This window comes from Lycium barbarum, chromosome 10, assembly GCF_019175385.1.
Source record: "Lycium barbarum isolate Lr01 chromosome 10, ASM1917538v2, whole genome shotgun sequence".
NCBI classification, from domain to species: Eukaryota; Viridiplantae; Streptophyta; class Magnoliopsida; order Solanales; family Solanaceae; genus Lycium; species Lycium barbarum.
In genome coordinates, this window is record NC_083346.1 from 2,225,934 (window position 1) to 2,298,022 (window position 72,089).

At 34.9% G+C, this 72,089-nt stretch overlaps 4 protein-coding genes across 4 annotated transcripts; 1 reads left to right on the top strand and 3 right to left on the bottom strand.

Annotated features, from left to right (window-relative positions):
* Positions 1-13,597: 13,597 nt before the first annotated feature.
* LOC132615030 (transcription repressor KAN1-like) lies at positions 13,598-21,520 on the top strand. Its single transcript, XM_060329582.1, has 6 exons — positions 13,598-14,900; positions 15,352-15,428; positions 16,006-16,051; positions 16,552-16,726; positions 20,254-20,350; positions 20,908-21,520. The coding sequence occupies exons 1-6, from the start codon at positions 14,093-14,095 to the stop codon at positions 21,025-21,027; spliced, it is 1,323 nt and encodes a 440-aa protein (XP_060185565.1). The 5' UTR covers positions 13,598-14,092; the 3' UTR covers positions 21,028-21,520.
* A 2,059-nt stretch (positions 21,521-23,579) lies between these two features.
* LOC132613891 (uncharacterized) lies at positions 23,580-31,097 on the bottom strand. Its single transcript, XM_060328180.1, has 3 exons — positions 30,709-31,097; positions 24,671-24,908; positions 23,580-24,056 (listed from the first exon to the last, which is right to left on the bottom strand). The coding sequence occupies exons 1-3, from the start codon at positions 31,057-31,059 to the stop codon at positions 23,917-23,919; spliced, it is 729 nt and encodes a 242-aa protein (XP_060184163.1). The 5' UTR covers positions 31,060-31,097; the 3' UTR covers positions 23,580-23,916.
* A 19,505-nt stretch (positions 31,098-50,602) lies between these two features.
* LOC132616053 (uncharacterized) lies at positions 50,603-57,615 on the bottom strand. The gene is made up of 19 exons (XM_060330661.1): positions 55,919-57,615; positions 55,439-55,543; positions 55,201-55,266; positions 54,952-55,116; positions 54,532-54,606; positions 54,286-54,431; positions 53,565-53,700; positions 53,400-53,469; positions 53,181-53,311; positions 53,043-53,099; positions 52,543-52,725; positions 52,358-52,450; positions 52,061-52,146; positions 51,905-51,971; positions 51,755-51,821; positions 51,535-51,671; positions 51,248-51,339; positions 51,084-51,150; positions 50,603-50,987 (listed from the first exon to the last, which is right to left on the bottom strand). The coding sequence occupies exons 1-19, from the start codon at positions 57,335-57,337 to the stop codon at positions 50,820-50,822; spliced, it is 3,330 nt and encodes a 1,109-aa protein (XP_060186644.1). The 5' UTR covers positions 57,338-57,615; the 3' UTR covers positions 50,603-50,819.
* A 2,148-nt stretch (positions 57,616-59,763) lies between these two features.
* On the bottom strand, positions 59,764-60,931 carry LOC132614690 (ethylene-response factor C3-like). Its single transcript, XM_060329210.1, has one exon. The coding sequence runs from the start codon at positions 60,837-60,839 to the stop codon at positions 60,345-60,347; it is 495 nt and encodes a 164-aa protein (XP_060185193.1). The 5' UTR covers positions 60,840-60,931; the 3' UTR covers positions 59,764-60,344.
* Positions 60,932-72,089: the final 11,158 nt, after the last annotated feature.

Genomic DNA, 72,089 nt, shown 5'->3' on the forward strand with positions numbered 1-72,089 from the left:
TCAATGGAGATTTAAATTTGTTTATAACCGTGCTCCCATTTAATAATTGACCATTATTTCAAAAGTTACCAATATTCATCTTATTTAAGGTTGTGAATTCCTGTTATATTTTTCAATCAATTAGGATCGGAGTAGGAAAGTTAAAATACGAACAAAAAAAAAAAAAAACATAATGAAAAACGTCCGTTGCATATATTGTTTATGTTGATAATTTGTATTGCAAATAATACGTTGAAACAGTAACTTTGGAAAAATTTCCTGAAACGGAAAACAGGAAAAATAGAAAACAGAAAGTAAATTGGAAACTGGAAAAATCAGAAAACAATATAAGAATGAAATCGAGCTCACTGAATGCACACAGTGTCCTTATGGAAATTATTCCCCTCAAGTACCCGAGGTTGTGGAATATATCCCTCCAGGATAGAACGATTTTACTCACCGGAGTATCAGTACCTAAAACGCCGGTGAACAGCGAACCACTCGAAGGCAGTAAATCACACTGGAATTTGATTGTGCAGAAGAAGAAGAATTTTAGAAGTTCAGAAAATTTTCGTAAGGAAAATCTGAAGGGATGAACATATTTATATAGCCATTGGTCTAGTTTAGTTAAAAGGTGCAACTCAAAAGTTGCAACTTTTCAGTTTAGTTGCATCTTTTCAGAAATATTTCTCATTCAACTTAACTAAAACCCAACAGTTTAATGTATATGGCAGAGGTCTTCTAAGTTTTGGTATAGCCGTATCGGTTCAAGCCTTCTAAAATTCTATAGCAAGAAAGGTTCTTTTTCCCTTCTAATTAAGATACGAGATCAATATTTCTTTATGCTTTTTCCTGAAGTATGAAACCATGAACCATCCATTTTATTCCTGGATAGCTTTTTTCATAAGGGCTTCAACTTTCTCGATAAATGTCCCAACAGATGATATGATTTCGTGGAATCAAGGTTTTATTAATTTTTAAGTAAATACGTTGCTCAACAAGAAATTTCTTTACATGTCCAATTTTTTTTTTTTTTTTTGACAAAATACATAATGAAACAAAAGAAAGGCTTAGAATAATTAGTCAGTTCTAATTTTCAGATGTGACATAATGGAATGACACAAAAATGCAAGTAACCATTTCTTAATTCTCCCAAAATCAAGAAGAATTCCACACAACATTATTTGATGTAATGTAATTGACTTTAAGGAAAAGCAAAAAGTGGCTTGCAAGTCCCTTTCACAATTATTATCTATTGATGATCACAAGTTTTAGTTTTCACATTTTCGATCAATGTATGCTTCATATAATTCAGAATTGTCCTTTTTGAGGCATTTTGACATTTTTCAATCTTGAGATTTCACCATCATTTCACAGGAATATCCTTGGCGTACCCTTGTGGAAATGGTACAATCTCCATTAATGGGGCCTAAGAAGGTGGATTAGTACCCTTCTCAGACCAATTTTTTTTTTTTTTTTGGAGGGGTAGGGGGTGATTTTGGGTGGGTGATAAGATGATGAGACCTTAACATGTTTAGTCGGTCGGCCAAAAATAATTACATTCGCCTAGCCATAATATCAGTTTAAGCCGTTGCCGGTGTATAACAAGTTTATAATAAATGGATAATCATTATACACACTAATTCTACGTTGATTATATATTTGCAGATATTAATTTAAAATGAAGATTAGGTCATTTTTCGTTATGGATTTTGCTGGGCTGTTGGGTAGTGCAAAAATACCTAAGGTTATTTCGACATCGGGTATTCTTTAGTTTTTTCTCTAATCATCATGTCTTAGGAACCTAATGAATCGACTAGTTCGAATTCGTGCCATAGAAAGCCTACTATGAGAGTTTTTAGCATCATTATCCGACTAATTCAAACCCGCGTCATAGAAAGCCTACTATGAGAGATTTTAGCGCTCTCTATCAAAGAGGACTCCATTTTCCAAAATTTAAACTCGGGATGAGGTTAATGGTTAACGAACTTTTACACCATTCCACCACGTCCATTGGGGGTACATATGGTCTTAACTCTTATTTAGATGTTGAACCATGCATAAAGACTTGAGCCATTTCCTTTTTGCGAACTCATTAAGCTCGATTTCATTAGTTAAAATGTACATCATGGACGAGTAAGTATTTTAATTGAGGCCATTTGAACATATGAAGGGCATTTTTTTAAATGTATTTTTATGTATATATCATAAAGTTAATAGAGGGCCAGGAAAAAAGAAATGCAAACAAGTGATGGGTGAGTCATATTTGCCTCAATGAATTAGATGAAGAAAGAAAATTATAAACATGGGCAGAAAATTAGGTTTTCAGGTCATGAAAACCACAAATGCTGAATTCCTAAATATTTTAAATGTTACCTAACATATGTCTTTATTAAAAGGGAAATACTTATAGGATATGAAAAAGCATCGATAACAACAAACCTCTATATTAAAATTCGAATTTTAATCTCTTAATCGTTGAGTTGTTCACTTAATTAGGAGTCCAATAGAAAATCCCGATTACCAAAATTAATCGTAATATCAAAATATGCGTACGATTTAAGAATAGTAACATAAAAAAATACCATTTTGTTATAGCCATAGCTAATGTCATTTTCATTTCGACTTCTTTTTCTATATTTTTGATATTCAAAACATAAAGCAAAAGAACTTCAAGTTCTTCAAACTCTTCCAAAAACATGTTACCATCAACTTTGCTATAAAAGAAATGTCTTATCATCATTCCCTCTCAAAGCTGAACCCATTTTGCAAGCTATATTGCTTACAAAGGGAGATGGGACAAATTGATGAAAGACTGAAATTGTCCATTAATTGATTCTCTTTTGAAGACGTTACAACATCAATTTAAGTTACATATATTGAATTTTTATACCATCAGATCATGTTCTTTGTTATAGCAGGTAATCTGTTTATTTTCAAGATTATAAATCTCACATTTTAAGAAGGTTTACCTGTTAATATCCTTTGAGTGACCTGATAGTGTAAAAATTACGTACGCAGTTACACTGACAATGTATATAACTTAATTAAACTCTCGCATTTTAAGGAGTTTCTTTCTTCATAAAGGAGTTCTAACAAGTGATTGGTCCGCCGAGAACAAGCTCTAAAAAGAAAGCAGTTAAGTATAAATATGGTGATATCTTTTCCTTTACCATTTTAAAGTTGGATAGACTTTTAAAATCACCATTTATGTGATGGCATATAAGTATGTAATGACCACTCAGTGTTCAATTGTGCATGTGTTTCGATTTGGATTTTGGTCTTTTCGATATATGGCTTAGTACATTTAATTTTTGATTAATTAAAATGTATGTTTTTGGTTCATTTATATATGTAGGAAATATATTACATTTTGACTACCTTTAGAAGTATATAATCCACAAATATGGAGTAATAACATAAACTTAGCATAATACATGAATAATTAAATGATAAAACGGTTAATACTTCAGGAAAATTGTGATTATTTATAAGCAAAAGGATCACAATGTACATTTCAAGTAATTGAAAGTTAACTGTGCTTAGTATATATTACAAGAACTAAAATTAGAATTCACCAATAACTAAGGGACCAAAAGTGCTATTAACCTTTAAAAACCATTAATAAGAATAGTAATTTGATTAATTTATCCCTTATTAATTATTTAATCTTTGCTTACTTACATGCCTCTTAATTTTAGGACGATTAATACTACGGGTAAAGTTAAAAAAGTAAATTGTTTTTTTGATTTTTTAAAACAACAAATATTAAGGATAAATTATTTTTAATATACATGACAACCAAATAAGAGGGAAAGGAGTAGTACATTTTGGACTTATCAAGTAATAATCCCAATTTGAGGATAATTGAAAAAAAATGACTAATAGTAATAAAAGAAAACGACAGCATTTTTCGACAGGTAAATTCTAACATAGCTTAAGCTTAGGTAGGTGGTTAATCTGCCAATACCTCAAACTTCACCTAATCCTGCCAAAGACACATGTGAATTATGAACCCAATAATTGGATTACCAGTTTTTTTGTTGTTTTTTTTCCTCTGTGATCTTGACACATGAAAAATACACAATTAATGAAAAAGAAAAAAATAATTTAATATTTATGGACCCCAATTTGAATAAATATCACAGCAAAATCCAGCTTCATGGTAGTATGATCTTAGTCACTAAATAGCTTTTCTGTTTTGTTAAAATGTTCCTACCATGCCCTGCTCTTGTCGGGAGAAAATAATATAAAGACATGGGCAAACAAGAAAGAATAATAAGAAATTTTGTGATTTTCCCTTCAACGAGTTTTACGCGATGCAAACCCAAAGTAATTTCACATAGTAGCCTATTTACATATTGTCTTTTAAGGGAGGAAGTGTATACATACATGATTTTGGTGTTACCGTTTAATTTAAGTATATAATTTTTTGCATGCTTACACCCTTGGAATAACTTTAGACCAACAGTGTCTGAGATTTCATATTGTTGAAGTTAGGCTTTGTTAACATTAACTTCAAATATCACATGTGTGAAGTTGTTCCAAAGTGGATAGACATGTAAAAATTTCGGAAAAGGGTCAGATTTGCCTCTTTACTCTTTAAAAAGGTTATATTTGCTTCATTATACTTTTTGATATATTTATTCTTACCATCCAATTTTAAGCAATTATTTACCCTGAACCGTTAATTCTCCTTGTTCCCATCTTTATTATCTTAAGTGGTGCTTACCTGGATATCATTCTCTCTCAAATTTAAATCTGATTACAATTAAACCCGACCCACCAATAACCACGACCCACTTTACAAAATAAATCCATCCCAAAGTAACAGTGCCCGAATAGAGTACCCTGGGAAATTTTTACCCATTTGAGGCGAAATCACCCTTTAATAACTTTGGATCTGCAACCAGTATTTCCAAAATTAAGACAAACGCCTCGTCACTTCTTCTCGTCTTCCTCCTTTTTCTTCTTTAAAAGCTTTGCTCAGTGTTGGTTGATAAAATTTCACGACACTAATTGCAACCCGAGGTACTGATATATGTAATGATTTTTTTAGTTCTCAATTTTGCTGTCACGGCCCAAATTAAAATTTTGTGAAGGCACCCATTCTCACCTGGCAAGTGAACCGTCCACAACTTTAAGCCAATTTTAACACGTATAATATGCGCAAATAAATAAACTAAGTCATTTAAGAGTCATAAACTATATGTCATATTCATAATTATGCGGAAATAAATAAACTAAGTCATTTAAGAGTCATAAACTATATGTCATATTCATAATTATGCGGAATAAGTACAACCACTCAAAACCTGGTGTCACAAGTAAAAAAAACTACCAAGATAGCGAATACAAGTCTAGAATATCATCTGAATACACTGTCTAAATAGAAGAAAAGATAGAATAATGTAAAAGAGAGAGAGAATCGGGTGCCACACATCAGCTAGCAGCTCACCCCAAATCCTCCAAGACAGGCTCCTCAACGACTGGTGAAGCCTCGAACTACATTAATGCTAAGAAGACTCTGCACACACAAAAAAAAATGTGCAGCAAATGTGAGTGAGTACGAGAAATAAACATGTACTCAGCAGCATCGTCGACCGTGTACCCTAAACTAAAACGGTGTCGAGGGTTGGTCTTTCGAATGCTTACTTCCACACTTAATCACTATTAGTCCAACATGGCAATTGCAATAAGTATAAACTATCTACATATGAGAACCTTCAAAGTTCACAAGTATTCAAATAGTCACTTAAGCATGATAAGTACATTTCAATCAACAATTCAAGTAAGTTATCCAACAAGGAATCCATGAAATGATATGCTATGCAAATGCAATGCAATGCCTTTCTATCACCGGTGTACACACACTCCAATATTAGGAATACATGATCCATGAGGAGCTCGCGAGGTCCATACACCATCCGAATTCATTTCCTTTCGGGTTCTTTAGCCACTTTAGGCTTCCAATCACATTACTTAATTAGCCAATTCGGCTCACATTACACGTCCCTAGCCAATCAGGCTCATATCATCCGCATCACTCCGTCCGGAACCATTTCCCCTCAGGCCTCACATATTTATCCTCAAGTGCAATATACATGAGATACCATATGAAAACATGAATATGACATGCACAACAATAAGCAACATGGCTACATAACAAAAGGCTCAATCTTTAGCTTTTTCCATTTTAAATGAGTATTTAGGAGTGATGACAACAATTAATCACAGCAATAAATAAGGGATCCCATGTCCCATTCACGAATCACAAAATCAATCTATGCTATCAGCTAATGCCCGAAGCAAGGCATTCAGACCGAACTATACAACTCGAATATATACGTTACCCCTAACATGGCACCGGTACCCGATACAAGAGCTAGTCACCTTACAAGTATCGGGATCCCCTTAATTTCCCTATTACTCTCTATTACTAGTGAATTTTAACCAATCACGACGCTTTAAATAGAGTTAAGAAAGGTCTTAACTTGTGTGATTTGAAATTCGAAACTCAAGCGATCACCACACAGCCTTGCCCTTTCTTCAAAGCCTTCGAACGATCCCAAACTGTTCAAATGCATAATCTACGTAAGTATTTGAGTATGTAGGCACCCATATAGCTATTATAATAATTTGGGTCCAAGAAGTCACCCAAAAAGTCAATCCAAGCCCCGAAGGTCAAAACTGTAACTTTGTTGCAAAATTGGATTCAATATAGTCAAAATCGTACTCTACGAGGTTAAACAAGTCCAATGATACTCATGTTGCTATACACAAATTCGGAACCCAAAAGGTAATCTCGACCCCCCCCCCAAGGGCAAAGTCATAATTTTATTGCAAACTCGATTAATCCATAACCTGTAGGTTCAAAATCTAGAAAATCAACCAAAATCAACCATGAATCGACCTCCAATTCAATAGATTATCATTTCTCAACTTTGGGCTCAAAACCCCAATTTCTACAACCCAAACAAGGTTAAAAATGATAAACAGTGGAAATAATCATGGGGAAGCACAAAAATAAAGGTTAGATACTCACCCCCTCGTTGAGAAGAGAACAATGCCGCAAAAATCACCTCAAACAGAACTTTAGAACTCAAAATATGCTCAAAATACTAAATATTTTCGGATCTGTCCAATTGAAACACTGTCCATGCTTTTTTCCTTCATCGGGATCCCAACCTGCCATGTGTTGCAATCGCGATGGCCAATATTTTTTTGTTTAATTTCACCAGAAAACCAACAAAATGCTAATTCAAGGTAAAATGACCATATTTTCCTCATATGATGTCGAAATGCGACAATTCTTGTTGCTATTGTTCCAAAATCAGCAAACCGATCTAACGATTCAATCGTAACACAAATAAAAAGTAGTTTGCTGAATATGGTACCCTTTATGCTAAAAACGACATTGAAACAAAAAACAAACGCCATAACACCCAAACTCATCTGAAACTCATTGGAATCTAACCAAAATTTGTGGACAAGTCCAAAATAATCATACGAATCTGCTCGAAACATCCGAACGGGACTGTCTTGACCGTTGTCAAATCCAAATCATCTCAAAAGCTAGTTTCTCCACCAACTACTTAACTCAAACCCGAATCTATCGGTAACCGAACCAACGACTCGACTAAGTCATAAATCACATTCCGGACTTAATGGAATCGACAAAACTTCAAAAAAATACTTGTTACCTAGTGTTGACTATTCTCCATTTCTTAACTTAAGGATTTCAAAAATATTCGTTTCCTTACCCAAAATTCATCTGAAAACCTCGACAATCGCGTCACCCCTCATCGCAAGTCATAAACATCAATATGATGTTAATGGAACCAACAAATTGCCAGTCCTCTTTCCGTGGTCATCTTGTCACCATAAATAGGCATATTAAATACTAAAACCGACTTAATTGTAAAAAATCCACCAAACAAACTCTAAAATTAGCTCTATCAACTTCTACAGGTCATACATAATATTACAAATCTAACGAAATCTTCAGATCGCCAATTAGAGCTCGTTTTCCCAAAACAAATAACTAATCCAAATATTTAAATACCGAGATTTCCAAAAGGAAACCTTCTCCCAAAGGGAACCAAATGATATCTAATTGACTTCAAATTTTTCAGGCAAGTCAAAATAACTATTATGGAGCTTCTGAAATAGGCGAAATGCAAATAGAACATCGGTTCTTAAAGCAACCAACCGGTTCGTTACATTTTCAGTTATTGCATTGCAAATTCTCATAATTTTTTACTCTTTAATTTGTGCTAATTTCAAATTGAAAAAGGAATCAATTAAAGTGAGGTATCATGGATAAAATAGATTAAGTGAGTGAAATAAACTTGATCAATAAATTAATCTCGAGTTGAAAATTAATAAATTAAAGTGAGGTACCATGGATGAAATGCATAATTGAGTGAAATGAATTGAAGGTACCATGAGGGAAATGAATTCAAGGTACCACAAAGAAATAAAGCTGAGGTAGCATGACTGAAATGAAATGAAAAAATTGTTAAAGTTTACACATATATGCCAAGCCAAACTTTGAAAAAAATGACTGATAGAAGCAATATGCTGTTAGGTGTTGGCAAGCTTATTTTGAGAATCCAGACCGATCATTTCAACTCTAGCTAGGACCAAAATAACAGTCGTCAAATCGGCTATTGCCTCATAAATCCAAATTAATTGGGCCTTAAAGGCGGATATCAGACATCAAATGTGAATCCAAAACATAAAAAGAAAAAAAATAAAGTGCAACAGCCAATCCTTTAAGTCGATTTATAGATCCATATCAATTGAAAAATTAATAAAAATACCATGTACTTATATTTAAATAAGCACAACATTTAACATGAATATAATTTTCTTCTTGACCCCATTAATATTATGGTTGATTGGAGATTATCGGTCTTTCTTTTTTCCTTCATTCCTAAAGTTTTAATTACATGGGACCCATGATCAAATGGTTGTGATTGATTGGGAATGAGCATATTTTGTATGGTATATAGAATTATAACCAAATATTTAAAACTATGAAAGTACCAAATGTATTCCATATCCTCTATGTTACATTCTTTTCAAACTGTACCCCATTTAACTGGATGCACGTGGCTAAATCTTCACTCTCGATATTAAACAACTGGTTGCAACTTGCAAGTAATTTTCTTTCTTTTTTCTTTCCCTTTTGGTGATTTAAAAAGTAGAAGGGAATTCTTGAGAAAAATACAAGGATAAAGAAAAGTTATTATCATTATTATTATTATTATTTTAAATGATAATCATATCATTATATTAAATAATTACTAATATTAATACGAATTATCTGATTGATGCATTAGTAACGAATAGGAGTACTATTGTAATAAGTTTAAATCATATAAACCGTTATCAGCATAACAAATTTTCACAATCAGGTCATTCATTTTTGTTTGTATTATAGCAGGTAACATATTTATTTTCAAAGTTGTAAATTTCACAATTTAAGAAAGTTTACATTTACATATTTTTTATGACCTGACAAGAAGAAAATTCTTAACAAATCTTTACGTGAACGATCTATATATATAAATTAAACTCTTTTCCCTAACATTTCAAGGATTAATTTTACAGATGATGATCGAGCGTATAGTATTATAGCAGATAAGTCATTAAAATAATTTTTAAGCATAAATCACTCAACTTCCACTATTTTTCATAAAAAGTCATTTTGTAACTTTTGTTTGATGTTTAACCGAGGCAGATTCAAAATCTAGAATGAGCTGATTCAGGACGAGTTTGAGCTTATTATATATATATATATATATATATATATATATATAATACACACGTTAAACACGTAGAGCTTATCATAGATGTCTCGTTTACGTGAATATCATTCCATATCGGTGTATGTCACTACAACAAATATGTTATTTAGCTACGAAAATAATAGCTACGGTGCAAAATTCGTCACTAATTATTCACTTTTCGAGACAAAAATTACATTTCGTCCTTAAATACATGAGACACATATTTTTAGTGACGAAACACAAAATTTCGTAGCAAAGTTTTGTCCCCTAAAGTTTCCCTCCAAAAAAATAAGTTGGCGCCATTTATTGAGTGCCATTAGCCACGAATTTAAAGTTATTAGTGACACATTATTTTGTCATTAATGATGTACCCAATTTGTGACAGACTGATTTTCGTCCTAAAATTAGTTAAATTTTGGAGACAAAAAACTTTTGTCCCAAAAACTGTGTTGATACATTAGCGACAAATTAGAATTTGTAGTTAATCATTGTAAGTTTTAGCTACAAAATTTTACGTTTAATTGTGACCTTAGTTTTTGTCACTAATAACATAAACAATTAGTGACAGGCAACTTATTGTCTCTAATCAACATACGACTTAGTGACAACAAATTTTTGTCACAAAATATGTAATGTTTTAAATAGCGACGATTTAAAAGTTGTAGTTGAATGATTTAATTATTGGCGATGAAAAAAGTTTGTAGCTAAAATCAATCATCTTTGTTTATGATTGTTTATGGTGACAAATGTAAATAAAACAATATGAAGCATAGAGAGAGCAAAATAACCATATCTGTAGCATTAAATGCTCCAGCCAAACACCACCTATGGACTTGTGTCATTTAGTGTGGGCATTGGAGAGGGTGTCACTAAATTTTTTAAAAATAAATTAAAACAATTTTATAAAAGATGACACAAAGATGTTTGCAACTTCTAGACCTAGTTTTGTTAATCTCCAGTAAAAGCATTAAAAGAGCTAGAGAGGTTACTTCCCAATATACTTTCAAATCAATGAATAAATAAATAAGAAGAGTACTTCAGAAATCAATTCAAACCCTTTGATCTAGCCTTGGTTTGTGAAAATATTAACACCAGTTGAGGGTTGGGGTGTCTATTGGTGGGAGGAATGTGATTCTTCTACGACCCTTAATCAGAGGTCTCTGATAATGACGAAGGCAAGAAATTTGCATAGAAATTCAACATCTTCTATATATAGATATAAGAAAATTAACGTTATATATACAACATAATGAACCCCCGTTCACCCCTTTAGCTCCGTTCTTGCTCTCAAATTCGAGTTCTGAGAATGCGCTTTCAATTTTAGTAGTCCCTCCGCGACACAAATTCATATAAGTTAGACGAGTGAATATCAAATACCGTATAATTCACTACAAAAAATTGAAATTAGCTACGAATTTTGTCGCTGATTTATCGTTAAATAGAGCGAAGATTTTCTTTTTATAATATATAGATGAATTTCTTTTGTTATTCTGTCGTTGATTCATCGCTAAATAGAAATAGTGACGGATTTTACTGTTAACTGTAGAATTTTATCTGTTACTAATTGCTTCATTTTTTTCTCTAGTGATTATATAAAAAAAAGTTGGGGCAGGTAGTGGGACGGGAGGGGGTTGGGGCAATGGATATTATTCATATTTTTGATCGTCCATATATATGGAGCACCGAGCATGTGAAGGAAGACATAATAAAATCCAAGATGCCAGACAAAGTTGTTGAAAGATTAGAAGGGAATATTTGGGAGTATGAAAGGGAATTAGAAGGTAATGTGTGTGTTTTTAGTTAGGTTTATGCACATGTAGCCCATTTATGCCTACTACCAAACAAACACCCCTTTTTTCTGGCTCTCTCTCAAGTCAATGCCTCATTTGTACTTTTATGCTCATACATATGTATTCGTGTACATATATTATAAGTATTTCACTTATATATATATAATATATACTTAGTGTAATTTTTTTCCCACACCATTAATGTATTTCTTTCAGTATAGTACCTAATTAATTAGACTTGCTATAACAATTACCTGTTATTGTGTTGCAAGTTAATTTAATCTGATGGTGTAAACCAATTTTGACATCGTCAGTGTAGGATAGATTTAGAGGGTTGGTATGGATTCCCGTGAATTCAGTTAACTTTTTCTAGACCAATAGAAATTTACTAAATATAATGTTTGATTGTGAATTCAGTGATCAACAATATAGTATCAACTGGAGGTCATTGCTGAAATCCATAAGCTTCAAGTCTTGCATCTCCATCTGCATCATTGTACAGAAGTTACACATTTTTTTTACAAGTGTATACTACAAAAAATAGTATTCTAGAAGTTGTAGATTAAATTATTATCTTGAATACGTTTAATCTACATGCTAGTATAAAAATGGTATTCTAATTAATGTACTGACCAGAAAAAAAAAGTTCTTGTGTTTTTTTTTTTTTTTTAATTTGTTTTCCAACGGTGTTCGTTATTTATATTGGTGCTCCGATTAATTTGGATTCAAACAGCGCAAGGCCCATTTAAAGAAAAAACGCTCCCTAACATGACCTTTTCCGTACTAGACTCGAGACCTCTAATAGACGGGTCGTTTGCACTTTTGTCCCAATTTTGTGCTGCTCTTTAGTTTTTGCCCTTCAAATGGGCTGGTTTGGAATTTTTTGCCCTTCAAAATCGAATTTCTGCCTATAGGAGCATAAATTACGCATCATAATATCTACAAGTTATGTCAGTGCCTTTAAAGAACTTATGCCTATATATATAGACATAATAAGTTCGATTTTGAAGGGTAAAAATTAAAGACCAGTCCATTTGAAGGGTAAACCGTGCAATTACTTGCTAATAAAAAGCGAAAAAACCCTATCTATCCCGCCATAACTTTTGATTGTCATCTGAAAAAAAAAAAGTTAGAATACAATAAAGTGATACATAAGAAGGAAAAAAAGAAGAAGATATACTACTTAAGAGTGTAATCTGAGAGAGAGAGAATGAGAACAGAAAAGACAAGAAGTAGAAGCGGAGAGAGTGGGGGGAAAAGAATCACAGCGGATTTTAAACCAGTTATCAAAAAGTTATTATTTATCTTTTTTTGGGTTCTAAAAATAATTTATCTAAATGTTAATCTGTCATATTTCTTTGTGTATTTAAGTTTTGTATGCTAACAATATAACAAACTTTTATAGTGCAAATTTAACTGGTTATATCATCAAGTTTTCACTATCTATTTGTAACACTTATTGTTGTATTCATTGTTACTTCGTACTTGATGGCTTGAAAAAATTATACGTTGTCCGTGACTCAGTGTACAAAATCTAAACTTAGGATAGATAATACTCTCTCATACAATTGAAATGTCTAACTTTCCATTTTTGTCTGTTTCAAAAATAAAAACCGCTTTCTATATTTGGTAACTCTCTCATTTCAACTATTTATATGACTTATTTAAGACAATATTTAGCGACTTGACACATTACACATATTTTTAATTTAAAACCATATGACTCAAAAGTCTCCTTTTAGTTTTCAACTCTATATCTAATTAAACTAAAACACATAAACTAAAATGGAGGGAGTAAGTCTTTAGAATGTGATATATTATGAGATTTACACTTATTTTTGATCATTTCTTTTTGTCTTTATATACTATTTTCTTCAATTTTGATTTTTTATTTAATTTTTTTTTTGTTTGTATTTCTTAAATTTATGTACTTTTGTTTTTTCTTTTGACTAGAGAAAGAGAGAGAAAATTAAGAAAATAGCCTCTCCTTGTTCTAGTGTCATTTTCCAAGATATACTCTCGAGGAATTTAATACTATAGTCCCAAATCCCCCTTCTTTCTCTTCTTCTTTTTCTTTCCATTCCATCCATTGCCTTTCTGGAATTTTTTTCTTTTCTTTTCTTTCCTCTCATTTTGTTTTAATATAATATTCCCTTCTATTAATTTACTTCCATTCTTTTCACATCACTTCACTTCTTCTCCTTCTTCATCCTAACATATGCACTATTAAAAGAAGATAAAAGAACTTCTTTTTCCTCACTTTTTTTTCTTTCCTCCCAAAATCAAACTTGAAGTTTGCCCATCTTTTTCTTTTTTTGCCTTTTTCTACATCTCTTTGTGATGTGTCTTGTATGTGTTTTTGTGCAACTTTTTGCTCTATTCTCCAGGCATATTATCATAAATTTGGTGTTTTGGGGCTAAAGCTAAAGCTACAGAAGAAAAAAAAAAGGCACTATTAGATAAATTAAAGAAAACATTCTTGAAATCTTGTGTTATTGTTAGAGATTTTCTTTAAAATACATAAAGATGTCCTTACAAGGGGTTTTCAGAGAAACCCCATCAACCAATTCTCCAAAGCCAATCCCTGATCTTTCTCTCAACATTAGTCCTCCAAATAGTTCCTCTAGTTTCGACCTGTCAGGTCGATGTGTCACTGAAGTGGGTGAAAATCATGGAAGACCAGAGTTAAGTAAGACAAGAAATTGTCTTACTGAGCTCTCATTAGCTCACCCCACTGCTACGACCACCACCGCCGCCGCCGTTGGCGATGAAACAATTACAAGAAGGGGTTTTTTAGACCACCTACCAAGAAACCCTTATTACAACAACAACCATCAGCACCACCACCATCATAGCCAAAATTATAGCCATGTGATGCAACCAATGAGCCAAATAAATCATGGGGTTTCATCTTTAGATGTATCCGACGGTTTACGCCCTATCAAGGGCATCCCGGTGTACAATCACAACCGTTCATTCCCTTTCTTGGCTACTAATTTGGACAAGGAGAAAGATCCAAAGATGTGCTTTTACCCATCATCATCATCTTCTTCTTCTTCACCTTATTTCAATACCAGGTTTAATGGGATGTCATCATCTTCTTATCAAGTGCCACATCATCTACAGTATCATCATCATCATCATAGTCAATATGGTCATGTAGGATTAGGGCATTCTCATCATGAAAATATTGCAAATACTCATAGTTTGATGAGGTCAAGATTTTTACCAAAACTTCCAGCTAAAAGAAGTATGAGAGCACCAAGAATGAGATGGACTAGTACACTTCATGCTAGATTTGTTCATGCTGTGGAGCTTCTTGGTGGACATGAAAGTATGGTTTAATTTGTTTATAACTAAGCTTAAGTTATTGTCTTCTTGAGAAAACAAAATGTTTTATGTTATCGGGGTCGGATCCAAAATTTAATCTTGACGGATTCAACATTTTGATATTCTTACCCTGAACTCATCACATACCGGTTCGAAACTAATATTTATTGAAATTTTAGTGATTGTTTAATCTATACATCCATTTTCCAGTTGAACTCATAAAAAGAGGAGGCTGGATTTGCCTCTGTATTTCAGTTTTAATTGTTAGCGGTTTGAGTTAATCATGAGACTCGTCGCAACATGTATATTTATCGTCTGTTTTAAAATACTGAGTTCAGTTGAATCTGTATGCTATCATTTCAATTTTTTGTGATTTGGGGTTTGTCATAACATTATATTTGAGGATAAAAAAAGTCTAATCTTGGATATTTCTTTTTGGTTCTTTATTTTTTTAGGGGCAACACCAAAATCAGTCTTGGAGCTAATGGATGTGAAAGATCTTACTCTTGCTCATGTCAAAAGCCATTTACAGGTACTTAGCAATGAAAAATAATAATCTATACTTAGAATATTTAGACAACAAAAAGAATTATAATTACCTTTTTTTTTCAAATCTTTTTTTCTTTTCTTTTTCTCTGTCAAAGGTCCCTAGCTCAGGATGAATTCCTCCGGCACAGTAGCCGATAAAAATGCAGTGAATTACTGAGTGAATGAATTAAAGAAACAAGTCTGATCTTTCTGATACTATCAGACATAAAAATAAAATTTTAAAAATTAAAAACAAAGAGAGAGAAAAATATACTTGGGTAAAAATCATAGGAGGGTTGAGGGTACTGTGGTTTCTGTAACAGACAAAAGTAAGTCATCATTATTCAATAATACAAAAATGCCTCGTGATTAATGAAACAATTCCAAGAAAGAAGCATTTGACTCTGGGAAAGAAAATTTCCATGCACACTACAACTATTTTTTTGTTTGTTTGTTTTTTTTCGACATTATTTCACTAGAGTGGAGTAAAAATGTAAAGGGTACTTAATTTTTTTTTTGGAATTCTTGAAATATGGTTGTGTTAATATTTGTAAAAAAAAATTATTCCTTTCCCAATGCAGATGTATCGCACTGTTAAAACCACTGACAAACCTGCAGTTTCCTCTGGTAAGTTGTCTTTGCTTTTAAGTCTTCTGCTTTTCTTCCTTTTCTTTAATTCACAATAATCAGTTTAATTAAGCACATTTGCATTGCACCCTATAACGTCAATAACAATGTGTGATTTTCTTCAATTTCGTCTACATGCAGTATATGTATATATTTGCGTTTAACTTATATACCAGGAACAACTTCTAAGACGATATGCATAAAGGCATGTTGGTTTCATAAATATTCATATAGAGATCGGATTTAAACGAATAGGTACATCATATGAGTACATTCTATCCATATGAGATTTTTCTTCCAGAAAAGAAAAGAGAGGCAAGAAAAAGCATTTGATTAATAGAGGTTTTCAAAATCAGTTCTAAAAACGGTTACTTATAGTTATCTTTTATATGACCTGATAGTATTAAAATCCTTTTCAATGCGAGTGCATACAAAAGTTAAAGCTATTAATTTACAAGTTCTTTAAATTCTGTTTCTTTTTTTTTTCTTTTTTCTTGAAGGGCAATCAGATGGATCAGGTGAAGATGATCTCACAACAATGGGGAGCACCGGTGGCGGTGACCGGGTGGGTCTATGCCGGTTTTTGGATCAGAGAGGAGGATCCGATGGATCTTTACAACCCGAATCCGATTACCCTTCTACTGCAACTCCTACTCTTTGGAGTAACTCTTCAAGGTACCTTCATATAAATAAAGCTTTAGTATTTAGATGCTAATGTTATGTTTATGAGTTTAACTTCATAGACGATAGTGTAAAAGAATTTTATACTATAATGTCGCTTAAAAAATAATTATAGATATATTGTCGGATTCAAAATATTTAAGTCATGGATGCTCGGCTGCTATAATCTTGAGATCGGGTGGTCAGTCTATCTATTACTTCATCCGTTTCAATTTATTTGTCCGACTTTTCTTTTTAGTCTGTTTAATTTTTCACGTGATATATTTAAGATCATAAAACTAACGGGCAATTTAGTACATTCTAGATATCTTTACTTTAAGATCACATGATTTAAAAATATTTTTTTTCTTAAACTTTGTGGCAAGTCAAAACCAGAAAAACAGATTGAAACGGAGAGAGTATTTCTTTATTTTACTAAGATTGCAATATAAATAGATACGTATATGTTTGGGTTAACAACAATGAGTGCTTGAATACCCAGCCAGTAGGTACAAATACAATCTAGGTCCATCGTTGACAAAGAGTGAGTTAAATCATCAAAGCGTTAAAAAACACTAATTGTCAAAGAGTGTAGTGGAACGGTAAGCAATGAGTTAAAAAACACTAATCATCAATGAGTGTAGCGGAATGGTAAACATTCCTTCCTTCTTAATTAGAGATCTCGAGTTTCAAGCCTCAAAAATAAAGTTCCTAAGGAACGCTGGAATCCGCCGTAGTAAGTTTTCTCTTGTGCGATTCTACATGAATGGGACAAGGGAGCTTCTTCAAGGTGAGCTTTCCATGACACGAATCAAGATTAATCAGTCCAGTGAAATTTGGACACTAGATCTTTACTATCACAAAACCTGAATTTTCGATGGATATTCCATCGAAGTTGGCTGGTTAATAAGGGATTTCTAACGAAAAAAATTCGCTTTCGTTTAGTTGTGGTTAAATTCCAAAAAGTTAAAATGCATTGATAGTGTAAAAATCTTTATTAGTATATTAGCATATTTGAGTTATCAATTCAAATCCATGTTTCATATGTAGGGTAGGACTTTTGAAGTAATGATGGAGTAATGAGTTCATTGATAAAGGGAGAGATACTATATGTTTTCTTTTCCTTTTGCATGAATCTTGCAAATGCAAACCCACGTCCATTATTTTTCTAAAGAATAAAAGACTTCTTGTGGCAGCTTTTGCTTTTGTTCTGTTTCATGTTTCTCCTTTCTACTTTCAACTCCTTTATTCCAATTTTAATTACATCTTGTAACAATATTCTACCCTCTATTCCTTTTTTAATGCATCCTTTTTCTAAAGATTTTAACTTATAGTATTATTTTTTTAAAACTTATATACACTAATATTATAACATATACTATCAGGGCACTCAAGGATTTCCAAGCAACATTAAAACTTTTTTACATTTTTGGCGCTCATAAGTTAAACTCTATTTTTAATGGGTAATAACATGTTTTGTCTCTCAACTATTAGTAAAATTTTAATTTTAGTACTCGTGATATATGACTAAGCACATTTAATGTTCAATTAATTGAAACATGTAGTTTTATTTTCTTTAACTGTGATATTAACAAATTACCATAAATATCAAATGTTTCACCACTTAATTACATGTGTGTTATGCTAAACTTGTATCATTACTTCATATTTGACGCTAATATAATTCTAAATATAGTTCAAATATAACATATCTCTCATACATAAAACAACCAAGAACACACATTTAATTAATTCAAAATTAAATATATCTAATCAAATATTATGAGGATTAAAATTAGAATTTACATTAACCGAAGAACAAAAAATGCTATTATCCCTTTTTAAATTAAAGAAACAAAAAGAGAGGGAACAGTACTCAAATGTTAATTTAATTAGGATTCTGATAAGAAAGCAAATATTACTGCTGCACTTTATTTCTTTTCTTTTCTTTATTCTTTCCTTTTGTGGATTTTTAGAATTGTTTTATTAAAGAGAAGTAATAAACTTTTCTTTTCTTTTCTTCTTTGCTTTGTTCAATTCTCTTCACGAGGAGAGATTTTGTCAAATAAGTCCAAAAAAAAGACCAGTATCTTGACTTAAGTGCTCTGCTTTTCTCAAAGTAATATTTATTTAAGTTTGTGGACGTGTGTTTTGTCTTTTTGTATTTGTTTATTTCTTCATCTTAAATTAGAAATAAACAATCAGATCTTGTTATGATCCAGTTACTATGTACGTATTAGGATAGTCAGCTTCTATAAATTGTTTTTTTCTTAATTAAATTCTTAATTCCTATTTTCTAAATATTTAATTAACTTAAGGGTATATAAAATCCGGACATAATGAACATAGGATACCGAATCTGCAGGTTTTGAAAAAGAGGATTTTGTACATTTTTATACTCGAGTAGTTAGAAGAAGGGACTTTTATTTGTCCTATTGTTACGTTGAGAAGTTTTACTTTGACCAGACCACAATTATTTTATAACAAGTAAGTTGAATTAATTGACAACACTGTCAAAATCAAATGCTGTGATCAACGTAGGATTAAAGGTTACATAAAATAAAAATAATGTAGCTAACAATGTTTATTATTTATGTTTTGTTAAGAGGAATTAGTAACATAAGTATTACTTCATTCATGGAGGCGGATCTAGCGGGTGAATTTTATGGGATCAGATTCAAAATTCTATCACAATTCATTTGATTTACTGATTTCGAAATCTTTTATTTATACTTATTTGGTGGATTTTTTTTTTTTACATATATATAACGTATGAGTCAAAATTACTGGGTTCGGATTAACCTATAACTTGTACAGTAAATCCACCCCTATTCCAAATATTCTTCGTACTGAAATTTATCTGATAATATCCTATCAAAAGAAGTTCCTAATTAATTTATCCGTCTCAAAAGAAAGTAATACACAAAGTGATTAAAAAATTCCTGCTTTAGCTAACATATCAAACGACTTGATTTTGTTCCCGAAAGCTATGTTGGACCTCGGGTTCCCAATTTGAGCTGCAACTAATGACATGCAATCAGAAATAATGGGATGATACATTTTATTCAACACTCTATTAGAGTTAGACTAATATATGTTTTTCTGTTTCCCGATGTTGGAGTCCCATATTATGTTATTCACGCTCTATTTGTCCAAGCTTGGACGTGCGGGGAAGTGTCCCACACTAATTGAAAAATAAGTTGGTTTCTCCGCATGAGGTCATTGAACAATTCTTACCGTATGAGTTAGCTTTTAGGTCGAGTTATACTTATAGCTAAGGTCCATTTTCTTAACAAATACTCTATAGGAATGAATCATATGAGATGAAAGCATTTAGCCGAAGAGATTATAGTATAAGATGGTTCTCAAATAATTTGCAGCATAACTTCATGATACTTCACATTGTTAAGTAGATTTTATATTGATTCTTCGAATATTCATTATAACTTAAGTATATATACATTAATTTTCTGCTCATTTTAATTGTTAATTCAGTCACCATATACTGAAAAAACACAATTGTTTTACTTGACAATTTGCAGCAGTAGAGAAGGATGGTTGCAAGCTAACTCCAATGACGCAAATGACCTCATATCACATTGTTTTCCATCTCAACAAAGATCAGGTCATCACATAGAGGTATAACTCCCTCAGACTTCTGTAACATGAAATTGTCTAACGAGCTTCAGCATCTCATCTAAAAGTTTAAATGACTAGAGACAGAACATACTTTTATTTACTATGTGTGGGCCCGGTTCTTTTTTTTTTAATAGACCAACCACGTGGAAAAATTATTTTGATAATGGGTGGGGATGAGACTCATACGCAGGATTTCTCCCTGTTCTCATACCATGTTAAATTATGCGACCATCTCATCTAAAAGCTTAAGCTGTTAGATAGAGCTCACTTTTATTTAATCAGTTATATCTTCAACACGCCCCTCACTTGTGGGCCTGATTCTTTTTCATTGACCAAACATATGGAATTTTGTTTGATAATGAGCGGCGGTTAAGGATTGGAACTTAGGATCTTTGTCGGCTTCTGATACCATGTTGAACTGTGCGACCATCATATTTAAAAATATCAAATTGTTAGATATTAACAAAAACTTTTATTTACTTAACTACATATGCAACATCTATCTTACATTCTGGCTTCCTATTTCCCATATCAATTCAAGAAAACCATCATTGCAGGAATGTAATTCTTCAAGGCCAAAAAGCTACAAAATTGGTTCCAATTTGGATCATCAGAAAAATCCAAGCTTGGAGTTTACATTAGGAAGACCAGATTGGATTGAAAAGGATCATGAATGAAGAAGTCCATCAGAAAACATTTTGGATCTTGGTTTAATTTAATTAGCTGATTATTTTTCTATGTATTTTCTTTTCTATAATTTTTGAATGGAAGAAAAGGCATGAATATGAAATTATTAAGAGGTATATATAAAAAAAAAAAAAAAAAAAAAAAAAGACAGTAAAAAAATGGAGATCGATTGGTCTAAGGTAGTTTAGCAAATTAAGTTCCCAATTAAGCAGCTGATATAAAGAGATGGACGTACGTGGATTTTTCTTTAGGTCTTCCGTGCATATTATAACCTAAGTGGCTAACGTATGGTTTTTTTATACTTTTTTTTTTTTTTTTGGTTTTTTGATATCTTTGGTTGGTTGGATATTCTAGCCGTTGGCTCAGAGTCTCTAATGTAAAAGTTTGATTAATTAACCTCAATCGTACGTGGTCATATTGAAAAAATAGAAAGAGTTGATATTCAGTAGTGTATTCTTTTTATTAGTGTATTTTTATCTATCTTATTGTAACATGTCATTGACTGTTTATAGGTTATCTATTTATGCTTATTATAGGAAGTTACACTGTAATTAATTGGCTTTTGAATAATTTGATCGTGTAAAAGTTTCTTTAAACTGTTTGTGGGTGCCGTGTGGTGAAGTTATGCATAGACTTCAATCCAATTTGAGAAAAAGGTCAAATTTAGTATTGTACAATTGAAAAATTGAGCAACTTTTGCTCTTCATTAAACTTGGGTAATATTAACTCCACATTAGGAAAAGAAATTCATTTTATTTTTGTCATTAGACCCCTAAGGGAAAAGGAGAACTTCTACTTAGTGTAATTTTAAATTATAATCAGGTGTAATTTTATATTTTTTTCCCGTGGACACGTGCAGTTCACTCATTTCATGCCGGAGCACCTTTAATTAATGACATGACAAATACCAGAGGATTTAAAACACTAATATTAATGGCTCAAAAGTGTAATGAAGGGCAAATTCAAGTAATTTAGATCTTTTCCCTAACATCGATTAAATTAAAGAAAATTAAAGCGCCAACATAGAATTTTACCTAAATCAGTCACTAGAAAGGTAATCTTCGGGTTTGAGCCCTGAATATGAAAATATACTTAGTAGGGAGCGCTTTCCCGGAATAGGCCTTACGCGGCGACTCCGGATAATCGGACTCCAATGCTAGTACCGGACACTAGATGGGAAATCAAATTATTTTTTAAAAAACTCAAGGATTTTTTTTTCATATTATACCCATATTTAATACTCAACCCAATTATTTTATTTTACCCATGCTTAATTCTTTCTTTCTTTCTTTTCCGTTTGAACAATCTCAGGACCACATTGAAATTGGAAGAACTCTTTTTTCAAGAAATTTTGTTATTTTTGGACAAGATAAATGCCTTTTGATGTACGATTATTAACTTTCTGAACCTGAAACGAACTGGATACACAATTTTGGTCTACTTACAGGGTAAAAATTGCAATTTTTAGAGTTTTCCTACATACTTTTTGACCATTTTGGTCAAATAGGACCACATCTTGACTCCTAACGAAAATGTCAAACATTTATCCGTATAATACTGTAATCATATCCCTTTCTGACCTGCTCTATACAAGATTTCAATTTTGTTATTATTTAAAGAAGCGCAAAAAAGATTTTTAATAGCAAAAAGATAAATATCAGCTGAAATTACACATATTCCGTTTTCAAATTATTTACAACACTAAGCATTTTTAGTAATTTGAAGACATTGTGTTCCCTTTAAGAAAGGTATTCCTCTTTGACTTTTCTCCATCAAACTCTAAACATGCAGAACATGACGGTTTTTTTTTATTTGGTGTTCATTATCCATTTTAAAGTCTGAATGATCTGACTTCGTGCCAAAAAGTTTTAGTTTAAGAGTAGAGCGTTTTTATAAAGGGCGATTTCATTCTCAAAATTCAACCTAAAAACTCTTATTAAGAATAAAGTTACACAATCCTTGATAGTCACAACATGACTTCAGCATACCATAATCTACTCCTCCCGGTAATAACATATCTAGATTTTAGAGACAGTGGGTATACCTTTTTGCCCACTACTTAAGTGACACCCATGACAAGAGCCAAAGGAGGACTCACAGGCTTCTTTGTTGATAAGCTTTCGAAGAAAGGATGCATGTTACACCTTTGACAAAACTCACATTGGAACGGGAGAGAGTAAAAACTTTACAAGACAGGACGCAAATTTTTAATTTTGGACCCGATGATGTCATAGCTGCGAGGGATAAATGTGCCATGAACTTGGATCATGACAACTTACATACTTGATTCTTATTTATCTAGGATCTAAAAGCAGTGAGTGCACCACCGACTTAGCAGAAAGAGCTTGTGTAAAATAACTTCTACACAATTTCACATAAAAGATACCTCCAGGTGAAATTAGTGAACTTGAAACTAAAGCAAATATACTTACAAATACACGTTAAAACGCACTGCTACTTTAATAATTTTTACAACTAGGCATATTCTTACAAATGCATTCAAACTGTATGTGACACTCAACCATCATTACACAATTTAACGAACAGAAAACTACATTCTCATTCAACATATTCAAGATTTCAAAAGATATACTAATACTTGCTAACTGGCAAGATCTATTTCTCAAGAACAATTTACAGGCCAGTTTCCAAACATAACAAAAGGCCCCATCACTAGTCTGCACATGCATTCAGCTACACATATTATAATATACATCGAACCTTACTGCACGACGAGCTAGCTAAATATCATTGATAGACATATCATCACGAAGGCGGTAAGGCACTGAAAGCTAAATACATAATGGCAGTTGGTATCACCATTTAAGACTCTTATTCATAGAAGTGGGGCCTTCTTTCTTGATAGTAGGCATGGTGATTCATGCATCATGGTTGTGCCGAACATGTTTGGCAGACGAATAAGCAGATAGTGCTGATCCTGTCATTTTCAACGAGTGCTTGGCAAGACATGCACTTTTCTTTGTTGCCAGCCATATTGTCCAGAAGAATCCAATCCAACCTGAGGCACAAGCAAAACACCAGATATAACACTTGGATATAATGACATTAAAGGGGCACTTAGTGTTCTCCAGCTTCACAAGACAAAACACATTTCAATGGCCGTATACAATCCAAGGACAGTGCACCGGTAAACTTCGAAAACACATTTTTTCGAGTTCAAATTTTGGGAACGGAATTTTCCACTAGACAAAACACATTTTTCCACTAGTTCGCCGACAAAACATATTTTCCCACCAGCTTCACTAGACAAAACACGCTTTTTCTGCATACTTGATACTGATGACGGCACTGCAGAAATAACTTCAGCTACTACTCAGATTAAAAACATCGTCAAAGATAAAAATCTGTTTCAAAACTCAGCTTTTAAAGGGAAATCTCATTTAAATTGAACAGTAATATGGATAGTTATTCCTACTCGTGCCATCTCTGCAAATCATTCATTTGAAAGATTGAAAATAGGACAAAGCCACACGCAGGTTAGAAAATGACAAAATTACAATATATGTGTGAAAATAACATAATATTAAATGCTGAAACATGTGAAAAACAGAAGGAAGGTGCTCAAACAGAAGTGGCAAACTGAATAGAGAGAAAAACTTCTTTTGTGCATACCTGTAGCCACAATCACAGCGATGATTGCTGTAATCGTCGTACTGGAAATGACAAATACAGCAACTGATAGACCTGCGATATAAATAGCCGTTAGGCAGGTAAAGAAAAGAGCCAGGAATCCGCCTGCAGCCGCTAATGACATGAGAAGAGAGATCACAATGGCGTTGACAGTTGCCGCGACAAAGAAAAGCATAAAGACTAGCAATCCCGTCAAAGCAAGAAGAGCAATCGTTCCCACCTACATAAATATTTACCAGTCCAAGAAACAGGTTAGTCTCACAAACTTGGGAGTTTCAAAAGAAAAATAATCTGCATCAATATTCATACTAAAACAGCTTGCTAAAGCTTGTGAGAGAAAAGAGCATCAATATTTGACTCCACATTTTCAAGACAGAGATCTGAGACATTAAATTGAAAAGAAACTCAGACATTCAAGTTCTTCAAAACTCATCTTTAACAAGGGCCTGATTAAACTTGCTAGTTAAGAAGCAAACTAATAAGTCCAAAACTCTCCTGGCCATAGCATCAGAATCTCCTCTTTTACTCCACGTCATTAGAACGAGGATTCGTTGCATTCTGTACTCGGTTCATAAGGTACAAATTTGTCCCAACCATACATGTTTGATCATGAGTGGTGATGCTATTCAAAATATGTGCCTAATAGGTAACTAATGGAATGGCATTAACTTTTAACAGAAAAAAGCAACAGAGTGTCTTGCGTTCATGGTGCACAATTCCTTTTCATTCTCCTCACTTTTTTTTGTTGTTGTGGATAAGTTCTTTCTCCTCACTTTTCTTACTTGTAAAAAGTCAAAAGTAGGATCACTTGCTTAATACATTAGTGTCTTTCATTTCATAACAACCTCATGGGGATGCCCAAGTTTAACATGTAAGAAGTTCAGCGGGAAACCGTAGGCTCACACACATTAAAAGAAAGCACAGTACAATGCAATTAAGTCATTTTTTGAGCATACGATGTTTTCCTGTTCACACTTTCATTGGACTTTGGGGCTCATCTTTTGGAATGTGTATACGAATCACGATCCGGTTCTTCTTCTCCATTCCTATGGAAATGACTACTCCACTTACTACACGATGCTTATCTAGCCAATGCATAGATCCGGCTGTATCCCAAAATGAACGAAACCTTAAAAATTGTACATAATGCAAGTGATCCTAAAGGGCTAGTTTACAAATGAGGTTTGACTCCCTTCCTCTCCCAGCCATTTCAGACAAGAAGATGTGAAGGCGCCTGTATCCCTATAAGAATGGTAATTCCAAGGGGTGAAGTGGGAGAGAGAAGGAATTCCTTTATTGGGGTCACATGAAGTTTTTTTTTTTTTTTTTTTTTTAATCACATGGGAACCCACAGCCGCTACCCTTCGGGTGCACACCCGGTACACCCACCACACAGGAGAGATAACCCGCACTAGGCAAGCCCCGTGCGACGAGCTCGACCCAGAAGGCAAATCCCATGATGTCGTAGGCAGGGGGTTTCGAACCTGAGACCTCCATTATGAAGCCCCATGCTCAACCAACCAAAAGGGGTCACATGAAGTTTTAGATCAAATAAAGATATTTCTGCAAGTATGATATGATACAGCTTAATCAATTTATGTCTTGACTAGTTACATCATCTGCAGTTCATTGAACGTGTGTTCCCTCTTTGTATAAATAAGGTAAGTTCAACGATAATCAATAAGAAAAAACAGAATTCTCCATTAAGCACATACTTGACAAACTTATACAGAGAATAAAATACGAAAAAATAAGGACATGCAAAAGAACTCCTATAAACGGGTACTTATATTCATCCTTAAACCAATGAACATAATCATGACTCATAAGTGTGTTTGAATTCAATTTGAAAGACTTACCTATATAAATAAGTTAGAAAATAGTTTTCACTGTACAGATTATCTGGTTCGACTTTGGAATACAGCACGTCAAGGAGCCGATATCAGAGGACGCCAATTTTAGTTATTCATAGAACTCTTGGATTCCCAGTATTCCACCGATTAGTCCCCAAGATCTCCAAGATCCACGTCTCTCCAATAATTGTCATCGTCGTCCGAAAGGCTTTATTTTGTTTCTCCAAAAACATGGCCAGACTACTGCCGATATTCTATTTGGAGAAACAAAATAAAGCCTTTTGATCGACTACTACTGGATAGACAGTCTAAAGAACCCAATGTAGTTCTGAACAAAGAACTGTCAAAGTTCTCTTCTGCTACATGAACAGATTTTTGTCTTTAGTGGTATTGGTCGTGCTAGTATTCGGAAAAAAAAAAAAAAAAAGGCTGTCCCTTGCTAAACAGGCATACCATACCACAGAATAGATTAGATATAAATCAGATAAGATGAGTTAAATGTTAGTTGAAAAAAAGGTTGTTAGGTTATTCTCTAAAATTAAATAAATGGGAATAGGAACTATGGTCGTTAGATCATGTCTCACAAAATGAAATATGGGCTTTCCCAAAACAAAAACAAAAACAAAAGAATTAAAAGAGGGCTTCTTGGTACAATTTCTTTAAGTTCATAAAAAGTTTATGTAATGATTGTTGAATGACATGTATGGTCATCAATGTGCGACTTCTTAGAATTTTGCATGTGCAGCACAAGATCCTAAAGCATCTGTTTTTGTCAATTATCTTGAATGTGCTCAAGTTACAATTTTCTCATCTTATACCGAAACATGGACAAATCAAGTTTCCTTTTGAAAAACATATTTTATCACTTAACTGCCAAGGTTACACTGGTTGCTAGATCCTTATCTTGTAAGTGTTAAAAACAGTATTTGTCCATTATTAGTTTTTGTTCCTGGTAAAGTTGGGAAAAGTTTATCATGCCATGGTGAATTCACTGGTTAGAGACTACAAAAGAGAGAGAGAGAGAGAGAGAGAGAGAGAGAGAGAGAGAGAGAGATTACATTAATATCATGAAACCAATAACTGTTTTCAAGAAAATTAAAAAAAAAAAGGACAGACGGTAGGGTTGTTTGTTTTAGGAACATATTTTACCTATTTTTACCAGAAAAATAGCACAAAACTGAGAACAGTAATTTGCCTATCTTTCTTTGTTCTCTTTCAATGTGTATTGTTGAGGTTAAATCACAATATCACTTCTTTAAGTAGTCATAGACAATAAAGCCCATTTAGCACTAGTGCATATGATACTGGACATCAATTGGCAAGGATTGTGATAGGGTAAGTAAGCAATGAGAAGATAGCATCATTATGATGATATCAAGATGAGGACCAACTTGAAGAAACTAGAAGCGAAGCAATCACTAAGAATAGGCAATTCAGATATAGGCCGTCAGGTCATGATTAGGGGAGTAATAATGTCACATGAGCTATCTAGGACTTCTTTCAGTTAACACACAAAATTTACAGTCCTCAGTTCAAAATGACTATGATGTATATGTCAAATAGGGAGAGACGGAATATATCTAGAATGGCCAGAGGTATAAGAAGGATTTTTGTAGATCTCAATAAAGTATGCAAGGGCTATGCGGTCACACTGAGAAGGGCATGTTTTGCATGAAAAAGGGATGAAAAAATATAGTTAAAGGTCCTTGATTACTAGTATTGTCAATGTCATTGTGTCAGCCAGTCTATGGAGCAAGACTTGTCTTAACATCCTTTATTTTGGACTAAAGGTCCAATGTTTCGCCAAAACATACTAATTACAAGTCGAGACATGAAACATTAAAAGATTCAAGTAAATCTAATTTACAGAGGCCATAAAGCTACTTTACTCAAAAATTAGTAAAACACGACAATCAGAAGAAACCCCACATAAAATCAACTCTCTCTAATACAACCATTAGAAAACTAAACCTTTTATATTTCATTACCACAGCTGAAATCAACACTCAAAAGCTTAATCTTCGACATAATAATTACAAAACTAACTGAAACTGAAATACAGACACAACAAGGAGGGCAAGGAGAGGGCTTCTTCAGCAGGTCAAATTACAAGCTACAACAACAACAACTACAACAACATGCCCAGTGTAATCCCACAAAGTGGGGTCTGGGGAGGACAGGATGTACCCAGACCTTACCCCTACCTTTTTTGGGTAGAGAGGTTGTTTCCGATAGACCCTTGGCTCTAAAGAAGTAAAGCATTATTAAAAGGAGAATAACGACAGCAAAAGCAAGATAAACAAAGTAAATGAAGCAACAAAAGTAGTAAGAAATGAAAAATACGATACTACGTGAATACAAAATAATACTACTAAATAAGGAGAAGCTGAGTAGATGAGACTAGCCCCTTGCCTCTCCCACAAACTATGAGATACAACAACATACCCAGTGAAATCCCGCAATGTGAGGTCTGGGTAGGGTAAAATGTACGCAGACCTTACCCCTACCTCGGAAGGTAGGGAGGTTGTTTCCGAAAGACCCTCGGCTCAAGAGAAAGCATGGCAAAACAAGGTCAGATAATAATATGAAATATATAAACAACAAGAAAAGTTAGTAAAATAAGCCAAGTTGGGGAAACCCAGTTCAAATTAACTTTCAAAAATTGAATATTTGACATAATCATCACAAAAATAACTGGGATCAACCTGTGGAAACAACAACGAGGCCACGGGAGAACTAGCAAAATACGCCAATCAGAGCAAACCCCGGCTCAAATTAACTCTCAAAAACTGAATCTTTGACATTAATCATAACAAAGCAAAGAGAAAATTAACTTACAGAAACAACAAGGAGTGACATGAAGAGGGCTCCCTCAGCTAATCTATTTGTTTTTTCCCATCAGTCTAATTACAAAAGTTCGATACAATAATTTGAAATCCACAAAGAAATTGAAAAATTAGTAAAATAAGCCAATCACAGCAAACCCCAGATCAAATGTACTCTCAAAACTGAATCTTTAACAGAAATATCTCAAAACAAACCAAAATTTAACTTACAGAAACAAGGAGGGCATGCCGAGGGCTCCCCCAGCTAGTCTATTTTTTCATCAGTCTAATTACAAAACTTGGATACAATAACTTAAAATCCCTATACAACTTCAAAAACCATCAAAATAAGCCAATCAGAGAAAACCCCAGATCAAATTTACTCTCAAGAACTGTATCTTCAATATAACCATAACAACACTAAATGGAAATATTAGTAAAATAAGCTAATCAGAGCAAACCCCAGATCAAATTATCACTCAAAAGTTGAAATCTTTAACATAATTATCTCAAAACAAAATAGAAATTCTAGTAAAATAAACCAATCAGAGCAAACCCCAGATCAAGTTTACTCTTAAAAACTGAATCTTTAACATAATTATCTCAAAACAAACAGAAATTTTAACCTACAGAAACAACAAGGAGGTCATGCAGAGGGCTTGCTCAGCTAGTCTATTTGTTTTTTCTTATTTTTAATCAGTCTAATTACAAAACTAGCATAAGCCAATCAGAGCAAACCCCAGATCAAATTTACTCCCAAAAAACTGAATCTTTAATATAAAATGGAAATTTTAGTGAAATAAGCTACAGAGCAAACCCCAGATCAAATAAAAATTGAATCTTTAATATACTAATCTCAAAGCAAATGGAACTAATAGTAAAATAAGCCAAACAGAACAAACCCCAGATCAAATTAACACTCAAAAATTGAATCTTTAATATAACTATCTCAAAACAAAATGGAAACACTAGTAAAATAAGCCAAATAGAACAAACCCCAGATCAAATTAACACTCAAAAATTGAATCTTTAATATAACTATCTCAAAACAAAATGGAAACACTAGTAAAATAAGCCAAATAGAACAAACCCCAGATCAAATTAACACTCAAAAATTGAATCTTTAACATAACTATCTCAAACAAAATGGAAATACTAGTAAAATAAGCCAATCTGAACAAACCCCAGATCAAATTTACTCTCAAAAACTGTATCCTTAACATAATTATCTCAAACAAAGTGGAAATACTAGTAAAATAAGCCAATCAGAGCAAACCCCAGATCAAATTAACTCTTAAAAACGATATATAATAACAACAACAGAAAAAAAAAATTAACTTACAGAAATAACAAGAAGGGCACGTAGAGGGCTTCCTTTGCGAGTCCAAGTGTAAACATTATGAGCAGTATTCTTTGATGCTTGATTAACCAAAGGAACATTTTCAGAAATAGCCCTTTGAATCCTCTTAATTACCCCAACATTATTATTATTATCAGAAGAGAAAATTGTTGACACAAAATGGTTAAAGATATCAAAAAGAGTGACCCCTTCTTTTTCTTTTTCTTGATTCATAGTTATTGTTGGTTTCTTGAAATTTGATGAATCTTCAGTTTCATCAAACTTGTCTAGAAGAACTTCACCATTAGAATTTTCAGTAGTGTCTGCCATTGAATTTTCAGGAGGGTCTGCCATTGTTAAGGGCTTGAATATCTCTTAACTTGTCAAAACTCAATTGGTCATTATATAATCGGGAAAGGGCCAAATATAGCCTGTACTATTGGAAAATAGCCAAATATCCCTTTGTTATAATTTGGGTCCAAATATACCCATGTTATTATACTATTGGCTCAAATATACCTTTCCTCTATTAAAGTTATCCATCTTGAACATGCTACCCTAAGTGACAATAACATTTGATGAGGTGGATGCCACGTGACATTGCCACCTCATCACCCCTAACCCATTTTACTCCTCCCCTTCCACCACTAAAATTTTCACTACTCCACAAATTGCCACCATTACCTTCATATACTTACAGCTCTAGAAAATGAATTTTATTTTCTAGAGCTGTAAGTATATCATGACTCTATAATTTCATTTCGCATCAGAATAAAAACAGTGGATCCTTCGCCACGAGAACTCATTGCTTTTTGCTAAAAAGTCTACCCATACCTTGTTTAATCTACTGGTTAATCTGTTGTTTTGATTCTGAAGAAGATATCACAAGGATAGTAGATAAAACCCAACAATTAAACCCCTTTACAGAGTGAAAGTTTTTTTTTTTTTTTTTTGCCTGAAGTTTCTATCAATGTCAGGGTTTTTCTTGCTTCTCAAAAATTAATTGTGATTTTTCAATTTATTTAATCTTTTATTATTAGACTGTGAAAATTTTAATTCTTGAATTATATGGACAAAAGTACCGATTAGCAATAGAAGAAACCTTGGTGTGAAGTTGAATCTGGTAAAAAGAATTAAATTAGAACGGAGAGGAAGAAGACAAAGTGAAAGAGAATTGGGTAGCAAACAAAATCCTTCGAAAATGAATTTGATTTTCTAGAGCTGTAAGTATACGGCGGTAACGGTGGCAATGGGGGTGAAGGCCGGTAAATTTTAGTAGCAGAAAAGGGAGGAGTAAAATGGATTAGGGGTGATGAGTTGGCAATGCCACGTGGCATCCACCTTATCAAATGTCACTGTCACGTAGGATAGGATGTTCAAGGTGGACAACTTTAACGAAGGAAGGGTATATTTGAGCCAATAGTATAACTGCAGGGGTATATTTGGACCCAAAGTATAACGAAGGTTATATTTGACCATTTTTCAATAATACAGGGGTATATTTGGCCCTTTTCCGTTATATAATTCTGTGGATCTTGATTTAAGGTTCAATTTTATCCTAATTTTGACGGTTAAGATATTATGTTAGATCTAGAAAGTAGTCTCATGTTAAATTATCTGATTACTAAAAAATAATTATCTCAAATTATTTGTATTTATCATTTTAAAAAAAATTATCTTGTCGCGGTTACTATTTTTATTATCTGTCATGATTATTAAAAAAATAGTTGTCTTAAATTATACAAGGAAATGGGGATATCGACGATGATGTCACTCATCGTATTGGTGCAGGGTGGATGAAATGGAGGCTTGCTTCTGGAGTGCTGTGTGACAAGAAAGTGCCACCAAAACTTAAGGGCAATTTCTTCAAAGTGATGGTTAGCCCTGACAAGGCCCCCAGCATACCTTTAGATGCAAAACTAAATAAGGAAATACAATGTCTAAACCCCGAATGAGATGGGGCTCACCAATAAGCTGGTACGTGCAAATCCTAATGAGCAGAAGCGTCGTCCTGTAAATCCGTACCTGCATCGTGAAATGCAGGCCCCCGGGCAATAAAAGGGGACGTCAGCACATTGAATGTACTGGTATGTAAAACAACCGAAAGAAATAACATGGGACATGGAATAACATGATAAGAACTGAAACTGCAAGCCTGGACATGGACATGAGCATGAGTACATATGTATATATATAACATAAGTAAAACATGATAAGTAGGGAGAGCATTTCATAAACCGACATGTGATAGCACCACGTGGGTACGTGGAGTCTGGTACCTCGCCGGACCAGCAGAGCCCTCATACCTTGCCAGGGTATAAGGTGGTATCGTACCTGATGGATCCATTCAGTGTAAAATTAAGGTATCGTCCTAACTAAGCGGAGCGATCCTTGTCCTATGGTGGCTACATAGTTTCAGGCTATCTGAGCCTTCTCGGTAATTCGTGCAACTCCCAAAAACATTAACATAATATAGTTGGCTAAGAAGCCCATGATTTTCGTGAATTAACTTGTACTCGTCTTGTAATAATGATTTCACGAAATAACTTGTAAACATGGTTTCATGAAATAGCTTGTAAACATATTCTTGATTCATGAGTAATAACAATAGTTCATAATCATAGATGTGTAATTGACTTGAAAACATGGTTGTAACTTGCAAAATAAAATCATAAGTTTCATATGAACATAATGAGAACACATGAGGAAGAATTCATGATTCATGGATTAAGCTAGGATTCCTAATATCCATAATGGAAGAGTAGGAATACAATAACGAACATAGATACAAAATTCATGTACATACATACATAATTACGGGCTACCAATATGTTGGGTTTAATGCCCTAGGATTTGAGCTTCATGGATTTTATGAAACGGATCATGGGGAAGAACGTAGAGATTCCCACATGTGGATGGAAGTTCTACATACCTTAACTTCCCGCTTTTAAGCGTATCACGATGTCCTTCAATCCCTTCAACTTCAATCTATAGCAATACAGGTCATAGGGATTCTATATTAGCAACAATATCCATGCTTTGTTCATCTAAGCATTTTATCAAACACTTGGTGGGCATGAAGCTCCACAACCTTCATTAATGGTGTTTTCTTCACCCAATCTCATTCTATTATTTCTAGATGATTCTACAATCTCAATTAGATGTAATTAACATCATTTTTCATCACCCATATGAATACAACAATCCCAAGTCAACAATCCAACAACTCTAGCATAGTTCATATAATTCTCTTCATCAAACCCAATTATTATTCTCCCAAGAATTCATCAATTCACACTATAAATGATTAGGGAGTAGAAACATTACCTTTTATGAGTAGTCACCACGAAATCAACATCCCCAAGTTCGATTTTTAGCTTAGAATGACGGCAACAACTTGTACTACACTTTATCCTTCACGAGCCTCGGGATTCGGGGCCTTCAACTTGCTTGATTCTCTACTTTCTCTCTCTAATTCTCCTCTCTCTCCATTTCTCTCTCTAAAATCTGAAAATATGGAGGAAAAGGGGCTGCTAGGGTTAACATTTCCCTTAAATACCAAGGGGAAATGGGTTTGACCCAACTTGAAATCGGGTTGGGACCTTCCTGTCTTAAAACGTCCATATCACCCTATCCCGATGTCACATGTGAGCCCACGACCTATGGTTGGAAAGGTATTTCAATTATCTACAACTTTCATTCTTTGAGTTTTCCCAAATTCCCAATTTATGATAGGGTTATGTCCTCCCGAAGTCAGGTGACCTGAAATGTACTTACGGACCAAGATACGCCCCATGTTACGGTCCCGTAACACGAAGGATGGACCGTAACTTGGTACCGTATCTTGGTGAAAATTTCCAGTGAGATTCTGGAAATTTTCTCTGTGTTACGGCCCGTAACACGAAGGACGGACCGTAACTTGGGACCGTATCTTGGTGAAAATTTCCAGTGAGGTTCTGGAAATTTTCTCTGTGTTACGGCTAACTGTTACGACCCGTAACACGAAGGACGGACGTAACTTGAGACCGTAACACAGGCGAAATTTCCAGCGAATAGGCTTCAGTAAAATGAGCATAACTCTTTGCACAGATGTTCGTTTGACCCCCATAATATACCGTTGGAAAGCTATTTCAAAAGGGATACAACTTTCATCAAGGAAGTTTTCCCAAATTCTAAATTAATAATGGGGTTATGGTCGTTGGAAGTAAGACCTTCTATAAACTCACTTGCGAACATGCCCCGTAGAGTGGTTTTCAACTTTGCTTTGCCCAAAGACTCTTCTCATGTCTTGATTGGGTTTCAAACACTATTTATACACTACTCAAATTGGGTTCATTATACCCTCATCTTATAAGACAAATCTTAACCCGGATGTACGAGGTGTTACAATATCTCCCCCTTGGGATCATTCGTCCTCGAATGATGGGTCTTGGTTAAAGATATGGCTGGACATAACTTGAATATATGAACGTGAAGAAACATGACATAGAACAGGGAAAACTGACATGACATAGTTTCATGAAAACATGAGTGCTAAATCGTGAGACATGAATAGAGAATACATGAACTTGAACGTGAAACGTGAGGCATGAATACATAAGGGACATGACATGAATACTAAAGGTATTTACCTTGAAGTCTATCTGCTTGCTCTTCAAACAAGTGAGGATATCTGTTTTTCATATCTTCTTCGGCTTCCCATGTAGCCTCTTCAACCTTCTGGCTCCTCCATAAGACCTTTACTGAGGCTACTTCCTTAGTTCTCAACTTGCGAACTTGACGATCAAGAATGGCTACAGGGATCTCCTCATAAGTCAACTCATCCTTAACTGTTATAGTGTCAGTAGGAACAACTAACGATGGGTCTCCTACACACTTCCTCAACATGGACACATGAAACACGAGATGTACAGCAGCCAAGTCTTGTGGCAACTCAAGTTCATAAGCCACTAGACCGACCTTTCGTAGAATTCTGTAAGGTCCAATATATCTGGGACTTCACTTCCCTTTCTTGCCAAATCTCATAACACCTTTCATGGGTGAGACTTTAAGGAACACCCAATCATCAACTGAAAACTCTAAATCCCTTCGTCTCACATTTGTATAATACTTCTGACGACTTTGAGCCGTTTTTAAACGCTCCTGTATTAACTTGACTTTCTCCATAGCCTGATAAACCAAATCTGGTCCTAACAACTCTGCTTCACCTACTTTGAACCAACCAATTGGTGATCTGCACCTTCGCCCATACAGAGCTTCAAATGGTGACATCCCAATACTAGCATGATAACTGTTATTATAAGAAAACTCAATGAGAGGTAAGTGATCATCCCAATTACCTTTGAAATCCAAGACGCATGCTCTCAATATATCCTCCAGAGTCTGAATAGTACGCTCTGCCTGGCCATCTGTTTGCGGATGAAAAACTGTGCTGAGGTTCACCTTGGTACCCAATCCTTTCTGAAAGGATTTCCAGAAGTTCGCTGTAAACTGAGCACCACAATCTGAAATAATGGACACTGGTGTCCCATGCAATCTGACAATCTCATTAACATACAGCTTGGCATAATCTTCTGCTGAATCTGTGGTCTTAACGGGCAAAAAGTGTGCTGACTTAGTAAGTCGGTCGACGATCACCCAAATGGAGTCATGTCTCCTAGATGAACGAGGTAAACCCGATACAAAATCCATATTGATCATTTCCCATTTCCAGACAGGAATATCAATATTCTGAGCCAAGCCACCAGGCCTCTGGTGTTCGGCTTTCACCTGCTGACAGTTCGGGCACTTAGCTACAAAATCTGCCACATTCTTCTTCATATCGTTCCACCAATAAATCTCCTTGAGATCATGATACATCTTAGTGGAACCTGGGTGAATGGAATACCTGGAATTGTGAGCTTCTGACATGATTCGCTCTCTGAGTCCATCTACATCTGGGACACATAATCTGCCTTGGTACCTCAAGGTACCATCATCTCCCCCTTGTTCAAAAGCCGTTGTCTTATGCTTGTGAATCCCCTCCTTCAGCTGCAATAAATAGGGATCACTAAATTATTTCTCCTTGACTTCAACGACTAAAGAGGAAAGAGCACTATTCCGAACAACCACACCACCATCCTCGGAGTCCAAAAGTCGAATTCCAAGATTGGCCAATCGGTGAACTTCCTTTGTCATAACTCTCTTATCCACGTCCATGTGGGCTAAACTTCCCATGGAATACCGACTAAGAGCATCAGCTACAACATTCGCTTTCCCCGGATGATAGAGAATATCCACATCATAATCCTTAAGCAATTCGAGCCATCTCCTCTGTCTAAGATTTAGCTCCCTTTGCTTGAAGATATACTGCAGACTTTTATGATCTGTGAAAATATCAACGTGCACTCCATACAAATAATGACGCCATATCTTAAGTGCAAAAAATACAGCTGCCAACTCTAAGTCATGAGTTGGATAATTCTTTTCGTGAACCTTGAGCTGACGAGATGCATAAGCTACAACCTTACCATGCTGCATTAAGACACATCCGAGACCAACTCCCGAAGCATCACAATAAACCACGAATCCTTCAGTTCCCTCTGGCAAAGTCAAAACTAGAGCAGAAGTCAATCTCTTCTTCAACTCCTCAAAGCTTTGCTCACAAGCATCTGACCATTGGAACTTAACTTTCTTCCGAGTCAGCTTAGTCAACGGAGCAGAGATAGAAGAAAATCCTTCTACGAAGCGTCGATAATAGCCTGCCAGACCCAAGAAACTTCTTATATCAGAAACTGAGGTGGGTCTGGGCTAACTTTTTACGGCATCAATTTTCTGAGAATCAACTTTAACACCTTCACCCGAGATCACATGGCCTAAGAATGCCACTGATTTAAGCCAAAAATCACACTTTGAGAATTTTGCAAAAAGTTCGCGATCCTTAAGAGTCTGCAACACTATTCTGAGATGTTCTGCATGATCGGCCTCATTACGGGAATACACCAAAATATCATCAATGAAGACAATGACGAATAAATCGAGATAAGGTTTGAAAACTCTGTTCATAAGATCCATGAAAGCAGCTGGCGCATTTGTCAACCCAAATGACATAACAAGAAATTCAAAATGGCCATAACGGATCCTGAAAGCTGTCTTCGGAATATCAACTTCCTTAACCTTCAACTGATGATAGCCTGTTCTAAGGTCAATCTTGGAATAACATTGGGCGCCCTGCAACTGGTCAAATAAGTCATCTATTCTAGGAAGAGGGTACCTGTTCTTAACGGTGACCTTGTTCAGCTGACGGTAATCTATATACATACGTAAGGAACCATCCTTCTTTCGGACAAATAAGACTGGTGTACCCCAAGGTGAAACGCTGGGCCTAATAAACCCCTTATCAAGAAGATCTTTCAACTGGGCTTTTAACTCTTTTAACTCTGCTGGAGCCATCCTATATGGCGGAATAGATATCGGCTGAGTATCGGGAAGTAGATCAATTCCAAATTCTATCTCCCTGTCAGGAGGGACTCCTGGAAGATCTTATGGGAAGACTTCTGGAAATTCATTTACAACTGGAACAGATTGAAGAGTTGGAGTCTGAGCATTTGAATCCTTGACTCGAACTAGGTGGTAGATATAACCTTTGGAAATCATTTTTCTGGCTTTTAGGTAAGAAATGAATCTACCCCTGGGTACTACTGAATTACCCTTCCATTCTATGACTGGCTCATTAGGGAACTTGAATCTTACCACCTTAGTTCTACAACATACTGTGGCATAACATGAAGCTAACCAATCCATACCCATGATCACATCGAAGTCTACCATTTCTAATTCCGCTAAATCAGCTATGGTTCTGCGGTGATAGACTAAAACTGGGCAACCCCTATACATATGTCTAACTGTGAGTGATTCCCCAACGGGGGTGGACACCTCAAAGGGTTCATACAATTTTCCAAGTTCAATGCCAAACTTCTTAGCAACAAAAGGGGTTACATAAAATAGGGTGGATCCTGGGTCAATAAGGGCATATACGTCAAAACTGAAAACTGTTAGATTACATGTAACAACATCTGCACGAGCTTCTGTATCCTGACGGCCTGTCAATGCATACAAACGGTTTCGCCCCCCGCTTGTGTTTCCAGATCTAGCTGCATTGTTCCCCTGCTGAGCCTGATTATTACGAGGGGCTGCTGAATTTATGGATTGCGTCACATTACCTCCAGTACCCTGTCTGGCGGATGGACAGCCTTTCTGAAAATGGCCCTTCTGACCACATCTAAAACAGGCATCAGTACCCACACGACAATCACCTAAGTGTCTCTTATTACACTTGCCGCATATCGGATAAGTATAAGTCGACTGACCCCCACTAGCCTGAGAGTACGAACTTGATGGCCTGAAATTCTGCTTCTTATCATTGCGCAACTTAGGAAGTGAGGCACTTGCTGTGGACGAAGCAGGTATTGCTGACCTGTTCTTAAAGAATTTCCTGTTTCGGTTCCCGCTGAACTGTCCGGTAGACTTGACCCTCTTGTTGAACTCCTTGTCTTTCTCTTTTTGTAAGGCTTCTTCCTCCTTTAGCCTTGTCTCATTGCCCTGTACAAAAGCAACTATCTAGGAAATAGTCATTGTCCCATTCTGTGCAACAATATTGGCTCCATCATACAAATGGGAATCAAGACCTCCAACGAATCTTCTCACTCTTGCCCTCATATCGGGTAACATGTGTGGGGCATGCTTAGCCAAGCTAACGAACTCCAAATAGTAATCTTGAACTGGCCTGCCATTTTGTTTGAGCTTCAGGAATTGTTCAGCCTTAGCCTCTCTGACCTCTACTGGTATAAAGTGGTCTAGGAATGCACTAGCAAATTCATCCCATGTAGCATCAGACGCATTCTCACCTCAGGACAATTCCCAAGATTCATACCACGTGTTAGCAATTCTCTGCAGCTGATGAGCTCCAAAAGTAGCTGCTTCGGTTTCTGTAACTGTCATAATCCTGAAGATCTTTTGGAGATCATCAATGTAGTCCTGAGGGTCTTCATCTTTCTTTGTCCCCGTAAAGACTGGGGGATTCATTATGAGAAAATTCTTTGTCTTAGAAGACTCTCCATTACCTCCTGAACTTGACCCAGATTCCTGACGTTGGGCATGGGCTGCTACCAGTTAGGTGAGCATGTTGATAGCACTCCTAACATCCCCGTCTGAAGCACTAGGAGGTGTAATGGTAGGGGCGGTTGGAGCTGTTGCCTGAGTCGGAACAGTATCTTCGTGAACTACTTCCGCGGCAGCTCTTTGGTTGGTGGTTGTGTTTCTCTTCTTGTAATTTCTTTTGTAAGGCATTTTCTGAAAACACGTACACGCACGAATTAGGAAGCCATCCTAAAAATACTGCTCTAACTGCACGATCTAGAATATGAAAGAAACGAGACAATCCTGAATGTCTTGGCGGTCAAATGTTTATATGTGTGGGGCCCTCACACATATAAAAGAGACCCCACTGGACACGGTTTCATAGACTCCCTAAAGATCCTTGAACCTAGGCTCTGATACCAAGCTTTGTCACGCCCCGAACTATGGCCTGGACGTAACACGACACTCGGTGCCTGACTGCATGTGACCGAGCAAACCACATGGCTTGCTGAATCATCATGATACATAACATAAGCGGAATGTAACGTGAATGCATGATGAGCCTTTATAAAACATGGTAAGTCATAATACTTAATAAAATACTTGTTTAAACATGAGTGAGCCAAAATGGCTATACGACTCCAAATGTCTGACATGACATAACTGACTTGTCTAGTCTATGAAACCTCTATCATGAGTCTGACTGGAAAACATACTTACTGGGACAAGGCCCCCAGCATACCTTTAGATGCACAACTAAATAAGGAAATATAATGTCTAAACCCGAATGAGATGGGGCTCACCAATAAGCTGGTACGTGCAAATCTTAATGAGCAGAAGCGTCGTCCTGTAAATCCATACCTGCATCGTGAAATGCAGGCCCCCGGGCAATAAAAGGGGACGTCAGCACATTGAATGTACTGGTATGTAAAGCAACCGAAAGAAATAACATGGGACATGGAATAACATGATAAGAACTGAAACTGCAAACCTGGACATGAACATGAGCATGAGTACATATATATATATATATATATATATAACATAAGTAAAACATGATAAGTAGGGAGAGCATTTCATAAACCGACATGTGATAGCACCACGTGGGTACGTGGAGTCTGGTACCTCGCCGGACCAGCAGATCCCTCATACCTTTCCAGGGTATAAGGTGGTATCGTACCTGATGGATCCATTCAGTGTAAAATTAAGGTATCGTTCTAACTAGGCGGAGCGATCCTTGTCCTATGGTGGCTACATAGTTTCAGGCTATCTGAGCCTTCTCGGTAATTCGTGCAACTCCCAAAAACATTAACATAATATAGTTGGCTAAGAAACCCATGATTTTCGTGAATTAACTTGTACTCGTCTTGTAATAATGATTTCACGAAATAACTTGTAAACATGGTTTCATGAAATAGCTTGTAAACATATTCTTGATTCATGAGTAATAACAATAGTTCATAATCATATTTGTGTAATTGACTTGAAAACATGGTTGTAACTTGCAAAATAAAATCATAAGTTTCATATGAACATAATGAGAACACATGAGGAAGAATTCATGATTCATGGATTAAGCTAGGATTCCTAATATCCGTAATGGAAGAGTAGGAATACAATAACGAACATAGATACAAAATTCATGTACATACATACATAATTACGGGCTACCAATATGTTGGGTTTAATGCCCTAGGATTTGAACTTCATGGATTTTACGAAACGGATCATGGGGAAGAACGTAGAGATTCCCACATGTGGATGGAAGTTCTACATACCTTAACTTCCCGCTTTTAAGCGTATCACGATGTCCTTCAATCCCTTCAACTTCAATCTATAGCAATACAGGTCATAGGGATTCTATATTAGCAACAATATCCATGCTTTGTTCATCTAAGCATTTTATCAAACACTTTGTGGGCATGAAGCTCCACAACCTTCATTAATGGTGTTTTCTTCACCCAATCCCATTCTATTATTTCTAGATGATTCTACAATCTCAATTAGATGTAATTAACATCATTCTTCATCACCCATATGAATACAACAATCCAACAACTCTAGCATAGTTCATATAATTCTCTTCATCAAACCCAATTATTATTCTCCCAAGAATTCATCAATTCACACTATAAATGATTAGGGAGTAGAAACATTACCTTTTATGAGTATTCACCATGAAATCAACATCCCCAAGTTCGATTTTTAGCTTTGAATGACGGCAACAACTTGTACTACACTTTATCCTTCACGAGCCTCGGGATACGGGGCCTTCAACTTGGTTGATTCTCTACTTTCTCTCTCTAATTCTCCTCTCTCTCTCCCTTTCTCTCTCTAAAATCTGAAAATATGGAGGAAAAGGGGCTGCTAGGGTTAACATTTCCCTTAAATACCAAGGGGAAATGGGTTTGACCCAACTTGAAATCGGGTTGGGACCTTCCTGTCTTAAAACGTCCATATCTCCCTATCCCGATGTCACATGTGATCCCACGACCTATGGTTGGAAAGGTATTTCAATTATCTACAACTTTCGTTCTTTGAGTTTTCCCAAATTCCCAATTTATGATAGGGTTATGGCCTCCCGAAGTCAGGTGACCCGAAACGTACTTACGGACCAAGATACGCCCCATGTTACGGTCCCGTAACACGAAGGACGGACCGTAACTTGGTACCGTATCTTGGTGAAAATTTCCAGTGAGATTCTGGAAATTTTCTCTGTGTTACGGCTCACTGTTGCGGCCCGTAACACGAAGGACGGACCGTAACTTGGGACCGTATCTTGGTGAAAATTTTCAGTGAGGTTCTGGAAATTTTCTCTGTGTTACGGTTCACTGTTACGGCCCGTAACACGAAGGACGGACCAAAACTTGGGACCGTAACACAGGCAAAATTTCTAGCGAATAGGCTTCAGTAAAATGGACATAACTCTTTGCACAGATGTCTGTTTGACCCCCATAATATACCGTTGGAAAGCTATTTCAAAAGGGCTACAACTTTCATCAAGGATGTTTTCCCAAATTCTAAATTAATAATGGGGTTATGGTCGTTGGAAGTAAGACCTTCTATAAACTCACTTGCGAACATGCCCCGTAGAGTGGTTTTCAACTTTGCTTTGCCCAAAGACTCTTCTCATGTCTTGATTGGGTTTCAAACACCATTTATACACTACTCAAATTGGGTTCATTATACCCTCATCTTATAAGACAAATCTTAACCCGGATGTACGAGGTGTTACAAGCCCGCCTTTATTGTACGGGGTAGAATGTTGGCCAATCAAGAACTCTCATGTGCAGAAAATGAAAGTCGCGAAAATGAGAATGTTGCGGTGGATGTGTGGGCACACTAGGAGAGATAAGATTAGGAATGAAGACATTCGAGACAAGGTGGAGGACAAGATGCGGGAAGCGAGACTGAGATAGTTTGGGCATGTGAAGAGGAGAGACACAACGGAGGTGTGAGAGGTTGGCTATGGACGGTCTCAAGAGATGTAGAGGTAGGCCAAAGAAGTATTGGGAAGAGGTGATTAGACAGGACATGGTGTTGTTTCAGCTTACCGAGGATATGACCTTAGATAGGAGGTTGTAGAGGATTCAGATTAGGATAGGAGGCTAGTAAGGCTAGTAGGTAGTCTCACTTGTTCTCCCGCACTAGTGGTCGTAGTTATACTCTATCGTTTATTTCCCTTTGATTTCTGCTTGTATTTGTTGGCTCTTTGCTCTTGTTATTTCTTATTTTTCTCATTATTTTGATATGTTTGTCCTTATCTGACTCTTTTGTCTTGTTTTTTCTTGAGCTGAGGGTCTTTCGGAAACAGTCTCCCTACCTCTCAAGGTGGGGGTAAGGTCTGCATACATTTTACCCTCCCCAAACCCCACATTGTGGGATTTTAGTTGTCTTAAATTATTTATATTTGTCTTTTTTAAAACCAATTATCTTGTCGCGGTTACTGAAAAATAGTTGTCTCAATTTTTTTTTCTATTTTAGCCTTAATAGAATTTTATCGTTAATTGAAATGATTCATAAAATGCAGTAAATATTTAAATGGAGAAAGATTATAATTGTAACACCTCGTACCTTCGGGCGAAGGTTTGACTCATAAGATGATAATATAATGGAACCAATATGAGGGTTATAAGAAGTGTTTTGAAAACTAATCAAGTCATAAGAAATGTCTTTGGGCAAAGCAAAGTTGGAAGCCACTCTACGGGGCATGTTTGCAAGTGAGTTTGTAGAAGGTCTTACTTCCTATGACCATAACCCTTTTATTAATTTGGAATTTGGGAAAACTTCCTGAATGAAAGTTGTAGCCCTTTGAAATACCTTTCCAACAGTATATTATGGGGGTCAAGGGGACATCTGTACAAAAATTTATTGTCATTTTACTGAAGGAGTACAGAGCAGTCCGTTCACTGGTCATGTTATACGAACTACTTATACGGTCCATATAATTTTATACGGACCGTATAAGTCGTCCGTACTTCATGACGCTCCAAATCGACGTTCTGTTCAGCCATGATGAAATATGGTCATATTATACGGACCGTATAACTTTATACGGACCGTATAATACATCCATATAACTTCCGCCCCACTTTTGTATAAATTCAAGCCTTGAGTTCTTTTATTTCATTATTCACAATTCCAAGCCCTAGCAACAATCCAAAACATCAAGGTAAGTCAATCCAAACCCTTCTAACTCAATTCTAACATATATTCTAATAATCTAAACAAGAAATTATTGTTCCTAATCTAGGGTTTTCAAGAAAACCCATCTCAAGGTTCAAGAATCAAGATTTAGGAAATCTTCTCCAAAACTCAAGTCTTTAATTCAAGTTTTGGAGCAATTAAGGTATGTAGAACTTCCATCCACATGTGGGAATCTCTATGTTCTTCCCCATGCTCCGTTTCTTGATATTCATGAAGTTCAAATCCTAGGGCATTAAACCCAACATATTGGTAGCCCGTATTTATGTATTTATGTACATGAATTTTGTATCTATATTCGTTATTGTATTCGTAATCTTCCATTACGGTTATTAGGAACCCTAACTTAATCCATGAATCATGAATTCTTCCTCATGTGTTCTCATTATGTTTATATGAAACTTTATGATTTTATCTAGCAAGTTACAAGCATGTTTTCAAGTCAATTATATATATAATTATGAACTATTGTTATTACTCATGAATCAAGAACATGTTTGCAAGACTTTGACAACTTATCTCAAGAAACCATATTACAAGATATTTCATGAAATCATGTTACAATTATTTCGTGAAATCATGATTACAAGTTATTTCGCGAAAATCACGGGCTTCTTAGCCAACTATATCATGTTCATGTGTTTTGGGAATTGCTTAGTTAACCGATAAGGCTCAGATAGCCTGAAACTACGTTGCCACCGTAGGATAAGGGTTGTCAGCAAGGAGGCAACACCTTTATTATGCAGTTTGGATCCTTACATGCTTATTATTACTTAAATCGCATATCCCTGGAAAGGTGTGAATGTTCTGCTAGTAGGACGCAAGTACCAGATCATGTTGTCGGTTATACTATAACGTACCCCACGTTACAAGCAGTTTTACATACATGTATTTCCATTGATTTCCTGTTTTCAGACTTTACTCACGTTTCATGCTCATGTTCAAGTTACATTCAGTTCAGTTCATGTCCTATACCTATGATGTGCCATGTTCTTCATTTCATCAGGTTTTGCATACTAGTACTATTCACCATGTACTAACGTCCCTTTTATCCGGGGCCTGCACTTCACGGTGCAGATACCGGTTTTCAGGAGCATACACCTGCGCAGTAGGATCACTTCAGTTATCAGCTTATTGGTGAGCCCCACTCCTCTCGGGGTTCAACATGGAGTCTGCATTAGTATTCAGTTTATGGTAGTCCAGGGCCATGCCCTGGTAGCTAGTATGCAGACATGTTTTAGAGGTTTCATAGACAGATGTTAGTCCACAGAGTCAGTTATGCTTTCATGTTTGCAGACTATTATGTTTTCATGATATTTCATGCTACGAGATAATTTCAAGACTTTATTCCGCAAATTGCATTTTTATGATTCATTTAAATTGCATCATATAGATTATATTGTTTTGATGCCCATGTTGACAAGCAAGTCATGAGGTTCGCTCGGACACATGCAAGCAAGGCCCGAGTGCCGTGTTGCGCCCAGGCCATGGTTCGGGGCGTGACAATAATTCAAACATAAATAAGGGTAAAATTAGTCAAATATCTCTTTTAATTAATATTTTTTAAGAGACGTGTAAAATAAAAAAAAGCGATAAATAATTTGAGACGGGATAATAGCGTATATCCTATTTTACATGATGGTCTTGAAGAGGTAATGAATTTAAGAAAATAAATTATTTATATTACAAAAACGCGACAATTTTGAAAATGATTATTTGAATCTTCAGTTTTCTTCACCATCATCAAACTTGTCTAGAACTTCACTCATTAGATTTTTCGAAAGTGTTTGTCATTATCATGGGCTTGAATATCTCTTAACGGTTCAAAACTCACTTGGTCATTATATAATTTTGTGGATCTTGACTAAGAGCCCGTTTGGATTGACTTATAAGTTGCTTATAAGCTGTTTTCAGCTTTTTTGAGTGATTGACTGGCCAGCTTAAAGTCATTTTGTGCTTAAAATAAGCTCAAAAAAATAATTGGGCTCATTTGACTTAACTTATCTAAAGCAGCTTATAAGCCAAAAAAAATAAGTTAGACTAACCCAACTTATTTTTTTTAGCTTATAAGCTGTTTGTAGCTTATAGGCATAAGTCCATCCAAACAGGCTCTAAAGGTATAATTTTGTCTTATTTTTTACGGTTGAGATATTTAGTATATATTTAAGAAAGTAGTCCCTGTCTTAAATTATCCGTCATGGTGATTAAAAAATATTTGGTTCAAATTATTTTTCGTTTTAGAACAAATTATCTTGTCGTGGTTAATAAAAAATAGTTTTCTCAAATTTTTTCCTATTTTAGCCTTAATAGAATTTTGTCATTGATTAAGATGATTCATAAATAAAGTAAATATTTAAATAGAGAAAGATAAAGATTATTATTCAAACACAAATATGCGTGAAATTAGTCAAATATCTTTCTTAAGAGACGTGTAAAATAAAAAAGCGACAAATAATTTGAAACTGGATAATAGTGTATATCCTATTTTACATGATGATCTTGAAGAGGTTATGAATTTAAGAAAATAAATTATTTATATTATAAAAAGCGACAATTTTGAAAACGATTATTTGAATCTTTCAGTCCTTTCACCATAGTCAAACTTGTCTAGAACTTCACTCGTTAGATTTTTCAGTAGTGGCTGCCATTATCAAGGTCTTAACGGTTCAAAACTCACTTGGTCATTATATAATTATGTGGATCTTGATTAAAGGTATAATTTTGTCTTATTTTGACGGTTGAAAATTAAGTATAGATTTAAGAAAGTAGTTCCCGTCTTAAATTATCTGTTGTGGTGATTAAAAAATATTTAGCTCAAATTATTTGTCGTTTTAGAACAAATTATTTATCATTTTAGAACAAATTATCTTGTCGTGGTTAATAAAAAATAGTTGTCTCAATTTTTTTCCTATTTTAGCCTTAATAGAATTTTGTTATTGATTAAGATGATTCATAAATAAAGTAAATATTTAAATGGAGAAAGATTATAATTCAAACATAAACATGGGTGAAATTAGTCAACTATCTCTCTTAATTCATATTTCTTAAGATACGTGTAAAATAAAAAAACGATAAATAATTTGAGACGGGATAATAGTGTATATCCTATTTTACATGATGGTCTTGAAGAGGTTATGAATTTAAGAAAATAAATTATTTATATTATAAAAATGTGACAATTTTGAAAATGATTATTTGCATCTTTCGGTCTTTTCACCATCATCAAACTTGTCTAGAACTTTACTCGTTAGATTAGAACTTCACTCGTTAGATTTTTTAGTAGTGTTTGCCATTATCAAGGGCTTGAATATCTCTTAACGGTTCAAAACTCACTTGGTCATTATATAATTATGTGGATCTTGATTAGAGGTATTTTCTCTTATTTTTGACGGTTGAAATATTAAGAATAGATTTAAGAAAGGTCCTTACTCCATTTTAATATAAATGACCTTTTGGCAATTTTTTAAGGGAGGAGGGTAAAAAATAGCCCTTTATTTTTGGAAAAGGTTTAAAAATATCATCCATTCAAAATTTGGGTCAAAAATACCCCTCTAGTCATTAAAGTTTTCAAAATAACCCTATTTTATTTTTAAACCCTCTCCATTTAAACCCGACCCAACTACATAAGAAATCATATGGATTACTCCCCAAATCTCCAAAATAACCCGATTTTATTTTTAAACTCGCTCCATTTAAACCCGACCCAACTAAATAAAAACTCATATGGATTACCCTCTCCTGTGCCTAGTGGCTCCAAATGTAGAACTCGGGAACAATTGGTTGTATATGAGTTTTTTATGTAGTTGGATCGAGTTTAAATGGAGCGGGTTGAAAAATAAAATTGGGTTTTTTTGGAGATTTGGGGATTTTCGTTAAGATAGGGGTATATTCGAAAACTTTAATGACGGGAAGAGTATTTTTTACTCAAATTTATAATGGAGGATATTTTTAGCCCTTTTCCCTAAGAGGGGCATTTTTGACCCTTTTCCTTTTTTTATGATCTAAATCACATGAACTTTTTAAAGTCCAAAGATATACTTTTTTCGTCCGTCACCTTAGCAAAATAAAATTATCCCCAATAAGTACCCATATTAAAAAATAAGACAAAAGTTAGCAAGTTCTTTCAACTATGCCCTTAGCATAAAAAAGTAGTCCTCTTTAAATATTGTTCAATCCGAAAAAAACAGCTAATAAATAGGGATAGTAAACTCCATATTGTAATTATTGATTTCTTTATAGGTGTGATTTTTTTGAAATGACACTTATTTTGGAGAGTATTAATTAACTTTTTCAAAACTACGCATATCTTTAATGACTATTTCTAATTTATTTTTTCTTTTTGAAAGTACTATTGATAAATAACCCTTTATATTAATGTCTTTAGTTAATTTTTTTAAGATATGTGTCGCATTGCAAAAATTTATTGTACTATTTATTTTGGAATGAAGAGATTAGTCTCTAAAGAGGCATGAATTTAAGACAATATTTAAATTATTACTATCTACTACGTATGAGTTATTGTACGTGACACATAAGCAAATAGACAAGTGGACATACGTGCATATTTTTGCCGACTTCATTGATGGATTGATTGTTCAAAAAGTGAATATGAACCAATTGAGTTCAGTCCAAGTGTTTTCTTATGTCCCACAACCTTTTTTTTTAAAAGGACATACGTGGATATTTTTACCGACTTCAATCACTTCATCAATGAGTAAATCAGAGAAACTTGTTACTAGAGTCATTTCTTTGTCATTTGTGTTAAGTTGGGTAAAATGTTATATTGATTGATAACCACCACGATGCAATAATTTTTAATTCTACAAATGGCCCACATAATTGCAGTAAATCAGAGAAACTTGGGAATCGGGTCCTTTCTATGTCATTTTGTGTTGGCTAAAATGTTAAGACTGATTGCTGACCACGAGGACGTGCTTATCCCCATTGACGAAGAGGTTAAGGAGATCATTTTTTTTATAGTTCAGACTGTTCAGAGATAAATTTAATTATTTTTAATTTAATATGGAGAAATTTATCCATCCCATTATATTCGTTGGCAATTACCCACTAATGTTACTGGTTAAGAACAAAAATAATGATCACGTAAATTTATAATGAGATGAATGAGAATCTCATACTTAATTTGGTAGGGAGTAGGTCATAGGGATCGCTATCTTACCCTTTAATAGGCTCATATGGCACAAGTTAGAATGTGTCAAACCAACCTCAATATGGATATCGAACGCAAGTAGAAAAATAAAAATGCAAAAACAATGACTTGTATGGCATTCTATTAGTGTACCGAGCTGCATTCATGCATTTGCTCCCAACATTGCGGCACGGTTCGACAAACACTCTTGAGATTTTAATGCATTTTTGTACTCTTTAATTCCATGTGATATTATCTTAGATCTACATATACCACTGATCTTTTTAAGCTGAAAATTGCTAGTATATTATTAAAGCACCATGCAATGCTTAGATAATAAGTTTAATTTTGAACTTAGAAGATTCGAGATCTTGCATTTATTAGTTTTGGAGTTGCCGCGCTTTGTGATCGAGCGACTTTGATATTAATAAATACTCTTGCATCAATGAGCCAATGTGATTTAGCAATTAATGAAGTGATGTCAGCAATTAATGAAGTGATGAATGAAGATATTGGAGATTCAGAAAGTGTAACTTTTTATCAAAGGTTACACTTTTCACCTAAAGAGGATATGGTCTACACAATAGTAACATTTTCTCCAAGTCAACGTTTTTCATTGACCAAAGGCCACATATTGTAATTTCACATTTGTCTTAACTTCTACCATTTTATTGTCTCGTTTCAATTTTGTCGAATGTCCCCAGAGAGATTAGCCGTTTCTTTGTCTCATTGTGCTGTTATTGATTGTGTGTTCCAAATTTGATATGATGACAAATTAAATAGCCATGTCTAAAGTCATGTCTCTTATGCACAATTCATAGATTGCATCTTTTGTTTCTTCACTTTTGAGTTTTCTAGCTTTTGCCTAAATTAAGAGTGTAACTAAGAAATAGCTGTAGAAACTTAACAAAAGTATAGCACAAGATATAGCAGAAAGAAAATATTCCATCTATATTTAGATCTTATTTTCATCAATCTGGTAACAAAAATCCCCTTCACAATCACACTCCTACTTCATCCTTTGCATACAATCACACTCGTTACAGTAATGTTTCTTTGACTACAAGTATGAGTCTGCTACTTTTCCTGTTAGCTGCTTCTGTGCTCTGTACATGTATATCTACTCAAAGAATGTACAAACAATTTATATGGTGGTCAAGACAGTGCGCAACATGTTTTGATGTGGTAAAGGTAATGTTTCAAGTATGTTGGACAAGACATGAGGCTGCAGTTCCTTTTGGAACTTCTTCAATAGATTGATAATTCGCCTCGTAGTTTCTTCTGTGGCCAAGTTGTTCCCTGCCCATAAAACCTAGAGAGGAAAAGAAATAAAGACAAACTTATGAAATGAAGGATATCTCAGTTGATATATGGAACTGCACATCAGGGTACAGATAAGGAAAACTACCTCAGCAAAAATTGTTATTATAGTCGGTATATAAGATCCGTCAGGGCCAATAACTTTCTGCTCTGACCTGAAAGATCAAGGAACAGTGCAAGCAATCCATAAGAAATGTTGAGGTTTTGATAATCATTGATTACTTATTGCTATAGCCTACGGAGAATACTTACGTTTCCATCATTGAACAAAGCAGTTCGTGACTGATTTTAGCCTCATCGAGATTACACCTTATTGGTAAGTGGCTAAGCCAAAGCAATATAAACTGCAATGTAAAATAGTTCCGTAAACCAATAAGATGAGAAAGTTTATAATATGCCAGTCAGTAAACGACAAGTCTGTGGTGAGTGTTAATATGTTCTGGTGTGTGAAGTTTTCATTTGGTAAGAAAAGATCCTTGTAGAGCAAACTGAATGTGTTATTTATGCGAATGATATAGGAAGGAGTAGTAAGAGAGAACCTCATAGGTGTAGATGCCTTCGGAGACATACTGGTTTAACTTCCCACAGGTAGAAACAGCAGCCTCATAAGCCATGATGTTAACCGGGTTTTTTGCATTAGGATGCTCCATTACAGTTTTTATATGATTGAATATTACTGCAAACAACATTAAAAAGCTAAGTCAGTGCTTCTAGTGGAGAAAATAAATATCTTAAGCATATTATAATGCACAAAGCTACCTATAGTATGAGGCTTAAGGAATTCTCCTCCGAATTCAGCACAAATACCAATTGCAGTTCCCACGATCTGAAAAAATAAAGAACGTCAGATTTGAAGGATATACGAAAGACGGACTACGGAAACAACTGTAAAGGTAGGGAAAATAGAACCTGTGGAACATCTGGATTCTTATGATAGTAAACTTTAGGCAGGAGAGGTATCCACTCTTCATAGTATCTGCTTTTAAACAATCAAAAATGAAGTTCAGCTAAGCTAATTGAGCTTATCATGAGTAATAAGACATTGAAAATCACATTAAGACTTGCCTGAATGCTTCTTCTCGGCACTGCTCAGCAATATCACGGAAAAGGTGCCCTATGATTCTTCTTTCTTCTGCTGTTCTATCATTACTCTGTACAGAAGTATGTGGAAAAGTAAAGGGAAATTGACAGAGGATTAAAGCAAAAAGGAGATGTGTAAGGTCAAGCAAACCATAAAAAAAATCTCTCAATAGACTGGTTTAACTAGCAGTTTAGATCAATTGAGTCACTTTTGATGCTTCAGTAAGAGGTGTCATGAATTGAATTATACATATCGTACATCATAGAGAGAGAAAAACTTACCCACATAAGTGATAGATAAGGCAAAAACTTGTCAAAAAGAGGCAAGAATGATGCCTTGAGTTTTTTCACCATAGTTCCCAGGCAAATACCAATCTGAGTTCAGGGAAACAAAGAAACCGATGAAGGTTAGTCTAAGATCCTTATAAGTATATACATTAGAGGCTGCGTTGAGATAAAACACTAACGTTTCGACAGATAGTTAAGTGTTGCTCAGCTTCCTCCTTAAGTAGTTCCAGCTCCCTTAGATCTTCGTGTTCTTTAGCTCTTTTCTCTCTTTCTGTTTTGTGGTATGAGCAAGTTGAGAGAACCTTTGATATGCCATCAACAAAATTTTCAGCTTGGTGTTTACTCATACGTGAACCCGGAATCTGTGGGTAAGTACTTTTTAGTGCACAGTCAAATAATCACAACGACAAGACACGTGGACTATACAGAAGAGAAAAAAGTTATTGCTAAAAGCTTAGCATAGCTGAGCAAGGAACAGAACATAATCAGCAGTAAGTATGGAGTGATATATCATTGGATTAAGAAAAGCTAGGTCACACCAGCTTGTATTGGTGTGACCTTATAGAGTTGTGGGAACAATGAATCTAACAATAGCTTCCTTATCACTAAACTAGGCGATTGATCTGAATGCAGTCTTAAACGGATCTTTGAAAATACAGTCCGTGTCTAAATGACTTACCTGAATGCTTTCGTTGAATGCCTCCAACAATCTTGCTTGAATTTGTATGTTTGACTCCTAAAGGAAAAATAGCACTGTTTAAAGGATCTTATCAATATGATATTGATTAAACTTTTGCTGAAGCACTAGGTTAATTACCTTCTTTAAAGCATCAAGCAAAGCCGTGATAATAGTGTCAGATAGCTTTTTAACCGGGGACTTGCCACAACCTGTTACAGGAAGCTCTTTCTCCATAGCACAAGCAGCTGAATTTAACAGTAATGGCATTGCTACAAAAGGAATAAATGCAACTTAGCAAACATCAGATTCGGTTTATAATGCGACAGGAATGATTAGAAGACACAAGTAGAAATTTACCAGGAATGCCGGCCATTCTTACTTCTTCGCTGTATTTGAACGTAAGATTCGGAACTAAAGCACTAACAACCTGCACAAAGCACAAGTCAGGTAAAAATCTGCATGCTTCTTTGTAAAGCCTTGTTAAAAATTTTTTAGCTATGACCTGTAATTTTCTAGACAGACCTCATTAACCCACAAATGGAGCCCTTCTTTCAACTCAGCTGCAAAGCAGCATAGCATATGACATGCCAAGGCTTTTTCTTCCAGAAGTGCACTTCTTATCCCCATCTTTTTGTTCCCAGTAGTGACATCAATCATGCTACAGATAATATTTATATGTCAGTTCAAAACATCCACAATAAGTTGCTTATTTCAGTGACTTTGTTTCTCTTATTACTTGCTGGAATCTACATTTCTCAAACTATCTATGTGAATCAATGTTGGGACATTGTCAAAAAAAAAAAAATGCATCTTCTGAACAAATCAAAACCACATTGTTAAAAGTTTTCCTAGATATTAATTTCTAAGCACTGTGCATCTTTCCCTACATGAATCTACATCTACATGAACACATCCTTCACACATAATAGTGGCCAAATCCTAAGATAGTTTCATATAGACATGAAAGTTCTTCCATGGAAAATGTCGAATTATAGTTGGCTCTGGGATGTTGATCCTAGTTTCCCTTTGAGAAACATTAGAGATACTTACTAGACTGACAAAAACCTGTTGTAATAAAATGAGATCTCTCTGCACCTTTCTTAGGAGTATGTTTTTGAGAATTACACATAAATAAATGTTAGTAAACTCATGAGAGATGCTTTCGGCTAAGCAACTGATATACTAATACATATGACATGCATTTCAAGTGAAATTTTATACAAGTGTTATAGGAAAAGCCAACCTTTCATCATCAGAATCATCTGTATCTGAATTATTAGAAACACTCATATAATTCTTCAGCGTAGCAGATTTTAGCACAATGGGCATGGCAATACTCAGATAAGGAATGAAACCCCACCCTAAGCATTTGCATAGTCTACCCCATGCCTGCAACAGAATCAAGTGTACAAAACCGATAATGTCTCTGGTGTAAATTAGCCAAAAATGATAAAGAAAAGAAAAGAAAATTGAGAGTGCATCAACATACTTGTAACAAGAGGCACCTCATTGGATCTTCCACCTCCATGTCAGTTTCTTGCAGTGAAATGAGCACAGTAATGACCTAAATTTACACGGCATTTCAATGCAGTGTCCAAACTTAAGTGATGTTGATAGTTTCATGCTGTATGACATGTATTTTTTCAGCTTCTTTATAAGAACTGCATCGAAGCTCAGTCTTTAAAAGAAGTTGGTGTAGGAACAAATGGAAGTCGAATTTTCCTCATTTCTAATCATATATGAATTCATTTTTGCTGAACTGATTGGTTTAAGTAATGGTTACCTCTATGTTGGTCTAACTTAAAGTCTAAAAAGTTCACTCTGTTGGCAAAATTGACAGCTCAAGGAAACAGTCCACATGTATATAATGCCTGCTTGAAGAAAATGAAAAGATAGAAACTGTATTCACCTTTTCAACATAATCAAGGATTGCTAGATTTCCAACAGCCATTGTTATCATGGTAAGGCATTCCAAGGATTTGGCCAGGAGCATGGGACTTGTATCTTTAGTAGCAGTTAGCAGGATAACTTTCAGATAAGGCATTATAGAATCATATATGTATGCAGAGTCCTCCTGCAGTATCCCAGGCAAATGAAGTTTAGAACACCAGAACTTTGAAAGAAAAATACTTTTTTCAACCCCCGAAAAATGAAGTACCTGTGATGAAATAGCTAAAGAGGCTAAAGTTTCCAGAGCTGCTTCCTTCATCATTGTCATTCCTCTCTAGAATACAGTGAGTTATTTGTTAAAGATAAACTCGAATCACATCAGAGATATCACTGTTAAAAGCTTATGTCATTACTCTTGACATAAACACATCAGGCTCAAGCATTATGTTATTACTTTTATACACGTGGACGAATAATTACGTTGTAGATTGGTAAAGGTGATATACCTGTAGAAACCCGACTAATTTACTCACTATCTTGTGCAGGTAAGGTTTCAAGACATCTGCACTGCAATTGTGACTGAACAACAGTAGAGCTGAAGTTGCACGTGTCTATGCAGAAGAGAAAATATTAGTAGCCAACCATATGTACTTGCAATGGATGAGTTTGATGAGTCATATAGTTCAGATGCTAAAAGCTAAAGGTAAATTATACTGTCTGTAAAATCAGGCCAAGCCAAGCATTAGAAGGTGGTAGCGCACTAATTGCTTAATTTGAGAACAATAAGTTAATACATTGGTCATATGTCATTAACAAGATGATATAACAGTGAAACATGAAGTGCCTAGAGCTAATATACGCAGTAAACATGCTAGGGGATACAAGGATGATATCAAATATCGATGCCCAATATTCATTGAAGGTGAGCCTATTTGTAAATTCTCGAATAGAAGTCTTTCTGGGTAAGGTCAAAGGATGTGAAGTACCTGCAACCTGGGATTATCAAAATCATCCAATACTTCTAACAAAGCTGGAAGGAGCTGTTGCTGATATTGCTCTTGAAAATACGGGCTCAAATACTTTGATAGCTGACCAATTGCGCGAATTGTTGCCCAGCGCACTCGAGGGTGCGTATCTTGGATTAGTTTCAGAATAGCCTCGACAAGCTGCTCCATATCCTTTGAGAATATTTCTATTACCTTTGAGCATCCCTCTGAAATAAGCCCAAATGCAGTAACGGCAGCATGGCGAATTTGCCAATCTTCATTATGCAACAAGTTGAACAAGCTCGAAGGGCAATTAGGCACAATTACATTTCCCCCTAATGCAATTGCTAGCCTATCCAATCTCTCCATAGCATAACCACATGAACTAAACTCCCCTTCATTTTCATCATCACTAGCTGCATTTCCCCAAGAAGGGTCATCATCAATATCCACCAACATATCAATCAACACAAGAAGCAATTTCGTAACAAGTTCTTGATTAACCGTTTGCATCATCCCACATCCACTCTCCCTATCCTCAGCAACAGTAACAACAAACTCTATAGCAAGTTGCCTTAAACTTTCCACTAAGTCCAAATTAGCAGCTAACCTAACCATAGACTCTAAAACAACATCAAATTGAACTTTAAAAAACGCCGTCTCCACCCCAGCTAAAACAATCAAATCTTCAAGAAGACTACAAACAAGAACCTCCTCACCAAGTGCCATAAACAAGGTCATTATAACATGCCCTAAAAGACCATAAAACTTGGAATAACTCGAAGGAGTCGCGAAATACAACATCAACTTCACAGATGCTCTAGCAGCAGCAACCCCACATCGATGATCTTCCGATACAGTAGGCATTAATGCCCTAAAACCCTCAATCAAAACATCAACATAAATTCCGAAAACCTCAGGACATTTAGGTATCAAATCATTCCATAATGACAAAGCACCTAACTTTCTATTCCAAGAATTCGAACTCAAGTTCCTAAACATAAAGTGAAACAGAATATCCCATTCATTTTTCTTGAAAAGCAAACACGCTAAACTCGATACACAAGAACAACAAGCCTTGAGCATTTCATAATCTGTTTCAAGCCAAATCTTGTAATTCAAACCAATCTTTAAATCATTTCTTGTAGTTGGCGAAAGAGAAATCCAAAGGGTTGGTAAAATATCACTTAAAACATCATAACATCGAATACCTGGAATCTTCGTTTTCGGGGTACTACGTTGAACTGTTTCGAAAAGTTTCAGAACTAGAGCATTTGGGTAGTTTTTCTTGGTGTAATTGAACAGAGTTTCTGCTTGTTTACGAAGATTATCGTCGTCGCTTTGGAGATGATTTAGAAGGTTTATAAGAGGGTATGAACCGGGTCCAAATAGTTTTCTTGCTGATTCTTGTGTTGCCATTGAAGAGAGTTTTCAAGAACTGAAATGTAAAGAAGTTCGTTTTTTTGTTGCAAATGAGTTTTGGCGGGTGTTAAGAGCTTTGAATATAAGGAATATTTGACGGTTGTGATTGTGTTTTGGTTTAAGATTGGACGGTTAGGATTTAATGATGGTTATTTCTTGGAATTTAAGTTTCTTCTCCGTCAAATTCGCTGTTATTAGTTACTCCGAATTAATTAGTAGTAGTACTTTATGGTAGTTATAGCCAGTTTGGCCAAGCTTATTTTTCCCCCTAAAAGTACTTATTTTTTCAATAAGTATTTATTTGAAAAAAAGTGAGGTGTTTGGCCAAGTTTTTGGGAGAAAATAAGTGTTTCTGGAGAGTAGCAGAAGCAGTTTTTCAGAAGCTAAAAAAAATAGCGTTTGCCCAAAAGCACTTTTTTGAAAAGTGCTTTTGAGAAAAATACAAATAGAAGCACTTTTTAAAAGCTTGGTCAAACACTAATTGTTGCTCAAAAGTATTTTTTTAATTAATTGATCAAATACAAACTGTTTTTCGCTAAAAAGTGCTTTTTCGAAAAGTACTTTTAAAAAAAAGTGCTTTTCCGAAAAGTACTTTTTAAAATAAGTGCTTTTCCGAAAAGTACTTTTTAAAATAAGTTGATTTTAGAAGTTTGGCCAAACAGGCTATTAATATATTTCTTTATAATTTTAGAAATGATTTAAAGTTATACAGACTTTCGGAATAAAAATAATAATTACTACACAAAATTTAGATTTTCTTGTATCAAATTAGAATATTGGAGAGTAGTTGATTAATATATAAGTGCGTAGCTAGAGTTTCACCTACATATCCAATAGAATTCAGTAACTTTGGCTCACACCCTGTGTTTTTGTTTAAATATCTACATTATATGTATAAATAAATTACTAAAAACACACTAAACTGCATTAAATTTTTCCAGTCCAGAACTCACAAACTCAAAATTATAGCTTTGCATCTGTTAGTATGTACAAATAATTAAAAGAAGTATTATGGTATCACATAATATGTGCTGTCTTAACCATGAAAGCTCAAAACACAATAGAGAAAGAAAAACTAACTAGGCACAAAATAGCATCCCATACTAATAAAAAATGAACGCTAGACATAATTCAATTCTAAAAACTAGCTTAAAAGGTTATATGATTGTAGGAGATCATATAAGCTCCACCAATATGTGTGAGTCTGATGGACTGATTCCATGAAGAAATGAACGGTCGAACCTAGCTCAACCCAAAAGCTAGCTTAAAGGATTATGATTGCCTGAGACCATGTAAGGAGATAACAATCCATTTCCCCCACCAATTTGTGCACACATCCTGACACGCTCAAGGCTTAACATCTGGAGCATGGACAACATAACACTGGAGCCCAACACATAATAAATAACCAAGAAATAGAAAAGGAATGACTCTGATACTATAATAAGAACTAAACATTGCGCCAAACTTAATTTCAAAACTAGTAATTTCAAAACTAGCTCATGAATTGAAAGTTGCCCATATATAAGAAGATAACAACTCATTTCCTCTACGAATGTACAACAAATAAATTAACACATTCTCGAATTATGATTGGAATCTTCTATCCTTGAACTGAATTCATAACACGGGATCAATCAAATGCATAGAATCATCAACAATTTAAACAGTACCAAAATAAAACTCATTGAAATTGTAGGACCTCAATAGAAATTATAATTATGCAAATTTAAGATTAAATTTAAGAAATTAGCAATATATCATTCAATATCATTTTCGGCGAATTAAATTCAATTAAACCCTTGCACCAAAGGTAACTATAATTATGGCTAGTTACATGTACTTATGTTTTAGTGATCTAATCATGTCAAAAGTGTCTATGATAGACCTATTCAAGGACCATCCTTGACCAAAGACAAGACAATTTTCTAAAATTAAACCAACATATGTTATGCTAAAGCTTCTTTTAAAAAAGTTAATACTAATAAGTGGTTGAAGTACTTGAGTATGCGGGAGCCTCAAGTTAAAGTAGATGATAATGACTTTCTAATTCCTGGAGATCAGAATCTTTCTACATGTAATTACAATACGTCAGTAATATCTAAATTTGTGTCACAAAAACAGTGAGACGTCAAAACTTTATAGAAAATGAAGTGTGTCTAATTTTTTTTTCTTTTAAAATTAAGAAATCAATGGAAACTAGCTAAAGAATAGAAAGTAAGAAAATGAACACCAAAACAACTTAAATTTAACACATCATATCTGATAAACAATCAAGATGAAGAATATCCGGAGAAGCAGAAGAATTATGATGTTTGAAAATAAATAATATTACTTCTTATTTTATCAATAAAAAGTACACCTTAACTAAAAAAAATAAAAAAAAATCCATTATTTGCAAATACTGAAGTTTAGTATCTAGAAATAATGGGTTTGGACATCATTACCCGCAAATAATGAAATTAATAATGGTTTTGGACATCATTATTCACAAATGATGAAATTAATAATGGTTTGGACATTATTATTTGCAAATATATACTGAAATTCAATATCTGAAATACTGGTGAAATATTGGAAAACTTGTTTGATTCGTATGTCAGGTAAAATAAGGGTTTTCCCCTTACAGAACATTAAGATTTTTTTTTTTTTCAAGTGAAATTTTTTTTCAAACACGATCTAGTTACTTTCAAAGGCATTTTTTCAACCTGAGCTTCAATCAAAGTTTGTGAATTATAGGATTTTGAATCCTTTGCATTAACTAAAAAAAGGAAACAGTACATTGACCAGAAAAAAAGGACTAAATAAAAAAGAATGGTCAATTAAACCTATTTTGCTCAGACTTATAAAAATGCGTCAGATGCGTGTCGAATCCTCCAAAAGCAGTGCTTGGAGCATCCGACGGTACAAGTGTGGCAACATTTTGGATAGTTCGAACAATATATAGAATTAAACCATGAACAAAGAAATACAAGATTTACTTACAGATGTGGAAAATTGTAGACTAATTTGAACAAGAGGTGTACTCAGATAAGAGTTCATCTAATAAATCAGGACCTAAATCTTCAAATATTAACACATTCTCTTCTTCTTTAATATTCACTTGTTTCTTTTTTCTTGAAGTACTACCTCTCTTCTTGTGTTTCTCTTTTAGGGCTAGCAACAACCCATCTTTAAGGTTGTTACATTCCATTTTTGTTAGTGATTCACGCACTTTTTCCACAGGGAAATTCAGGCAAGTTGAAGGACCTCTTGTGCAAAACGCGGCTTGGTCATAAGTCAAAGCAGCTTCTTCAGCAGTGTCGAAAGTTCCGAGCCAAACCCTTCTTCCATTCCTTGTTGAATCCCTGATTTCAGCTGCATATTTTCCCCATGGCCTTTTTCGGACACCTATATAGTGTTTTTCTTCCTTGGAGATGGAATCTTGATCATTTTCTAGTGATTCAACTTCAACTTTGATAGGGAGTAGTTTCTCATGATCTTGAATCTTCAAATCCATCTATAAGTGGGAGATCCTTATTTGATATGTACAGTATAATGTTGATTTGTTTTTGGTAAAAAATATAAGACTATGAGTGGAACTGCTATATATGTTTTTTGTGATCATTGCCCTTAATGGGAAACTCTTGGAACTGAAGGATAGAAAGTATAGAAATGACAATAAAATTTTTAATATTTGGTAATAATTTAATTTTATTGTTATCAAATAATTTTTTTTATTGATAAAAAATTTAATTTTGTTATAATAGTATTAATTATTATTGCAAAAAATATTTTTGGCAATAATAAAAAAAGTTATTACATGTTGTTGCAATAATTGTCGTTGGGAAAAGTTTATGCAGTAAAAAAAATTGTTTCCAAAGATACTTTTTGTAACAATAATCAATCTATAGCAATAAAAAAATTATTATCTACTTCCTCCGCTTCAATTTATGTGAACAGTGGCGGACCCATGTACAATTTTTGGGTGCTCCATCACCCATTAAATTCAGTCACAGAGTGTATAGCTGTATAAAAAATATAAAGGAAACAGATATAAATAGTTAATAGAGCACCCCCGAACTCAAAATTCCTGGATCCAGCACCCCCGAACTCAAAATCCTGGGTCCGCCACTGTATGTGAACCTATTTGAATGGGCACAACATTTAAGAAAGAGTGAAGACTTTTAAAACTTGTGGTTCAAAATAAGTCTTGAATATTTGTGTGGCTGTAAATCATTTCATAAAGTGAATTTATTTCTAAATTAGGAAAGAGGTCATTTATTTTAACTTAAATTAAAAAGAAAATAGGTTCATATAAATTGAAACGGAATAAATATACTTTTTCTTATAGTGTGGGCCCTAAATTATTAACTTGTATATATATATATATATTAAAAATATAGAATTTTGACTTTAATTACAGTGTCCTGCCGAACCCGTACCTTCCTCTACTTCCAACTCTGCTTAGGAAAGATAACAAGAGAAATAGAAGGGATGTTATTGGCTGAGGAAGATGCAGCATAGATTTTAATCGAACTCAGTATATTTCACGGAGTAAAAATATATATATCTATATATATGTGAAAAGCACTAGTAAAATTTTAATTAATATCAACTTCTAGTCTATAATTTCACATGTATAATGAGTTTAGTACTAAAATTCATTAATTTAAATCGTTGAACTATTAAATTCATATTCTGAATCCGTACTAAAGAAGAAGATGAGTGGGTCTATGACAAGTTGGATTGCTGGGGCATGAGTATTAGATCTTAGGACTTTTTTTAGGGGCTGTCTATTAGTGAGATTAGGAAAAGAGATTTTACAACTGATCCACTTGCTTTAATTGTTAATATTGAGGTAGATGAGGCTCATTAAGAGATTATTAAATAATTAATTAGAGTCAGGACAATTGATTAATCTGATCTAGCGCTCCCCCACCACCACTACCTGCTCCCCTCCCCTACCCTAAGTGGTCGTTTGGTAGGTAGCTAAAGTTATCCCGGAATTATAATTTCGGGACTAATTTATCCCATCTTTTGGGATTATTTTATACCATCTAAAGGATGGTGTAAAATAATCCCTCGATAAGTGGGATAAGAAGGGATATCCCACCTTTTATATTGGGATGTATTTTATATCTTGTTTGGTACAAGGTATAAATTTATCTCAGAATAAATTTATACCTTTTACTAAATATGATGCAAAAAATTATTATTGAGATATTTTAGTTTATACCATGCACCAAACGATCCCTAAAAGAATAAAGAAAAAAAAAAGGACAGAAATGCAAATAATTGTGCATATTTTGCAGTCTACAGAAGTCCACATCCTTTTTGTTGGAATTAAAAGTCTACATTTCAAGACCTTTTTACTTATATATATTTGCATTAAAAAATTTACACTATCAGATTACTTTAATCTGTTACGATGTAGCGCATTAATTACGTTATTTTCCAGGTTAACAAACCCTCTCATTGTAGCCAGTTATTTATAATTACTTTTTAGGTGATTTGATTGGTGCACAGATGTTAAGCCAATTTAAAACCTTGATCAAATTCTCCTTCTAGTGGAACTCTATAAACCACTTCACCTAGTACCACAATGTCAAAATCATAAAATGTAACTAAGAGGCCAACAACTATGTGTAGTTGAAAATGAAATGACAAAAGCAAATCATTACACATCAGTCATCAGATAAATTAAAATAATTAATTGCCTATCAGTACTCTTCTAGAATAAGTTATGGCGCACAGCAGCCTTTACCACTAGTTCATACATACTCTTAATTGGTACTCTATAAAGGTGACGGAAAATTGCAAAAATTTCAAAGCCTACATTAACATGGCGTATTGATAAAGTCATCTGTGTAAGAGGTTTGACATTGAGATATGAAAAATGGCTTGGATGGCAAAATTAGCTCATAAAAATATAATTCGTCCAACTTAAATAAGTATTGCTAGTTAATGACTCGTTTATTTATTAACTCAGTCAATTTTGATCCATCCAATTCAACCCATCTAAAAATTAGTCTAGTTTTGACTAAATATGTAGTTCGAATAGACCCATGAGTAACCTGGTTAAAAGTTTTAAATTTCGTTATGTTTTAAATTGATACCCATAATAAACGGGGAAAACTTTATTTGGTAATTGAACAAATTATAAGAAAATAAACAATAAAATTAGAGTTTGGTAACAGTTGGATTGCCGGTTGAATGAGAAATGACTCATGGTTTAGCAGTCTTGACCCGTCCCATCTCAACCAAAGTAACATTTGAACGAGGTAATGACCCGCTCATTTATTACTCCATAGATTTTAGCTTGTTCAAATTCAACTCAAACCGCTCATTTAATAAAATAAAAAAATATTGAAAATATCTGTCTTGGGGTGGGGCGTGGAGGAGATCAACTTCTTGAAGAATTATATCGGTTCAAAGTCATGAATCCTTTTAGATCTATCATATAGGGCATTGTAGCATAAAATGTACTTCTAAGTAATTTCCTCGTAGATTATATATCTATCAATACGAAAAAGAAATCAATTTCCTCATAGATTATATATCTATCAATATGAAAAAGAAATCATGTAATAAAAGAGATTCTTATTTGGACAAATGTTTTTCGAGGTCTGAATGAATATGACGAACATTAGGAGAATACTTCTTTAGCCTGTGACATGTTCCGTTTAGATCACTCATTCAAGATCTTTAGTCATTCTTCAAACCGATGAAAAAAATATGATATACTACTTCTAATACGAAATGGAGATGGTCAGTTATTGTATTGTTTTAGACTGATGTCTTATCACAATCTAATTATATTGTAAAATATATGCACATCAACTTGTCTATTCAATCAGAGGTCGGTACCGTGAGGAGTCCGGAACCAAAATCACCCAAAAAAATCATTTTGAACCAAAATATTTTAACAAAAAAAATGGTTACAAAACTACTTTTAGCGCAGTATTTTACTGTGCTAAAGCACTTAATCATAACGGAGTCGTTAAGTGCTTTAGCGCATTAAAATACTGCGCTATAGGAGCTCACCATTACGAACCCATTAACTTCTTTAGCGCAGTATTTTACTGCGCTATAGAAATTTGTCTCTCAGCTATAGCGCAGTATTTTACTGCGCTATAGCGCTCCGCCATTTTCCAAAACCAGCCTCTTACATTTTCACTCCTTTTTACGTAATTTAGCCGTATATTAATCATGCTTTGAGATTCCGGAACTTCAATATTTTATATAGAACCCTAGTTATATTTGTACAATTAATAAAATAGGCTCAACACATTATCGTTTTAGTGGTTGAAAAGTGCTCGAAGTCCTTTTTTGTTTGAAGACTTGTAGTCATTAGCTTTAAGTTATTTATCTTTTAGGGTTTCGTCTTATTTTTAAATTAATGCTTAACTTTATTTCGAATGTGTCACGTTTTTTTTTATTATCAATTTAGGATGTGAAACTATAAACAATAATAAAGACTAAGATAATATTTATAAATATGCAAAAAATATATAATATTTACGATAAATTGTACAATACTAATGTATATACACTATCGAGGATGGGTCCCACATGTAGTATGCCGGAGACTATCCCTAGGCTTAAGGCTCATACCATCCCCACCGCCCTCGCCATCGTCTCCATCGCCCTTTTTCCTCTTAATAACCGGGCGCTCCAAGTCATGATCATCATCTCTTCTCCTGGCTCGTGCGCCCTTAACTAGAATGCGCTTCTTCTTGGGATCTGATCCCACTCGCACGGGCAGAACCTCATGATGACCTGGGTCTGGAAACTCGGACTCTTCCTCGTCAGGAGTTGCCACCTCGGGCGCCGAAGGATGAACCTAAAAAATATATAATAATTAGTACCATTTCTTATTTCCACGTTGTGGGATTTCACTGGGTTGTTGTTGTTGTTGTTGTTGTAGTACCATTTCTTATTTATATTGAATACATTAACGTTATTTATTTAATCAAACATGTGTGTCAACGGGCACCTGAGTAGGCTCCTGAGATGGGTTTGTAGGCTCCTGAGATGGGTGTAGTGGTGAATATGAGGTAGTCTCCTGGACGAGATGCTGTTTGAAGTCCAAGTAAAGGTTATAAAAATTAAATAAATATTTACCTTATATTCAATAAAATTAGTTTTAAGTAAAAACTTACATGTGTCTCGATAGTCCCATGAGAAGACACCTCTGCCTCGGCAGACTGATAAGAATGCTCCTGAATGGGTATCTCCTGTGGACCCGCTGGCGCCGAATCCTAAAATATGAAAAAAAAAACGAAATAATAAGTAACATACATATTTAAAATAAGTACTTTAAATAATCAAATATGTATATTAAATATTGACTTTATATTGAATAAAAACAAATTTTAATAAAAAGCTTACCTGTGGCTCGGTAGTCATATGGTAAGACACCACTGGCTCGGCAGACCCATGAGAAAACGCCTGAGTGGGTGGCTCTGGTAGACCCGCTGGCACTGAATCCTAAAATATAAAATATTACTAAATAATGAGTAACATATATATATATATATATTTAAAATAAATAATTTAAATGAACAAATAAGTATTTTAAATACTAACCAGTATCAAAAACTCATCGAAGTCAAGAATCCTGGCTCCCTCTAAATTCCTCACAGGCCGCTCATCAGCTAATGAAGCGCGTAACGCCGCCCAATCAACGTTATCACGCTCCTCCATGTATGCATTCTGGCTCGGCTGTGATGAAGACCCGGGTATCTCAGCAAGTAAGAGCGCTGGCGTAAATGTAGGTGAGTCCCCAAGTGAGCTGCCAGCGGCCTGGAACGGCTGCGGATGGACTAGACCGTGAACGCCATCTGGAATGGGATCGGCCTCATCTACCAGATGGTGTCTTCCACCACCAGGTCCTCTAGCAGCAGCACAGCGTCCTCCGGCAGCACGGCGTCCTCTGCCAGCACGGCCTCCTCTGCCAGCACGGCCTCCTCCTCTGGAAGCACCCGGTCCTCCTCCTGGCGCTGCCTGATACTCAGCCTCCGGAACATGCTCCTCCCTACGCCTAATCTTGCCTGCCTACCGGATACCATCCTCGGATATCCGTACCATCTCCGCCGCAAGCCCAGGATAAGGCATATGCTCTAACCCCAAGATGCGTAAACGTTCTACGACCACCAGCTGTATTTGTGTTCAACAGAAAAAAAAAGTTATTTTTTAAAACGTAACAATTAATGCAATTAAATAAATCTAAATACGATAAACTTACCAATGTCTCGTACTGCCCCGCGAGTGCTGAGTATCCAACATCCCTAGGGGGGCGCAAAGCTGGGTTGCCGATCAATCGGCGTGTGATCTGATGATACCAGCGCATGTAATGCTCAATTGGAGTGAAATGTCCGACCACCGCTAAAGTGCCCAACCTGTTCGCCCAACGGTGGAGCTGAACATCCATGAAAGCCAGAAAATCATCATCAACGGCAGCCCGATCGTCCCGCTGGTAGTGTCGGAGCTCATGACGAACGTCAGGGGGTATACTCTGTGTACTGTCGTAAGACACGCTCGGGCATGTAATCCTCTACGATGTCCAGGTGTATCAATGGACACCGCGACCTCCAAAACCCCTGACCTGCCCTACAGAAGGGCGGTAAACCATCTAATATAGCAGCGTACGACGTCCATATAAATAGTTGCATAACATATAAATACAAATCAATGATCACCAAGTAGAAAAGACGTTTAATTAAATTAGTAATGTAAATTTAAATAGTATTACCGCATCGTCTGTCATGTGATCAAGCTGGTCCCGGAATGGAAGAATACTGTGGTGCGTATCCACATCCTGGTCAAAACCCGTTGTCCACCTCCTCGCATAAGGCATGTCAATCTCGAGGTGATGCTTAGGTACGGGCTGAAAAGGCAGCATCCTCTCCCATGCCCATAACTGTAAGCGATATTAGAAAATACAATTTTTAAGTCATCATTTCAAGAGGTTTGTCTACATTAAAGGAAGGCACACTTAAAATATTACCTGGAGAAGAGCAAAAAATTCACACACATCTCTGACAACACCAACAGATGCTCGACACAGGCATATGTAAAGATACGCCAAAACAGCACCACCCCAGCTATAGTCTCCCAGGCGGTCCAGATGCTCCAAGAAAATCAAATAACGTAAGCTGACAAAAGCACCCGATGAGTTCGGGAACAAGATGCCCCTGAATATAATAAGCAGGTACAAACGGGAATATCGATCAACATCGTCCTGCGGGGTGCCGTCGTCAACCGGATCCAGACCCTCCAAATAAGTGCAGAGTGCACTAATCTTAACCCGACTCTGTCCCGAAATCTGGCCCTCGGCATCAGGCACGAAGTGGGTGAGCCTAGTCAACTCTGTCGCCCACGTCTGACCAGGAGGAGGCTCGTATCGAGTGTGTAGTGGCTCTCCATCTACCCGCAATCTCCATCTACCCGCAATCCAAAGAGGACCTCCACATCATGAAGTGTAATCGTGGCATCACTAGTGCGAAGATGGAAGGTATGTGTCTCTGGCCTTCACCGATCAACCATGGCCGTGATGAGCGCCCAATCATGTTGTACCCGACCAACGGACACGCAACGGTAGATGCCGCCCCGAAACAATATCTCCAACACGCGAGGGTGTGGGGGTGCTCGCGTAAAAGAGTTCACGCTCTCTGTAGCCTACGGGGACGGAGCCTAGTAGATATCCCTATAGTATCGGCCCATAATAACTCTGACCTATGATTGTCTTGCAAAGACAATACTTATCTATCAGCGGGCCCTGGGTGAACAGCGGGCCCCGGGTGAGCATCGGGCGCAGGGGGAACATCGGGCGCAGGGGGAACATTCGGATCCATGAAAGAGTCCGGTCTGTACAAACTAAATTAGTCATTATTCCTGAAATGAAAGATAAATTATATTAACTAATTAATAATTTGTAGGGAATATGTGAATTATGTAGTATTATATCTTGTGAATAATTAACATGAGATATGCAGTAAATTTAATATGTGATAGTAAGGACACATATGTGAGGGCAAAGATTTTTAAGTTAATTACTTTTGAATTATGTGATGGCAAAGACTTGTTAAGTTAATTAGTTTGGGAATCGAAATTCAGCAGTAATATTTGTTTGGAACTCTATTTTGAATATGTGATATATTTTTAGTTGACCAAATAGCCAACACAACTACGATAAAATTAAACTAAAAGAGTATATTCGTTGACCACATATTTTCCTACAAACTTTACATTTTTTTCGTTAGCTTATGTATTTATGAAAAGAAGAACTTTAACTATTCTTTTTAAGATAATCTTTTTTTATTTAACATATATATTCACGCTTTTAAAAATTATATAGATTAACAATTCATAATCATTTACAACTTGTTTGGATGGTTGTTACCTATTGTATTATATTATGTTGTTAGTTTAAATACAATATTTGCTTTGATTGTTACTTTAATTTTATTGTTATGTAACGACGAAATGTCCTATTTTATGTAACCACTGATTTGGTCCTATACAATACAACACAATACGATAAATGTCAAAACAATACATAACAATCATCCAAACAAAGTTTTAACAACATAATAATTAATTACCAATCAACTTCTTTCAATTCATAAACAATATTTAACAACTAATAAATTCATAATCAATATTTAACAAATAATCAATTAACAAAATAATAATTCATTAACAATTCATAAATAATTAACAAATTAACAACTCATAAACATATAACAAATTAACAATTCATAAACATTTAACAAATTAACAATTCATAAACATTTAACAAATAATGAATTAAAAAAAAAATAAAAAAATGGAACAGTGGCAAAAGCCACTGCCCAGTCGAACAAGAACAAAACAAAGTGATTTTTTTTGTGGAAAATGGCAAGGATTAAATGTTAAGCATGCTTAGAATATAATGTATATAACAAAATAATAACAAAAGTTTATATTAGAAAACCTTAATCGAAGATTTTTGTAGAGTTTTAATCAAGTTGTACGCCGCTTTTTCCCAAAATTCGAACTTAGACTCTTACTCCTTGACTTGGATATACCGAGAATCTAAACTTTCACGGACGAAATTTAATAAAAAATGACGTTTTTGGATGTGGGGACCACCTCAGATTCGCCTCCAATGACGTTTTTTTTTTTTTTTGGCCACTGGAGGGACCAGTGGTGGAACTCGATGGGTTTAAAGTGGAGCGCTATAGCGCCGTAAAATACTGTGCTATAGGAGAGAGATGAATTGCTATAGCGCAGTATTTTACTGCGCTAAAGCACTTAACGGCTCCGTTACGGTTAAGTGCTTTAGCGCAGTAAAATACTGCGCTAAAGGTAGTTTTGAAACATTTTTTTTTGTTGGGGTATTTTGATTCAAAATGGTTTTGTTTTGGGCATTTTGGTTCCGGACTCTTCCATGAGTCAATTTAAACCTTTATACTGTTTTCCTTTTGAACCATTAACATGGTGATGCAGAGGTAAGTATCTCGTATTTTAATCATAAATTTCGGTTTAAATTTTGAGAATTGAATCGCTTTGGTGCGGAGCTAGCCCTTTAATCCAATAATGAGACTTTAGTGCGTGAATTCGAATTAGTCGGACCAAAAGAATATCGGACATCGGATTAAAAATACAAAAAGTTTTTCCTTTCTTAACCATTAAGGCTGTGGTCCTTCATTTATGATCAAAGATCTTGGGTTTGAGTCCCGAGAATTATGAAGTCGCTTTTTGCTACGAGGCGCGTGAATCCTAAGATGCGACTTTTCGGCACGAATTCATATTAGTCGATTTCAAAGGGGGTATCGGACATCGTGTGATTTTTTTTTTAAAAACATTTCTTAACCATTAAGGTTGTTGTCCTAGGCAACAAAGAAGTGGAAGTAGCAAAAGCAAAAAGAAGACATATAGAAGACAGCATAGTCGGGATGGTAAAGTGACTGGGGGGTTTATTCCAATGCACCTACCGATGCAACTAGCAAAGCAAAATCATATGACAGTGTCAATAACTTCAACTAGATCCAACAAATTCAACAAGAAGTGATGAACAATTAAGTGTTGTTGGACAAATTTGAAGAAGACGACGAGAGGAAAACACTTGAAGTTACTATAGACGAGCAATCTATCCTTTTTAATTCATACATTTGTAAAAGTAAAATTGAGGTTGATAACTCAACTTTCTTCTTGGTTTTTATATTTTTGCATTATTTAAGCATCCTCATTTGTAATATCATCATAGAGTACATTACAAACTCTGTGATGATCATAGAATACTTAGTTCTCTCTGGGTCTTATTTTCTCCATGTTTGTTAATTAGTAGAGGTTTGTTACCTCATTAGGACTAGTAAGGTAAGACTTAGCCCCCTTTGCTTGTACTTATCCCAATTGAGGACCTTTTTATTTTTAATAAAACGCCGCTAGACAATATGTCTAGTGGTAAAAAATAAAAATAAAAAGGGGGGGGGGGGGTTTGTTATCCTTCATTTATAAACTGAGGTCTTGAATTCAAATCCTAGGAATAAAGTCTATTTTGCTAGGGAACACGTTAACCCTATAATAGGACTTTCCAGTACAAATTCGTATTACTTAGATCTCAAAGCGGGTATTAGATATTGGGTGGAAAATAAAAGAAATTTTTTTCTCCTTTTTTTTTTTTGGTGAGGATTTCTCCTTTTTTTATTCTTAAATAAATACTGTTTATATATGTGGCTACCTTAGGTATCCTGAAAAAATATCTTTTATCTTGGTTGTCCTCTATTTATCCAAGAGTCTCCTGTTTAACCCTAAGTATGACGTACGCATTTGCACCTTTGTCCTTGTTCTGTTTAATTCTATGGGTAGAAAAGTTTATTATTGGTACTAGCTAGAAAATGCTACAGTTGAAAAAGATAATTTAATTAAATGCATGAAGAGGATATTTAACGCTATATTCATTGTCTTATAGTCCATTGTAGGAATCTACATGAATAATGATTGATCGAGGGCCCTCTAATTCTATCTTTTCTTTCCAATTTTTGCATATTTGCTTTTCAGCTCAAGTTTTCTGCACCGAGGGTATAAAAGTTATTTATATATCAATTATTTTTTAGAAAGGTTATCAGTAAATTTAATTTAAAACAAGAAAATATTAGTAAATAAGCTAAAACAAATAGCGAGTATTATATTATAATATAGTAAATTATAGTAATAACATGAATTTACTATACTGCCATTATATATAACTTATATATTTTATTTTATAATATATTAAATTATAGTAGTAATGCTGCTATTATACACTTCTTGCGTCTCGATCTTTGTGAATCTGTTTTTTTTTAGTCCGTAAAAAAGAGTGATCCCTTTCTAAATTTTAAAATAATTTATCTTGATGCAATTAATGCTTTATAGTCATACAAAATATATGCGCTTCATTTTACACTACTAATTTAAAAGTCTTCTTTATTTAAAATCCGTATCCAATCAAATAACTTAAATCATTTCGTTTTAATACACAAAATCTTTGAGGCAACAACGTTGGACCACACGTCTAGAAATTTTGTCTTTTTCCGTCGGCGCACACCCTACAGGCTACAAGCACTTATTTCCTAAAATAAATTAAACCTACATTAAAGAAAGGCAACAACAGTAGTGATGAAACCCTAAATATATCTTGACTTTTTTTGATTTTTTTCCTTTTATTTTGAAGTTGGTTATAAACCTAGGAACCTAGCTCAAATCTTCCCTATTTTAGTTCGATTCGACTCGACTCGGCTCG

Coding starts and splice junctions, on each gene's coding strand:
- LOC132615030 (XM_060329582.1), top strand. CDS start 14,093: ATGTCCTTACAAGGGGTTTTCAGAGAAACCCCATCAACCAATTCTCCA. Junction 14,901..15,351: donor GCTTCTTGGTGGACATGAAA/GTATGGTTTAAT, acceptor TTATTTTTTTAG/GGGCAACACCAAAATCAGTC. Junction 16,727..20,253: donor CTTTGGAGTAACTCTTCAAG/GTACCTTCATAT, acceptor GACAATTTGCAG/CAGTAGAGAAGGATGGTTGC.
- LOC132616053 (XM_060330661.1), bottom strand. CDS start 57,337: ATGGCAACACAAGAATCAGCAAGAAAACTATTTGGACCCGGTTCATAC. Junction 51,822..51,904: donor AGAATCCAGATGTTCCACAG/GTTCTATTTTCC, acceptor TTATTTTTTCAG/ATCGTGGGAACTGCAATTGG. Junction 50,988..51,083: donor TAATAACAATTTTTGCTGAG/GTAGTTTTCCTT, acceptor TTTCCTCTCTAG/GTTTTATGGGCAGGGAACAA.
- LOC132614690 (XM_060329210.1), bottom strand. CDS start 60,839: ATGGATTTGAAGATTCAAGATCATGAGAAACTACTCCCTATCAAAGTT.
- LOC132613891 (XM_060328180.1), bottom strand. CDS start 31,059: ATGGCAGACCCTCCTGAAAATTCAATGGCAGACACTACTGAAAATTCT. Junction 24,909..30,708: donor GTGCCCTTCTTGTTATTTCT/GTAAGTTAATTT, acceptor ATATTTATGTAG/GTGGGAACGATTGCTCTTCT. Junction 24,057..24,670: donor CGCTGTGATTGTGGCTACAG/GTATGCACAAAA, acceptor CTTGTGCCTCAG/GTTGGATTGGATTCTTCTGG.